Source organism: Rutidosis leptorrhynchoides, chromosome 6 (genome assembly GCF_046630445.1).
Source record: "Rutidosis leptorrhynchoides isolate AG116_Rl617_1_P2 chromosome 6, CSIRO_AGI_Rlap_v1, whole genome shotgun sequence".
NCBI lineage: Eukaryota > Viridiplantae > Streptophyta > Magnoliopsida > Asterales > Asteraceae > Rutidosis > Rutidosis leptorrhynchoides.
This window is the reverse complement of record NC_092338.1, coordinates 435,085,759-435,157,847: the sequence shown is the minus strand read 5'-3', so window position 1 is coordinate 435,157,847 and position 72,089 is coordinate 435,085,759. Positions and strand designations below refer to the sequence as shown.

At 35.6% G+C, this 72,089-nt stretch overlaps 2 long non-coding RNA genes and 1 pseudogene across 7 annotated transcripts; all 3 read left to right on the top strand.

Annotated features, from left to right (window-relative positions):
- Positions 1-44,662: 44,662 nt before the first annotated feature.
- Positions 44,663-48,041, top strand: LOC139855745 (uncharacterized; annotated as a pseudogene).
- A 2,465-nt stretch (positions 48,042-50,506) lies between these two features.
- On the top strand, positions 50,507-52,094 carry LOC139855563 (uncharacterized). Its single transcript, XR_011761485.1, has 3 exons — positions 50,507-50,775; positions 50,859-50,922; positions 51,270-52,094. It is a non-coding gene; the product is annotated as an uncharacterized lncRNA (long non-coding RNA).
- A 6,469-nt stretch (positions 52,095-58,563) lies between these two features.
- LOC139853323 (uncharacterized) lies at positions 58,564-60,157 on the top strand. 6 transcript variants are annotated; one of them, XR_011761348.1, is made up of 6 exons: positions 58,564-58,592; positions 58,674-58,761; positions 58,840-58,901; positions 59,085-59,163; positions 59,262-59,302; positions 59,419-60,157. It is a non-coding gene; the product is annotated as an uncharacterized lncRNA (long non-coding RNA). The 6 variants fall into 6 exon arrangements; XR_011761345.1 differs by having other exon boundaries at positions 58,840-59,163; XR_011761346.1 differs by having other exon boundaries at positions 58,835-59,163.
- The last annotated feature ends 11,932 nt before the right edge of the window (positions 60,158-72,089 follow it).

Sequence of the window (72,089 nt, the reverse complement as noted above, 5' to 3'; positions counted from 1 at the left end):
TGTTCATACATTTATTTAACCTCGACCAAATTCCAATGATTCACGAACCACTATTTGAACGGATATGATTATATGCATATATGTGTGTATATGTTAAAATTTGAAAACATTAACAAAGAATTAAACGTATAATACTTTACGTGAACGTATTTGTTTCAATATATATAATTAATATACTTATCTATATAATAAAATTTGATAAAACATAGTTATAGATATAGTAATTTGAAAACATATGTATATGAATTCTATACATAAATATTATTATATGTGTGTTGTAATTTATAAATAATAAACAATTAATATACATTATTATACTAGTCAATATTACATAATTTATAATATGTAAGGTTAATATATTAAATTTTATTACAAGAATAGAATGGCTATAGTAATATTATTATTTACTTCCAATATTAATATCAACATTTATATAATTAATATTATTATTTTAATGACACAACATATAAATCTAAAATTTGATATAAATCGATATTATATTATTACATATATTTATTATCTTCATTAAATAGTATTATTATTATTATCGATAATAATGTTATTATTACCATTTTCATTATTATTATTATTGTTACTTATTATTATTATTCTTGTAATTACTTATAGTCATATAATTTTGATAAGGTGTTAGTAATATTATTATTCTTATTAATTCTATTATAATTATTATTAGGATTTTTATTAAAATTAAAAATAATAACAATTTATATTAATGGATTTATATTATTAACTAAGATTATAGAAATTAATATAATAGATATATAAATAAATACAAATAAAGATATAAAGATAATGATATAAAGATATATATATATATATGTACACGCAGATACAATTACAGCAAGACACATTTTCTGTTTCAAGTCGTTATCTTCGCTATCTAACTTGTCCCACTGATTGAATTACATTCGATTCCATCACAGTATAATCCAAAATCTGTTAAAAGTAATTTTCACTTTATATTTATTTTAGTTTTTCTTGTCTGATGAAGTAAAACCGTCGACATTCACTTCTTATCTAATAATTGATCACTCTTTCGATGATTAGAAAAACCAACAGACTTCCTACGATCATTATCAGTTAACCTATTTACTCATATTCAAATTTAGAACAGGGAATTTAAAGAACCCAGCTAGTCCCTCTGTTCGTCCCGTCTTTTATTCAAAAATTCGATTTCAATTCAATTTACAAAATTTAGAAATGCAATGTTGTTAGGAATCCATCACTCAAACTATCTGCAAAAATCACATCTTCCAATTCTTCAAAACGAAAACGAATTCCTGAGTCAAAGTTTTGGTTTCTAAAAGTCAACTAATGTCCTATAATCAAATTCGTGTCCTCTGTTGTAATTTCCGTCGAATTGACGACTCCAATAGATTTTATGAGTGATTTAAAACATACTTCATGTTGTAACATTTTTCAAAAATGTTTTCAAAATCAAAAATCGCTATTTTTTTTTAAAGAAACCGTAACCTGCACACAGCAGGTATGTTCATTTTTTTTTTATTGTTTTCAAATAATTTAAATCATTACTAGTCGTTTCTGTATTGTATTTAAATTCTAAAACTTAATGAGTAATCCATTGTTAGTATATCTCGACCCCTAATCAATTTAAGATATTGAAGAAGAAGAACCTACAGTAACAGGGTAAATAAATATCAGATTCGTATTTAAACAGAAAAGCAGTAATGGTTCCAGGGTTTGATGAGTGTGTTGGGTTTTGAGAGGTCTTGGGTTCAATCCCTGCAGGGTGCATTTTTTTTAAATTGAGCTTATGAGGTAGTTATTTTTCTCATTTATTATTCCTATTATTATTATTATTATTATTATTATTATTATTATTATTATTATTATTATTATTATTATTATTATTATTATTATTATTATTATTATTATTATTATTATTATTATTATTATTGTGATATTATTGTTATTAATATGTTAATCAAGGTTATTACTACCATTAATATTATGATTAATTTTATCATTAATTAAGTTACATATTGTTATCATTACTATTAGTATTTTATAAGTGTTATTATTATTATTAATATTATCATTATAATAATAATAATAATAATTATTATTTTTATTAGTACCATCATTTAGGATATTATTAATTGTATTATTATGATTTAAAATCAACATTTTTATAACTATTATCATTATTATAAATATCATTATTGCTAAAGTTAGTATGAAAAGTATTATCATAGTAAAAGTATTATATTTATTAAAATTACTGTTATTATTATTAAAAGTGACATTTTTATAAAAGATATCCTTTTTATAAATATTAGGATTATTATTATTAGTACTATTTTTAAAGACATCATTAGTATTACCACTATAATTATTATTACCATCAGTATTATTATTATTATTATTATTAATATTATCATTATAACTAAACACAATTTTTATTATTATTGATACAAAAATATACTTATAGTAATATTACATATAAGTATGTACTAATCATATTAACATTTTTAACAAATTAGGTATTTTTAATATAATACTAATTATAAATATATATATTGATATAACTATATAAAAGATTAATCATATTAAATATATACACCAATTAAATATAATACATAATTTAAGATATAATATATAACCTTGTTCGATTACGATTAAATATTTTAATTTATATACAAATGATATAGGTTCGTGAATCCGAGGCCAACCCTACATTGTTCAATGTCGTCATATGTATTTTTACTACAAAATACATTATTGTGAGTTTATTTGCTCCCTTTTTAATTGCTTTTGCATTATATATTTTTGGGCTGAGAATACATGCGCTGCTTTTATAACTGTTTTACGAAATAGACACAAGTAAATGAAACTACATTCTATGGCTGGATTATTAAACCGAATATGCCCCTTTTTAGTCTGGTAATCTAAGAATTAGGGAACAAACACCCTAATTGACGCGAATCCTAAAGATAGATCTATCCGGCCCAACAAGCCCCATCCAAAGTACCGGATGCTTTAGTACTTCGAAATTTATATCATGTCCGAAGGAGGATCCCGGAATGATGGGGATATTCTTATATGCATATTGTGAATGTCGGTTACCAGGTGTTCAATCCATATGAATGATATTTTTGTCTCTATGCATGGGACGTATGTTTATGAGAAATGGAAATATGAAATCTTGTGGTCTATTAAAATTATGAAATAATTATTTATGTTAAACTAATGAACTCACCAACCTTTTGGTTGACACTTGAAAGCATGTTTATTCTCAGGTACGAAAGAAATTTTCCGCTGTGCATTTGCTCATTTTATAGATATTACTATTGTGAATGTCGGTTACCAGGTGTTCAATCCATATGAATGATATTTTTGTCTCTATGCATGGGACGTATGTTTATGAGAAATGGAAATATGAAATCTTGTGGTCTATTAAAATTATGAAATGATTATTTATGTTAATTTAATGAACTCACCAACCTTTTGGTTGACACTTGAAAGCATGTTTATTCTCAGGTACGAAAGAAATTTTCTGCTGTGCATTTGCTCATTTTATAGATATTACTTGGATTCATTCATGGCATATTTCAAAAGATGTTGCATTCGAGTCGTCGAGTTCATCAAGATTATTATTAAGTCAATTATAGTTGGATATATTATGAAATGGTATGCATGCCGTCAACTTTTGATGTAATGAAAGATTGTCTTTTCAAAAACGAGTGCAATGTTTGTAAAATGTATCATATAGAGGTCAAGTACCTCGCGATGTAATCAACTGTTATGAATCGTTTATAATCGATATGGACTTCGTCCGGATAGATTAGGACGGGTTATGAAAGTTCTTAAGTTCAAGTCTAAGTTTCGGACAAGTTTCACAAGTAGCAGGTATCTCATTAAGCTTAGAAACTACACATTCAAGTCTATCAATTTCCTGCTCAAACTCAATACATTTAGAACAAACAGAAGTAGATTTAGTGTGTAGCTTATCATTGCTTGACGTGTTGTCCATGAATGCACAGTTGGTTGTCGAGTTTGAGACGTCGATTTCAGACTCTGACCCAGAACTGTTTTACACTATCTCCATCTTCTTAATACTATCAGCAACAGTATTCACAATTGTCTCTTCTTCCCTAGCTGGATTTTCAATCTCAGTAGCAGCATCACCATGATCACCTGAAGATTCGTCTTTAAAGCAAACACCAACCATCTCAACCTCATTCTTAAAACCAGATGCAGACTCATCGTTTATCTTAGAATCTTGAAGTATATTCCTTCTATTACATTGCTCCAATTCTTTTTCTCTCAACTTGGATATAAACGAATTAAGAGTAAGAACATTGTTGCAAGCCCATGCTCTTGATTCAATCTGCTCAATATATGCATCCCATTTTCTTGGCAATCCCTCTTTTAGAACTTTTACACCTTTAGATTGCGTCACCTCGATTCCACAATTTTCCATCTCAGATACAAGATGACGATACCTCACTACCGTATCTTCTAAACTCTCGGTACTCAGTGCCATAAATTTTTTCCATTCTTGTTTCAAGGCCTTACCCTTCTTTTCCTTCATTTCGTCACACGAGTAAAACATTTGAATATCTTAAAATCTGACAAAACTGCCAAAAATAGACTTTAGATTTGAATTAGTGCGAAAAACTGATTAAAACTGACGTTAAAACGTACTTTAAAATCGGAACTTGTGCGAAAAACTAATTAAAAATGATGTTTCGGTTCAAAACGGACTTTAAATTCGGAATCGGCGCGAAAAACTGATTAAAAATGATGTTTTAATTAAAACGCAATTTAAATTAGAAATCAGTGCGAAAAACTGGTTAAAAATGATATTTTTATAATAAAAATACTTAAAAATTGAAACTAGGAGGTTAAAAATGAAAAAAAAACTTAAAAATTGGTGAAAAGGGTGAAAAATTGAACAACTTTGGACAAATGGCTGAACAGCCCCCCAACTATTTTGTCTTTTAGCGAAATTCTGACTCAGTTACGAAAATTACACAAACAGTCCCTGATAAAAACTGATCCTGTGCGCAGTCAGTCCCCAAACTTTCAGTAACAGCCCCTCAGTCCGTCAGAATGTTTTCAGCTTCGGTCCTTTTCTGTTAAACATTTGACAGCACTTCGTCTCCTTCGTTAAAAATCTGAAAATTTCCTAACTTCACACAATCGGTCGATAGAGTGAGACAATCGGTCGAGAGAGTGAGACAATCGGTCGAGGGAGTGAGACAATCGGTCGATTGTCACAAAACGATGGTGTTCTTGAAGTATTTCCAGATTCCGGCGAGTTTAGTGGTGGTTCGTGGTGGTTTACGGCGGAGATGACTCAAAAACGCGAATTAGACCATGAAAAGTTGCAGATTGAAACGCTTTTTGATTCCTAACACTTCTACGTTTTTACTTTTTCTAAAAACACAATAAATCACACAAATCGATCGGACCTAAATATAGACTTTTTCGAACATAAAATCAAGATTTCGCAACGAATACTCAACGAAAATTAGATCCGTAAATTGGAAAAGGTTTGTATGATCATAAGGAACGTTTTTCACTTATCAATTTGAACATTAACACCCAAAAATTCAGTTTTCCAATTTTTGTACCAAAAACGTGAAAATACCCCCAAAAAATTTCAATTTTTTTAACAACTCAAAAACGAAATTCGCTGTAAACGATTCGATCCTACAATCGTATGCTCTGATACCACTTTGTAGACAATCTTGGACCTTAGATTAAACGTTGTATCTAGATTAAAGGCAGAAAACAATAACCTAGAGTGAATCGAATACTAGTTTCACTTTGGGATCAATCTAGCCAATGAAATATTGATAGAACCGACGCCTAGATGAGTGTATTCGGTTGGGGTATGGTCTGGGACAATGATCACAGCAATAAAAGACGGCTATAGGGTGTAGGGTGTGTAACATAACAATGATACCCAAAACCCGTATTTATATATAATCACAGTGACCATCGGCCGGTGGTCTGGGACCTCCGGCCGATGGTGATAGTCCCTCGACCGATGGTCTCTACCATCGGTCGATGGTCTGAGCAGCCAACCAAACTGCTCGAACCATTTCACGTCATTATATTAAACAATCCAAACACAATGTATTAATGACGTAGTCCTTACACGACTGAAATAGAAAATACAATACGAATAGAACTTATTACAAAATAGAACTCAGGATTATGCACCAACAAGCTCCCCCTAAGACCTAGTTCTATATCAAAAAATCTTCAGTCCTCATTTAATTCATTCGTACGGATCGATCACCATATTGTTCAAGTAACACAGCTTAGCTACTTTCACATACTGTTCAGCCTGCACCTTATTCTCGCGTCGATAGAGCATACGATTATAATACAACGTAAAAATATCAGCCTCGGTACAGTTTCGCAGCCAAATCGGATCCAATACACGAATGCATTCAATATCATTCTCATTCACCTTATCAAGCACAATCACAGCTTCTTCTGAACGATCATCATAAAACCACCATCTGAACCTCTGACTCCAATTTTGCGGCAGCTTTCTCAACGGTACCTTCTTCATAGTCTTTGCCCGCTTGTACTTTATAATTCTTCGAGATTCACCAGTTCTAGGATTAACTTTGTAACTAATCCTAGGAAACTGTGGCCTAAAACCTTCCCAATTAGGAGAATTAAAAGCAATTCGGATCTTCTTCACCAGTAATGAAGATTGATCATTCATTCCACAATACAACATCCTTAACCTGGCAATCTGCATTAGCTCAAAGTACGGTAGTGACTTGAATTCGTGACCATGTTTAAAGTAATCAACACCAAATTCTCGTTTAACCGCAAACATGTTGAATTCCTCAATATAAGCCCAGGCTAAAATTCTTCCTTTTGCACTCTTTCTCAGATTTATCATATTCAAATACTTCGGTTCAAGCTTCGGATTTTCACAATACTTTCTAATTCTCAGAATATCTCTCCAATCAACTTCTAACTTTTCAGTTCATTCCTTATGATATTTGATTGGCAAAAATCCTTCAGGCAAGACTTCAGTTCGTTCCTTCTCTTTACACTTTCGATCCAAAACCTCATCATTTGTTCTAAACAATTCCTCAAAACCAGGAAGATCTTCATTTTTATCATTTCGATATGTAGGAAAATCTTCATGAGTAACATCTTCAACCAGACCATCAACATCTCTATCACTCATATCCTCAGTAATCTCTGGACCAAAGGATTCATCCTCAGATGGAGAATCATTGGACTGTGCGTCAGCTGCTTTAGCTTCCTCTTACTCTAGACGCACCAGTTCGTCCAGCTCTTCTCTAGAGAGGTTGTGAGGGATCTCTCCCTCTTCTAGTTCATCATAAACAACAGAATGCTTGAGCTCATCCTGTTTAGAAAAGAAATCACTAAAACTATAATCAATTTTAAGAGGAATTACTGATAGTGCAGTAGCATGTGAAGAACCAGGAGCCTCCATCATTCTGTTATCCGGCTCATCTTCTGTAATCTCAATCAAATCAAACTTTTCTTCCCAGGCAGTCACCTTTGCAATAGCTGAAGCAGCCAACTCTCTAACCTGTGCCGACTCTCTCTTTACCTCAGTTAATAACAACAATTGATCACCAACCTTCTTCTGCAACTAATCAACTTGCATAGATAACCTATCAACATCCTCAGATTTAACTCTGTTCTCCTCTGTCAGCTTCTCAAAATTTTCGTCCATTTCCTTTTTCATTCTCAACTTATCAGCCATGGCTTGATCATATAGATCGTTCAAATTATGAAGAGTCGAGGAACCAACACCTCCTTCTGTCCCAGCATGAGGAGGAGCATCAGGAGTAGGAGTTGAAACTGTCTCTTGAGACACTTGTTGTACCACGGGCGGTGATTGATGAGCTGATTGGGTTTGTTGTAGTGGAGGTTGTTGTCCTTGAGTTTGTGAAGGTTGAGTACCCTGAGTAGCACCAGTAGCAGATCCACCTGGATTCTTATAAACAAATCTAAACCTCTTCTTCGGTCTTAACTTTGTAGACACCTGTGAACCCTCATCTTCAACCATTCTTCTTCGTTCACCTCTCGGAGCTTCCTCAGCACCAACATTCGGATTGACATCGCCTAACTCATCAACTAAACCACCAGTACCTGAACCACCTGCAGCTTGATTATTCACGGGTTGATCGACTTCTTCATCACTGTTTGCCACCACAAAATTAGGTTCTCGATCAGATAAGCTATTATCATTTCTCCACTTCTTCCCTGGAGGACACTGATAATTCTCTCTTGCAAGATGACACACAAGCTTGCCATTACTAGCACTCTTCTTCTGATTCAGTCGATTGAAAGTAAGATCTGTCATATGCTTCAACTCAATGATATCTTTCTTCAATCTTGGCAAGTCAACAGTTTGACGATTGATCATAATCTGTAGGAACCTCGGATAAATCAAATACAACTGACTTGTTACATTCTCCACTAGCATATCAAAGATAACTCCCGAGAAATTGAAATCAGCTTTCAAAACCAATGCTGCAAACATTTCCTGATAGATCTCACTAAGTTCATCAAACCTGCCTTGTAATGGACTCAAACAATTAACCACAACCAGTGACAAGTATCTATACGATGGAGTGAACCCACTTCTCTTGATGGTAGCTCGAGTAATGTCACCAGTATACTTACACCTTAACATACACCTTGTAATCTTGGTCTTAGACAGCTTCTTGGGCATGTCCTCATCATCCTCAAATACGAATGTGTTACGAATCGTGTCCTCAGAAATCTTTATCTCTTGATCACATACAGAACTCACGATCACTTTTCGATCATCTATAGTCTCAACTCTTGCATTCTTCCAGAATTCTCTCTGATGAGAATAATACGCAGTAGAAGGCATAGATATAGCACCAAAGATTCGAGAACGCTTAAAGAACTCAATCACTCCCTTGTATTTGCCAGCATTAGGACCCTTTGTTGGAGCTATTCGGATCTTCGGATCAATGTTCTAGTGAATCGTTGACTTTCGGGTGTCGATTTAGTCGAACCGGATAGTATAGATCAGATTAGATCAACGCCTAGAGTTGTTATTCGACTTGGGTGGGTTTTCGGATCTGATCTTGATGGAGAGAAAACAACTAGGAGCGGTTTATGGTTATGGGATCATTAGCCTCAAATAATAAACGTTAAACTCTATTTATACTCATTTGGGCCTTTATCGAACTTGGGCCTTTTATGCACCAACATACTCCCCCTAGGACCTAGTTCGATCAACATTCCTTCTTTACTCGGATTTGTACACCAACAAACTACCTTGAGGATCATCATACTCCCCCTCGGATGCGGCGTTACTTTCAGTTTCACGAGATTTTCCTTTATGCACCAATATACTCCTCTAACTGGCACATGTCTTATCTCTTCATCTTTGTCCTTGTTATATTCCAATGATAATCGCAAGTCGATACAATTACCAAGAAATACAACTTGTTGAACCTTTGAGCAAAATCTCTGTTGATACTCGAAGACTTATTCTCAGCAATATTCAAAGCACACTAGTCATCAGATTAACCCTAACTTATGACTGTCGTGACTTCAGGTTCTTCAATCTCTTCAAATCTTTTTAGAAGCAGCGGAATTTAAGATTTGACTTTGTTTGGCCTATAAATAATCAGAAAGTTCTGATTACCCCACATTAACTTCAATATCTTTTTAAAGCTTCATAACCTGCACATGTAAACATCACAAAGTACAATGACATATATAAACATGTACACGTTACACATAATCAATCTCCCTTTTCTTTACAACATAAACATCATAAGCATTGAGATGATTGATTAAATAGCTTTCTTCCTTTCTTTCACGTACGCCATTAATTCACATTCATCGAAACTTCGAAAACTCCAACTTTAACTTCTTCTTGCAGTTAACATGGCTCGTACGTATATCAACTTTGAAAAAATGTTGATCATATAAAACATTTATTTCAAACACACACTGGTTTGATAATTTTGACTCAACATTTTTCATACTCATTCAACATTCAATTCACATTGGTTAAACATTTAAACACAATGGATTTTCAAACAACAGAAACACTAGCTTTTCAAACACAATTAGCTTCAGTCTGATACGTCAATTTTATTTTACATGAGTAACCACAAAATAAATAAAACGAAAATATTGTTGTATTTTCTAAATTTATGCTAAAACACACTGAAAATATTTTTGAATTTTTCATAAAATGAATGCAAGCACGCGATAAATAAGATACAGTAAAATGTCCCGTTCTTATAGATTAAAAACGTTCCATATTAATTGATTTCATTGCGAGGTTTTGACCTCTATATGAGACGTTTTTCAAAGACTGCATTCAATTTAAAACAAACCATAACCTTTATTTCATCAATAAAGGTTTAAAAAGCTTTACGTAGATTATCAAATAATGATAATCTAAAATATCCGGTTTACACACGACCATTACATAATGGTTTACAATACAAATATGTTACAACAAAATAAGTTTCTTGAATGCAGTTTTTACACAATATCATACAAGCATGGACTCCAAATCTCGTCCTTATTTAAGTATGCGACAGCGGAAGCTCTTAATAATCACCTGAGAATAAACATGCTTAAAACGTCAACAAAAATGTTGGTGAGTTATAGGTTTAACCTATATATATCAAATCATAATAATAGACCACAAGATTTCATATTTCAATACACATCCCATACATAGAGATAAAAATCATTCATATGGTGAACACCTGGTAACCGACATTAACAAGATGCATATATAAGAATATCCCCATCATTCCGGGACACCCTTCGGATATGATATAAATTTCGAAGTACTAAAGCATCCGGTACTTTGGATGGGGTTTGTTAGGCCCAATAGATCTATCTTTAGAATTCGCATCAATTAGGGTGTCTGTTCCCTAATTCTTAGATTACCAGACTTAATAAAAAGGGGCATATTCGATTTTGATAATTCAACCATAGAATGTAGTTTCACGTACTTGTGTCTATTTTGTAAATCATTTATAAAACCTGCATGTATTCTCATCCCAAAAATATTAGATTTTAAAAGTGGGACTATAACTCACTTTCACAGATTTTTACTTCGTCGGGAAGTAAGACTTGGCCACTGGTTGATTCACGAACCTATAATAATATATACATATATATCAAAGTATGTTCAAAATATATTTACAACACTTTTAATATATTTTGATGTTTTAAGTTTATTAAGTCAGCTGTCCTCGTTAGTAACCTACAACTAGTTGTCCACAGTTAGATGTACAGAAATAAATCGATAAATATTATTTTGAATCAATCCACGACCCAGTGTATACGTATCTCAGTATTGATCACAACTCAAACTATATATATTTTGGAATCAACCTCAACCCTGTATAGCTAACTCCAACATTCACATATAGAGTGTCTATGGTTGTTCTGAAATATATATAGATGTGTCAACATGATAGGTCGAAACATTGTATACGTGTCTATGGTATCTCAAGATTACATAATATATAATACAAGTTGATTAAGTTATGGTTGGAATAGATTTGTTACCAATTTTCACGTAGCTAAAATGAGAAAAATTATCCAATCTTGTTTTACCCATAACTTCTTCATTTTAAATCCGTTTTGAGTGAATCAAATTGCTATGGTTTCATATTGAACTCTATTTTATGAATCTAAATAGAAAAAGTATAGGTTTATAGTCAGAAAAATAAGTTACAAGTCATTTTTGTAAAGGTAGTCATTTCAGTCGAAAGAACGACGTCTAGATGACCATTTTAGAAAACATACTTCCACTTTGAGTTTAACCATAATTTTTGGATATAGTTTCATGTTCATAATAAAAATCATTTTCTCAGAATAACAACTTTTAAATCAAAGTTTATCATAGTTTTTAATTAACTAACCCAAAACAGCCCGCGGTGTTACTACGACGGCGTAAATCCGGTTTTACGGTGTTTTTCGTGTTTCCAGGTTTTAAATCATTAAGTTAGCATATCATATAGATATAGAACATTTGTTTAGTTAATTTTAAAAGTCAAGTTAGAAGGATTAACTTTTGTTTGCGAACAAGTTTAGAATTAACTAAACTATGTTCTAGTGATTACAAGTTTAAACCTTCGAATAAGATAGCTTTATATGTATGAATCGAATGATGTTATGAACATCATTACTACCTTAAGTTCAATGGATAAACCTACTGGAAAAGAGAAAAATGGATCTAGCTTCAACGGATCCTTGGATGGCTCGAAGTTCTTGAAGCAGAATCATGACACGAAAACAAGTTCAAGTAAGATCATCACTTGAAATAAGATTGTTATAGTTATAGAATTGAACCAAAGTTTGAATATGATTATTACATTGTATTAGAATGATAACCTACTGTAAGAAACAAAGATTTCTTGAGGTTGGATGATCACCTTACAAGATTGGAAGTGAGCTAGCAAACTTGAAAGTATTCTTGATTTTATGTAACTAGAACTTGTAGAATTTATGAAGAACACTTAGAACTTGAAGATAGAACTTGAGAGAGATCAATTAGATGAAGAAAATTGAAGAATGAAAGTGTTTGTAGGTGTTTTTGGACTTTGGTGTATGGATTAGATATAAAGGATATGTAATTTTATTTCATGTAAATAAGTCATGAATGATTACTCATATTTTTGTAATTTTATGAGATATTTCATGCTAGTTGCCAAATGATGGTTCCCACATATGTTAGGTGACTCACATGGGCTGCTAAGAGCTGATCATTGGAGTGTATATACCAATAGTACATACATCTAAAAGCTGTGTATTGTACGAGTACGAATACGGGTGCATACGAGTAGAATTGTTGATGAAACTGAACGAGGATGTAATTGTAAGCATTTTTGTTAAGTAGAAGTATTTTGATAAGTGTATTGAAGTCTTTCAAAAGTGTATAAATACATATTAAAACACTACATGTATATACATTTTAACTGAGTCGTTAAGTCATCGTTAGTCGTTACATGTAAGTGTTGTTTTGAAACCTTTAGGTTAACGATCTTGTTAAATATTATTAACCCAATGTTTATAATATCAAATGAGATTTTAAATTATTATATTATCATGATATTATCATGTATGAATATCTCTTAATATGATATATATACATTAAATGTCTTTACAACGATAATCGTTACATATATGTCTCGTTTAAAAATCATTAAGTTAGTAGTCTTGTTTCTACATATGTAGTTCATTGTTAATATACTTAATGATATGTTTACTTATCATAGTATCATGTTAACTATATATATATCCATATATATGTCATCATATAGTTTTTACAAGTTTTAACGTTCGTGAATCACCGGTCAACTTGGGTGGTCAATTGTCTATATGAAACATATTTCAATTAATCAAGTCTTAACAAGTTTGATTGCTTAACATATTGGAAACATTTAATCATGTAAATATCAATCTCAATTAATATATATATAAACATGGAAAAGTTCGGGTCACTACAGTACCTACCCGTTAAATAAATTTCGTCCCGAAATTTTAAGCTGTTGAAGGTGTTGACGAATCTTCTGGAAATAGATGCGGGTATTTCTTCTTCATCTGATCTTCACGCTCCCAGGTGAACTCGGGTCCTCTACGATCATTCCATTGAACCTTAACAATTGGTATCTTGTTTTGCTTAAGTCTTTTAACCTCACGATCCATTATTTCGACGGGTTCTTCGATGAATTGGAGCTTTTCGTTGATTTGGATTTCATATAACGGAATAGTGAGATCTTCTTTAGCAAAACATTTCTTCAAATTTGAGACGTGGAAAGTGTTATGTACAGCCGCGAGTTGTTGAGGTAACTCAAGTCGGTAAGCTACTGGTCCGACACGATCAATAATCTTGAATGGTCCAATATACCTTGGATTTAATTTCCCTCGTTTACCAAATCGAACAACGCCTTTCCAAGGTGCAACTTTAAGCATGACCATCTCTCCAATTTCAAATTCTATATCTTTTCTTTTAATGTCAGCGTAGCTCTTTTGTCGACTTTGGGCGGTTTTCAACCGTTGTTGAATTTGGATGATCTTCTCGGTAGTTTCTTGTATAATCTCCGGACCCGTAATCTGTCTATCCCCCACTTCACTCCCACAAATTGGAGACCTGCACTTTCTACCAAAAAGTGCTTCAAACGGCGCCACCTCAATGCTTGAATGGTAGCTGTTGTTGTAGAAAAATTCTGCTAACGGTAGATGTCGATCCCAACTGTTTCCGAAATCTATAACACATGCTCGTAGCATGTCTTCAAGCGTTTGTATCGTCCTTTCGCTCTGCCCATCAGTTTGTGGATGATAGGCAGTACTCATGTCTAGACGAGTTCTTAATGCTTGCTGTAATGTCTGCCAGAATCTTGAAATAAATCTGCCATCCCTATCAAAGATAATAGAGATTGGTATTCCATGTCTGGAGACGACTTCCTTCAAATACAGTTGTGCTAACTTCTCCATCTTGTCATCTTCTCTTATTGGCAGGAAGTGTGCTGATTTGGTGAGACGATCAACAATTACCCAAATAGTATCAAAACCACTTGCAGTCCTTGGCAATTTAGTGATGAAATCCATGGTAATGTTTTCCCATTTCCATTCCAGGATTTCGGGTTGTTGAAGTAGACCTGATGGTTTCTGATGCTCAGCTTTGACCTTAGAACACGTCAAACATTCTCCTACGTATTTAGCAACATCGGCTTTCATACCCGGCCACCAAAAATGTTTCTTGAGATCCTTGTACATCTTCCCCGTTCCAGGATGTATTGAGTATCTGGTTTTATGAGCTTCTCTAAGTACCATTTCTCTCATATCTCCAAATTTTGGTACCCAAATCCTTTCAGCCCTATACCGGGTTCCGTCTTCCCGAATATTAAGATGCTTCTCCGATCCTTTGGGTATTTCATCCTTTAAATTTCCCTCTTTTAAAACTCCTTGTTGCGCCTCCTTTATTTGAGTAGTAAGGTTATTATGAATCATTATATTCATAGATTTTACTCGAATGGGTTCTCTGTCCTTCCTGCTCAAGGCATCGGCTACCACATTTGCCTTCCCCGGGTGGTAACGAATCTCGAAGTCGTAATCATTCAACAATTCAATCCACCTACGCTGCCTCATATTCAGTTGTTTCTGATTAAATATGTGTTGAAGACTTTTGTGGTCGGTATATATAATACTTTTGACCCCATATAAGTAGTGCCTCCAAGTCTTTAATGCAAAAACAACCACGCCTAATTCCAAATCATGCGTCGTATAATTTTGTTCGTGAATCTTCAATTGTCTAGACGCATAAGCAATCACCTTCGTTCGTTGCATTAATACACAACCGAGACCTTGCTTTGATGCGTCATAATAAATCACAAAATCATCATTCCCTTCAGGCAATGACAATATAGGTGCCGTAGTTAGCTTTTTCTTCAATAACTGAAACACTTTCTCTTGTTCATCATTCCATTCAAATTTCTTCCCTTTATGCGTTAATGCAGTCAAGGGTTTTTCTATTCTGGAAAAGTCTTGGATGAACCTTCTGTAGTAACCAGCTAGTCCTAAAAACTGGCGTATGTGTTTCGGAGTTTTTGGGGTTTCCCACTTTTCAACAGTTTCTATCTTTGCCGGATCCACCTTAATACCTTCTTTGTTCACTATGTGACCGAGGAATTGAACTTCTTCCAACCAAAATGCACACTTTGAAAACTTAGCGTACAATTCTTCCTTCCTCAATACTTCTAACACCTTTCTCAAATGTTCACCGTGTTCTTGGTCATTCTTTGAGTAAATAAGTATGTCATCAATGAAAACAATGACAAACTTGTCAAGGTATGGTCCACACACTCGGTTCATAAGGTCCATGAACACAGCTGGTGCATTAGTTAAACCAAACGGCATGATCATAAACTCGTAATGACCGTAACGTGTTCTGAAAGCAGTCTTTGGAATATCATCTTCTTTCACCCGCATTTGATGATACCCGGAACGTAAGTCAATCTTTAAATAAACAGACGAGCCTTGTAGTTGATCAAATAAGTCGTCGATTCTCGGTAGTGGGTATCGGTTCTTGATGGTAAGTTTGTTCAACTCTCGGTAGTCGATACACAACCTGAATGTACCATCTTTCTTCTTGACAAACAAAACAGGAGCTCCCCACGGTGATGTGCTTGGTCGAATGAAACCGCGCTCGAAAAATTCTTGTAATTGGCTTTGCAGTTCTTTCATCTCGCTAGGTGTGAGTCTGTAAGGAGCACGAGCTATTGGTGCAGCTCCTGGTACAAGATCTATTTGAAATTCAACGGATTGATGTGGGGGTAATCCCGGTAATTCTTTCGGAAATACATCGGGAAATTCTTTTGCAATGGGAACATCATTGATGCTCTTTTCTTCAGTTTGTACTTTCTTGACGTGTGCTAGAACAGCATAGCAACCTTTTCTTATTAGTTTTTATGCCTTCAAATTACTAATAAGATGTAGCTTCGTGTTGCCCTTTTCTCCGTACACCATTAAGGGTTTTCCTTTTTCTCGTATAATGGGAATTGCATTTTTATAACAAACGATCTCTGCTTTCACTTCTTTCAACCAGTCCATACCGATTATCACATCAAAACTCCCTAACTCTACTGGTATCAAATCAATCTTAAATGTTTCGCTAACCAGTTTAATTTCTCGATTCCGACATATATTATCTGCTGAAATTAATTTACCATTTGCTAATTCGAGTAAAAATTTACTATCCAAAGGCGTCAATGGACAACTTAATTTAGCACAAAAATCTCTACTCATATAGCTTCTATCCGCACCCGAATCAAATAAAACGTAAGCAGATTTATTTTCAATAAGAAACGTACCCGTAACAAGCTCCGGGTCTTCCTGTGCCTCTGCCGCATTAATATTGAAAACTCTTCCGCGGCCTTGTCCATTCGTGTTCTCCTGGTTCGGGCAATTTCTAATAATGTGGCCCAGTTTTCCACATTTATAACAAACTACATTGGCATAACTTGCTTCGACACTACTTGCTCCGCCATTACTCGTTCCGACACCATTTGTTCCTTTCGTTCTATTAACCCCTGGTCCGTAGACCTCACACTTCGCCGCGCTATGACCATTTCTTTTACACTTGTTGCAAAATTTGGTGCAGAACCCCGAGTGATACTTTTCACACCTTTGGCATAGTTGTTTCTGATTGTTGTTGTTGTTGCAGTTATTATTGTTGTTGGGATGATTGTTGTAGTTGTTGTTGTTGTTGTTGTTGTTGTTGTTGTTGTTGTTGTTGTTGTTGTTGTTGTTGTTGTTGTTGTTGTTGTTGTTGTTGTTGTTGTTGTTGTTGTTGTTGTTGGGCCGTTTGTTGTAGTTCCGATTGATGTTGCGATTGTTGGGATAATTGTTGCGATTATTGTTGTAATTGCTGTTGTTGTTGTATTGGTGATTCTTATCACCGTTTTCCTCCCACTTTCTTTTGACTTGCTTCACATTGGCCTCTTCAGCAGTCTGTTCTTTAATTCTTTCTTCAATCTGGTTCACTAGTTTGTGAGCCATTCTACATGCCTGTTGTATGGAGGCGGGCTCGTGTGAACTTATATCTTCTTGGATTCTTTCCGGTAATCCTTTCACAAACGCGTCGATCTTCTCTTCCTCATCTTCGAATGCTCCCGGACACAATAGGCACAATTCTGTGAATCGTCTTTCGTACGTGGTAATATCAAATCCTTGGGTTCGTAACCCTCTAAGTTCTGTCTTGAGCTTATTGACCTCGGTTCTGGGACGGTACTTCTCGTTCATCATGTGCTTGAATGCTGACCACGGTAGTGCGTACGCATCGTCTTGTCCCACTTGCTCTAGATATGTATTCCACCATGTTAACGCAGAACCTGTGAAGGTATGCGTAGCGTACTTCACTTTGTCCTCTTCAGTACACTTACTTATGGAAAACACCGATTCGACCTTCTCGGTCCACTGTTTCAATCCGATCGGTCCTTCTGTTCCATCAAATTCCAAAGGTTTGCAGGCAGTGAATTCTTTGTAGGTGCATCCTACACGATTTCCTGTACTGCTAGATCCAAGGTTATTGTTGGTATGTAGCGCAGCCTGTACTGCGGCTATGTTTGAAGCTAGAAAAGTACGGAATTCCTCTTCATTCATATTCACGGTGTGTCGAGTAGTCGGTGCCATTTCCTTCAAAATAGTCAAATGGAACAAGTTAATCATACAGAATATTAAGAGTAGTTAATAGTATTTCGTAGCATAATATGAACTCATTTATAAAAGCTTTTTCTTCATATTAGAGTTTTATAAGTTTAAATTCTGGTAGTACCTACCCGTTAAGTTCATACTTAGTAGCTAATATACAATTCAACTACTACAATTCTATATGAAAAACTGATTATAATAATATTTCGCGTTCAAACTTTTACACAATATTTTACAAACTTACAATACCGCCTATTTTACATATAGCATGAAATATAGCACACAATAAATTTGATACAAGATGGTTGTGAAGATAATTCTAGCTAGTACACAAGTCGTTCAACAAAGGCAATAAAGACACGTAATTCATACGTCCAGAAACAAGTCATGCATTCTGGTTTTACTAGGATTACTTCCCATCCTTGGTCTTGTGGAACATAACCGTTATGGCCGTTGATAAGACAGCGTGTTGTAACATCGTCAAAGGGACGAGGGTTACGTAATGTCCAACAGTCCCATAACAATCTAAAAACCTCATTTCTTACCCCAATTACCGACTCCGTCACTTGTGAGAACGTTTTGTTTAATAGTTGTAGCCCGATGTTCTTGTTCTCACTTTGGTGAGAAGCGAACATTACTAATCCGTAAGCATAACATGCTTCTTTATGTTGCATGTTAGCCGCTTTTTCTAAATCACGAAGTCCAATATTCGGATATATTGAGTCAAAATAATTTCTTAACCCATTGCGTAAAATAGCATTTGGGTTCCCCGCAATATATGCGTCAAAGTAAACACATCGTAACTTATGGATTTCCCAATGTGATATCCCCCATCTTTCGAACGAAAGCCTTTTATAAACCAAGGCATTCTTGGAACGTTCTTCGAATGTCTTACAAACTGATCTCACCTTAAATAGTTGTGCCGAAGAATTCTGACCGACTCTAGACAAGATTTCATCAATCATGTCTCCGGGTAGGTCTCTTAAAATATTGGGTTGTCTATCCATTTTGTGTTTTTATACTGTAAAATAGACAAGAGTTAGATTCATAAAAAAAATACTTATTAATACAAGCAATTTTTACATATATGATAAAGCATAAGCACACTATATTACATATATTACACCACACGAATACAACTATCTTATTCCGATTCGCTTGTTTCTTCTTCTTCGGTTTTGGTTCGTTTTGCCATGTTTCTAGGGATATATGATGTTCCCCTAATACGAGCCGTCGTTTTCCACATTGGTTTAGAAAAACCTGGTGGTTTAGAGGTTCCCGGGTCATTGTTACAACTTAAGGACTTCGGGGGTTGACGATACATATAAAGTTCATCGGGGTTGGAATTAGATTTCTCTATTTTTATGCCCTTTCCCTTATTATTTTCTTTTACCTTTTTAAATTCAGTTGGGGTAATTTCTATAACATCATCGGAATTCTCGTCGGAATCCGATTCATCGGAGAATTGGTAATCCTCCCAATATTTTGCTTCCTTGGCGGAAACACCATTGACCATAATTTACCTTGGTCGGTTGGTTGAGGATTTTCTTTTACTTAACCGTTTTATTATTTCCCCCACCGGTTCTATTTCTTCATCCGGTTCCGATTCTTCTTCCGGTTCTGACTCTTCTTCCGGTTCCTCTTCGGGAACTTGTGAATCAGTCCACGAATCATTCCAATTTACATTTGACTCTTCATTATTATTAGGTGAGTCAATGGGACTTGTTCTAGAGGTAGACATCTATCACATAATATCAAACGCGTTAAGAGATTAATATATCACATAATATTCACATGTTAAAAATATATAGTTTCCAACAAAATTTGTTAAGCAATCATTTTTCAAGTAAACACGGTCGAAGTCCAGACTCACTAATGCATCCTAACAAACTCGATAAGACACACTAATGCAAAATTCTAGTTCTCTAAGACCAACGCTCTGATACCAACTGAAATGTCCCGTTCTTATTGATTAAAAACGTTCCATATTAATTGATTTCGTTGCGAGGTTTTGACCTCTATATGAGACGTTTTTCAAAGACTGCATTCATTTTAAAACAAACCATAACCTTTATTTCATCAATAAAGGTTTAAAAAGTTTTACGTAGATTATCAAATAATGATAATCTAAAATATCCTGTTTACACACGACCATTACATAATGGTTTACAATACAAATATGTTACAACAAAATAAGTTTCTTGAATGCAGTTTTTACACAATATCATACAAGCATGGACTCCAAATCTCGTCCTTATTTAAGTATGCGACAGCGGAAGCTCTTAATAATCACCTGAGAATAAACATGCTTAAAACGTCAACAAAAATGTTGGTGAGTTATAGGTTTAACCTATATATATCAAATCATAATAATAGACCACAAGATTTCATATTTCAATACACATCCCATACATAGAGATAAAAATCATTCATATGGTGAACACCTGGTAACCGACATTAACAAGATGCATATATAAGAATATCCCCATCATTCCGGGACACCCTTCGGATATGATATAAATTTCGAAGTACTAAAGCATCCGGTACTTTGGATGGGGTTTGTTAGGCCCAATAGATCTATCTTTAGAATTCGCGTCAATTAGGATGTCTGTTCCCTAATTCTTAGATTACCAGACTTAATAAAAAGGGGCATATTCGATTTTGATAATTCAACCATAGAATGTAGTTTCACGTACTTGTGTCTATTTTGTAAATCATTTATAAAACCTGCATGTATTCTCATCCCAAAAATATTAGATTTTAAAAGTGGGACTATAACTCACTTTCACAGATTTTTACTTCGTCGGGAAGTAAGACTTGGCCACTGGTTGATTCACGAACCTATAACAATATATACATATATATCAAAGTATGTTCAAAATATATTTACAACACTTTTAATATATTTTGATGTTTTAAGTTTATTAAGTCAGCTGTCCTCGTTAGTAACCTACAACTAGTTGTCCACAGTTAGATGTACAGAAATAAATCGATAAATATTATCTTGAATCAATCCACGACCCAGTGTATACGTATCTCAGTATTGATCACAACTCAAACTATATATATTTTGGAATCAACCTCAACCCTGTATAGCTAACTCCAACATTCACATATAGAGTGTCTATGGTTGTTCCGAAATATATATAGATGTGTCAACATGATAGGTCGAAACATTGTATACGTGTCTATGGTATCTCAAGATTACATAATATACAATACAAGTTGATTAAGTTATGGTTGGAATAGATTTGTTACCAATTTTCACGTAGCTAAAATGAGAAAAAATATCCAATCTTGTTTTACCCATAACTTCTTCATTTTAAATCCGTTTTGAGTGAATCAAATTGCTATGGTTTCATATTGAACTCTATTTTATGAATCTAAATAGAAAAAGTATAGGTTTACAGTCAGAAAAATAAGTTACAAGTCATTTTTGTAAAGGTAGTCATTTCAGTCGAAAGAACGACGTCTAGATGACCATTTTAGAAAACATACTTCCACTTTGAGTTTAACCATAATTTTTGGATATAGTTTCATGTTCATAATAAAAATCATTTTCTCAGAATAACAACTTTTAAATCAAAGTTTATCATAGTTTTTAATTAACTAACCCAAAACAGCCCGCGGTGTTACTACGACGGCGTAAATCCGGTTTTACGGTGTTTTTCGTGTTTCCAGGTTTTAAATCATTAAGTTAGCATATCATATAGATATAGAACATGTGTTTAGTTGATTTTAAAAGTCAAGTTAGAAGGATTAACTTTTGTTTGCGAACAAGTTTAGAATTAACTAAACTATGTTCTAGTGATTACAAGTTTAAACCTTCGAATAAGATAGCTTTATATGTATGAATTGAATGATGTTATGAACATAATTACTACCTTAAGTTCCTTGGATAAACCTACTGGAAAAGAGAAAAATGGATCTAGCTTCAACGGATCCTTGGATGGCTCGAAGTTCTTGAAGCAGAATCATGACACGAAAACAAGTTCAAGTAAGATCATCACTTGAAATAAGATTGTTATAGTTATAGAATTGAACCAAAGTTTGAATATGATTATTACCTTGTATTAGAATGATAACCTACTGTAAGAAACAAAGATTTCTTGAGGTTGGATGATCACCTTACAAGATTGGAAGTGAGCTAGCAAACTTGAAAGTATTCTTGATTTTATGTAACTAGAACTTGTAGAATTTATGAAGAACACTTAGAACTTGAAGATAGAACTTGAGAGAGATCAATTAGATGAATAAAATTGAAGAATGAAAGTGTTTGTAGGTATTTTTGGTCGTTGGTGTATGGATTCGATATAAAGGATATGTAATTTTGTTTTCATGTAAATAAGTCATGAATGATTACTCATATTTTTATAATTTTATGAGATATTTCATGCTAGTTGCCAAATAATGGTTCCCACATGTGTTAGGTGACTCACATGGGCTGCTAAGAGCTGATCATTAGAGTGTATATACCAATAGTACATACATCTAAAAGCTGTGTATTGTACGAGTACGAATACGGGTGCATACGAGTAGAATTGTTGATGAAACTGAACGAGGATGTAATTGTAAGCATTTTTGTTAAGTAGAAGTATTTTGATAAGTGTATTGAAGTCTTTCAAAAGTGTATAAATACATATTAAAACACTACATGTATATACATTTTAACTGAGTCGTTAAGTCATCGTTAGTCGTTACATGTAAGTGTTGTTTTGAAACCTTTAGGTTAACGATCTTGTTAAATGTTATTAACCCAATGTTTATAATATCAAATGAGATTTTAAATTATTATATTATCATGATATTATCATGTATGAATATCTCTTAATATGATATATATACATTAAATGTCTTTACAACGATAATCGTTACATATATGTCTCGTTTAAAAATCATTAAGTTAGTAGTCTTGTTTTTACATATGTAGTTCATTGTTAATATACTTAATGATATGTTTACTTATCATAGTATCATGTTAACTATATATATATATATATATATATATATATATATATATATATATATATATATATATATATATATATATATATCCATATATATGTCATCATATAGTTTTTACAAGTTTTAACGTTCGTGAATCACCGGTCAACTTGGGTGGTCAATTGTCTATATGAAACATATTTCAATTAATCAAGTCTTAACAAGTTTGATTGCTTAACATGTTGGAAACATTTAATCATGTAAATATCAATCTCAATTAATATATATAAACATGGAAAAGTTCGGGTCACTACATACAGAAAGTAACCTATATGCAGATACAATGTAATCATGTAATGAATCAACTACTACAATGCAAGGCATCTTATTTATAGAAACTTAAACATGCACAAATTAAACTACATCATAATGAAATCAAACATACGAAATTTTACATATTTTTGGCAGTTATTTACCTTATCCTGATATCATACCTGAACTATAGTAGCATTATATTTGCGTCTATTTCTTCACATTAAGTACATACAGATTAATCTTCTAATTATTGGTATTAACCTCATTAAGCTTTCATTAACTTTCCTCTTAGACTTTTTGATGATCAAGTTAGCATTAATTACTTTAACATATTGCTATGTTAGATTTGATCAAGATTCGGTCCTCACATGAGATCGCACAATTTATTAGGTAATCAATTGAGCATGAAAATCCCGATGCTGTCCGTTACCACGAGCACATACTTTTGATCTAATTGAACGGAAGAGATTCTCACAGTATTTTGAGTATTCCTATCTCAACCTATACTTTCAAATCAGATGCCCAGATAGGTCTCACAGTATATTGAATATTTTGAGATATGCATACGCAAATGCTATAAGCCTGTTGAGTCCCCAAAATAATTAAGGATTTAATTATGACAAAACAATATTTATTTGCACTAAAGTGTTATGTGCAGCCAGCACACGTTTGTTTATGTATAGTCAGCTAATATAGTTGTGTCGAGTGTTTAGTATGCTGCCTAGTCTATCAGCACAAGGTAGATATGTATTCTTCGAATCAGCACAGGATGTGCACCCAGCAAATCAAGAATATCAAGTGACTCAGCATATGAAGGACCAGTAAGTCTGGATATTAGCATACAACACAAGACAGCCATGCTCCATTACAAGCATGGTAGTTTCCCAGAGTGGTCTACATCAACGCACTATTCAACAGAAGTCGAAGACAAAGTTGAACAGAAAAGGACAGGAGTCGGCGGCTGACAAGTGACCTTACAAGACCACGTGGGAATGCAGAAGTGGAACGCATGTGCAGACATGTGTTATACTTTAATCATACCTAGGGAACACAACATTCCATTTGTTTAAATCAAATGGTAGTGCCAAACCGAATGGGTGTGTTCCAGCAAATAGCTACCTAAGAGGAAAGAAGGAAAGCACGCCTTCTGACACAATTGTCCCCACAAGTACAAAGCATCCAATGTACTAGTGGACAATAGACTAATTACACAGTTAATAGAACTACTATATATATTGTTGTATCCACTATTGTAAAAAGTAGTGGTGTGGGTTTATCTGTTAGAGTCAAAACCGTGTAATAGCTTTAGTTTATCTCTTAGCTATAATCTAGGTAATCTGTATCAACCAACTATCATTTCCGCCAAGGATAGTTGTGATTCTTTCTGATTTAATCAATAAAGAATAACAGTTGAAAATTACCTGTGACTCTATCTTATTTACTACAGAATACTAAACGTGATTAACTGACTAGTTAATTAAGAAAAGAATTGTATTCACCCCCCCTCTACAATACTCCTGTTGTTATTAAGGGACCAACAACTGGTATCAGAGCTTCAGTCTTGATAATTAATATCTTGGATCTGAATTCTCCTATGGCTTCGTATTCAAACTCAGCTTACCTTGAGAATGGCTCGTCTAACAGACCACCTAAGTTTGATGAAGATGAGTATGAAACCTGGAAGGCAAGGTTCATGCTACATCTTGAGTCTGTGGATTCACTCATGCCTGGAATTGCCAAAGATGGCCCTTTTGTTCCCACTGAGACAGTTGGTAGTGCACCAGCAACAGCTGACACTCCTGCCATCCCTGGCAGAGAGGTTATTCTCACTCCCTCTAGATGGGATGATGAGGATAAACGTCGAGTTGGTCTTGACCCTAAAATCAGAACCCTGTTAGCCATAACTTTGCCTAACCCACTGTTCAAACTGATCAAGGGAAAAGAAAATGCTAAGCTTATGCTTGACTACCTAGATGTCACCTATGAGGGTATGGGAGAAGTTAGGCAGAACAGGATGATTGCTCTTAAAAGAGAATATGAAATGTTCTTTGCCTATAAGAATGAAACCCTTAAGCAAACCTTCATTAGGTTTAACTCTTTGATAGCAGACCTGACCACTTTAAATGTAACCTACACTGAATTTGAACAAGTGAACAAATTCATTGATGCACTGCCATGTAAATGGAAACCTGTTACTGACCCATTAAGAACCACACAGACCCTAAAGAACTTTAACCTGTCTTCTCTCTACAGTTCCCTTTGGAATCATGAGAAGGCAGAAGCCAAGTTTGAGCTTAACATGAAAGAAAACTTTAGGTCTGCCCCCACCACTTCAAAATCATCTAAAAATGATGATGCTGCTCTTATTGCTGCTGCTAAATGGAAGAAAGCTCAAAAAGCTTTACTGGTTCAAAAGTTACTGGCAGAACAAGAGTCAGCTGATAGTGTTGAGGAAAGTGGTACTGGGTCTGAAGAAAGCAGTACAGATGAAAGTGATGTAGAAGGGTTTGCTGAAGGTATGGCTCTGCTGGCTAGGCAGTTCAAAAGGTTCAATCGTAGTAGAACCAGCAAGTCATACAAATGGAGCAAAAAGCCAAATGCCAGGTACAACAGCAAGTCAGTCAAGGGTCCTAAATCTGAGTGCTTTAATTGTGGGAAGGTTGGACATTTTGCTGCTGAATGCATGTCCAAGAAACCTTCCACGTCACATGCTAACTCTTTCTCAAAAGCTGATAAGTACAAAAACAAGTACAAAGCTATGAAAGCTCAGATGAAGGAAAGTGCAAAGACTGACAAGAAGGGTAAACAGCCAGAAAAGGTTCTAGTTGCTGAACATCATGACTGGGATGAAGCCAGCACGTCCTCATCTTCTGATAGTGATACTGATGATGATGGTGCTGGTTATGCTACTGGTAAAAAGCTGTGTTTGATGGCCAAAGAGGTCGAGGAGTCTGATGAGGATGATGGTGGTAGTACGTTTTTGGCTGATATGAGGGAAGCTGATCATAACAGAGATTCTTCTCAATGGAAAACTGAAATGATGTATAAGGTTGATAATTTTCGAACTTATACTGATGATGAAAAAGCTGAAATGTTTGACTACCTAAGAATTGATTTATGCAGAAGCTGCAAACGTGAAGAGAGTTTGAAATCTAATAACAAATCTTTAAATGAAAAACTCAAAGGCAAAAATGATGAAATTAAGATCTTAAAAGAAACAATTTCCAAACTTGAAAAACAAAACTTTGCTTTAGAAACTCTTCACGTTGAGGCAGCAGAAGTCAAGACCCAGCTGGACAATCTCAAAAGAGTTGTTGCCTCATGGTGCACATCTGCTCAACGCACAGCTAAATGTGTTAACGAGCAGGTGCCTGCCCAAGTTCAAGCCTTCTTTGCTGGTGACTATGCTGCTGCTGCTGCTATTGCAGAAGTTACTTTCATGGACCCGATTCTTGAAACTGATCCTGAAGCTGTCTTGCCAAATACTTTTGCCAAGATAGTTGAAGGTAAAATGGTTGTGACAAACAAATTTGTTAGACCTACTGTGTCCCCACCACCTGCCATGAAAGAAATTTTGGAGGATGAAGTTAGAGCAAGAGAAGCCAGTAACTCAATTGATGAGACTACTGACCCCTCAAGCATCCACTACATGACTCCGAAAGAAAGACGTATTAAAAGGGAAATCACTGAAAACAATTTGAGAAAAGTTAAACCAACTGATTCCCCTTCGTGTTCGAGTTCTACCAGTGCTAAGCCAGCTGATAACCAATCTACTGGTCACCCAGTAGCTGCAGACAAGCCAGTGAAACGAAATACTGGCAAATCTAAGGCAGCAGTTAAGATACCTACTGGTTCATCAGCATCAGACGACAAGCCAGCAACTTCCCACGCTAACTTGTCAAATGATAAAGAAAAGACAGTTCGCCATGGTCATGGTACTGGTTCCAAAAGGATAGCTGCCCATAAGGGAAAAGCAAAAATTGACTCGACTGATGAGCTGTCTATCACTGAGATAATGACAGCCAAACTTGACCAGCTAATTGAGGCAGTAACTAAAAGTCGACCCGATCCTACTGCCCTTATTAGATCTGTGCATGACCAGCCACAAAAGCCAAAAGTGAGAAAATGCTACAAATGTGGCAGCAAAGCTCACCTGGCTAACCAGTGTACTCAAACCCAAACCCCATCTGCTGCTCCTTCTAGCAAGCCAGTAGAAAAGAAGAAGTCATCAAAGGTGACTCCTTCAGAACCCATCCTTGGATGGGTTCCCAAAAAGAACTAATCTCTAAGTTATTGTGCAGGGCATTCAAAACAAGCAAATCTGGTATCTCGACAGTGGTTGTTCGAGACATATGACCGGAAGTAAGTCCCTGCTGATGGACTATCAGGAAAAGGATGGTCCAGTTGTTTCGTATGGAGATAATTCGTTGGGTTACACAAAGGGTTTTGGTACTTTGACAAATGGGAATGTCACGTTCTCGAATGTTGCATATGTAGTTGGGCTTAAACATAACTTACTCAGCATAAGCCAACTGACAAGCAAGAATAAGATAGTCCAATTCAGAAAGAAAATTGGTACTATTTTTGATAAGACAGGGAAGCCACTGCTGACTGCAAAACGTCATGAAAACATGTATCAAATTGACATGAACACAGCAGTCACAACAACTGATACTTGTTTCTATTCGAAGGCAGCAGACAACCTGAAGTGGTTATGGCACAAGAGACTCTCACATCTCAACTTCAAAGATATTCACAAATTATCCAGTAGAAGTTTGGTGTCTGGGCTACCCACAATGTCTTATGTGAAGGACAGATTGTGTCCTGGTTGTGAAAAGGGAAAACATCACCATGCCTCGTTCAAATCAAAGCAAATCTCATCTGTTGAGAAACCATTTCACTTACTTCATATGGATCTATTTGGTCCAGTGAATGTGGCCAGCTGTAGTGGGAAGAAGTATACACTGGTTATTGTTGATGAATACTCGAGATACACTTGGGTGTTCTTTCTGAGGCAAAAGAGTGAAGCTACTGATGAAATCATCAATTTTATCAAAAGAATGGAGCTTTTGAATGGGCAACTGGTGAAGCAACTAAGAAGTGATCATGGTACAGAATTCAGAAATGCTACAATAGAAGAATTTTGTGCTGACAAAGGTATTTCCCAAAATTTCTCTGCTGTGAGAACACCTCAGCAAAATGGTGTTGCAGAAAGAAGAAACAGAACTCTCATTGAAGCAGCAAGATCTATGTTGGCTGAGTCTGGGTTGAAGAATTCCTACTGGGCAGAAGCTGTGAATACTGCCTGTTTTACCCAGAATAGATCTCTTATTGTGAAAAGACATCAGAAAACTGCTTATGAAGTTCTCAAAGGTAGAAGACCCTCAATTTCATTTCTTCATGTATTTGGCACTCCCTGTTACATTCTAAATAATAGGGATCAGCTGGGCAAATTCGATGCTAAAGCTGATGAAGGTATATTCCTTGGATATTCCAACATGTCAAAGGCATATAGGGTCTACAACAAAAGAAGAGGTTGTTTTGAAGAATCCATCAATGTTACATTCGATGAAACTGCCTCTGCTTCATCTACTGATCGTGAAGATGAAGTGTTACTGTTTGAAGAGCCTACTCAGCAAGCTCTTGATGATGAAGAGCCAGCAGCACAACCCTCACCAATCCATGCTGCTGGGTTCTCTGATGATGAAATGGAACATTCTGTTCCATCTGTGTCTAAACCAAGTGGACCTACTGGCTCTACTGAAGTGCTGCAACTTGAGCCTAGGTCTGCTGGTTCTGAGAGATCACAAGCTAGTGCTGTTTCTACTGATATTGATCAGCAACCTTCTGTTGCTGCTCACTCATCTGAACCAGCTGATGATCAAGATGCTGTGTGTTCTACAACCAGCTCACCTGTTCATAACACCAAATGGACAAGGGAGCATCCGATTGAGCAGATTATTGGTAATCTTGCGAGTGGTGTTAAAACACGGAGGCATGCTACCAGTAACTTTTGTATGCATGTTAATTTTGTGTCTACCATTGAGCCCACGTGTCCTGAGGAAGCACTTCAAGATCCTAGCTGGGTTGGTTCAATGCAAGAAGAAATTACTCAGTTTGATAGGAACAAAGTGTGGACATTGGTACCTGAACCTGAGGATAAGACAAAGAAGATCATTGGTACTAAGTGGGTGTTTAAAAACAAGATGGATGAGGATGGTGTCGTTATCAGAAACAAAGCAAGATTGGTTGCTCAAGGGTTTAGACAGGAAGAAGGATTGGATTATGGGGAAACTTATGCACCAGTGGCTAGGATGGAAGCTATCAGATTGTTCTTAGCATATGCTGCTAGGATGAACTTTAGAGTATTTCAGATGGATGTTAAATCTGCATTTCTGAATGGGAAGCTGCAAGAAGAAGTTTATGTCAAACAGCCTCCTGGTTTTGTAAGCAGTAAATATCCAGACCATGTCTACAAGCTAGACAAAGCTCTTTATGGCCTTAAACAGGCTCCAAGAGCATGGTATGAGACACTTCATGTGTATCTCACTGGTATAGGTTTTAAAGTTGGAACAATTGATACCACTCTATTCTCAAAAGAGATAGATGGTGATCTCTTGTTGGTACAGATATATGTGGATGATATTATTTATGGTTCTAAAAATGAAAAACATTGTCAAGATTTTTCAAAACGTATGTCAAAGGCATATGAAATGAGTTTACAAAGAGATCTGCAATACTTTTTAGGATTGCAGATCAAACAACTTGATGATGGAATATTCATAAGTCAAGATAAATATATCAAAGATATGTTAAAGAAATTTGGTCTGACCTGTTTAAAAGACATAGGGACTCCAATGGCAGCATCCATTAAAATAGATGCTGATCCAAATGGTGAACCAGTCAATATCACTGAATATAGAGGTATGATTGGATCCCTACTTTATCTCACAGCCAGCAGACCAGATATTATGTTCGCCACATGTCTCTGTGCCAGATATCAAGCTGATCCTAAAGAGTCACACTTGCTGGCAGTAAAAAGAATATTCAGATACCTAAAAGGTACTGCTAAACGTGGTCTTTGGTATCCCAAAGACCAGGATTTTGAACTAATTGGGTATTCAGATGCTGACTTTGCAGGGTGTAAAATAGACAGAAAAAGTACTACTGGTGGGTGCCAGTTACTGGGTAGTAGGCTAGTCAGCTGGACTAGCAAAAAGCAAAATACTGTGTCCACATCCACTGCTGAAGCAGAATATGTCTCTGCTGGTAGTTGTACTGCTCAAGTACTGTGGATGCAAAGCCAGCTAAAGGACTATGGTGTTCATGTTACAAAAACTCCAATCTACTGTGACAACACCAGTGCAATTGCTATCACCAACAATCCTGTGATGCACTCAAGGACTAAGCACATCGATGTTCGGTATCATTTCATAAGGGATCATGTTCAAAAGGGTGATGTTGAGTTACATTTTATTTCTACAGACCAGCAATTAGCAGACCTATTTACAAAGCCATTAGATGAGAAACGTTTTAACTATCTCATCTCTGAGCTGGGTATGCTTGAGCTTTAAATAAAGGACAACTTTTGTTGGTGTGCTGGCTCTACAACGTGTAGGGCAAACCAGTAAGTCACATTTATTTACTTACTGCCTACATGTCAAACAATCAGCACAGCAAGGTCTTTTATATTTTGGTTACTTAAATGTTTTAAATGAAATAATAAATAGCTCTCCAAATTTTAATGATTCCGTAAAACTGGAAACTCATTTACTTCCAATGATTTAAATTAAATTCATGACATATTAAATGTAACAAAAGTATTTTGTATTTAATACAAAAAAAAAAAAATTATTTTTGAGGTTTTAAATCAATTTGTTTGAAATAAAATCTGATGCATTTAATGCTGTATGGGAGTAATGAGTGTTTAAGCCGTATAAATGTCATGTCAACCGTCTGTCTCCCTTTGAAAACGTGCCAGTCTGTCACATCTGCCCACGCGCCTGCAGATGACAGTAATTTTCTCTCTCCTGCACTTTTTCACCCACTCACAACGGATAAAAGTGTGTTTCATCTTACAAAATAACCTTCGGTTATTCATTTTTCAAAATACACACACTTTTACTCTCAAAATCTTTTCAATCTTCAAATCTTCATCCTATACTCATCAATGGCAGAACAACAACAGCAATCACCACGTGCTGCAAGCCAGCAAGAGGAACAACAGCAACAACAACCTCAAACAGTCGAACCACAACAACAACCACAACCTGCCCCACAACCGGCACCGGCACCGGAGGAACCGGTGGTTCAAGAACACGTCGTTCAAGGACCACTGTTCAATCTCCACCCCAACCTGATTAGGGCTCCCAATGCACCTGATCACTCACTGATTCGCCTATCTAGAGGCAATGCTGCACATGCCCTTTCTATTCCCAAATCGAAGGTTAACAAAGGGTATGAGGCCCTCATCGAATACATTCGTCAATCACCTTTGGCAAGAGCCATCACCGGTGTACCTTCCCGATTCTATGCTGCCTGTTTGGCACGATTTTGGTATACTGCCACTGTTGCCACCACTCCCGGCAACGTTCCATGTATTCGTGGCATGGTGACTGAAACCCTAAATTGCTCTGTCACCGTCGAAGCTATTAGACGTGCTCTTCAATTGCCCGGTGGACCATTTGTTGCTTCACCTACTAGTGACGAATTAAGAAGGGAGGTGTTGGAGACCATTGGGTTTGCTGGACCAGTGGCACATACACCGTTGAGAAAGCATATGCCACCTCTGTGGTACTACTTCTTTGGGTTGATGACTCAGTGCATGAGTCAAAAGTCAGGAAGCTTTGACCAATGCTCAGATTTTGAGCTCAAGCTTGGTCATGGGTTGTTGTTCAACAGGAACATCGATTACGCCCTTGAAATTTATTTGAGGCTAAGGGAAATGGTGACTGCTAGAGTAAGAACCAACTTGATTCCATTTCCACGATTCTTAAGCCTGGTATTTGAAAGTGAACTGGGTGAAGCTTATCAGCAAATTGCTGATCAATCATTTGAGGTCCCAGTAAAACAAGGGGGTATGCCAAAGGATGTACCTGCTGCTCCATATGCTGAGTTGACACCAGCAATGAACGAGTATCTTGCTGCTCGTCGTGGAGCCACCCAATCGACTGCCTCTGGTTCTGCACCAGCTGAGGGGGAGGGTCCTCAGCGAAAGCCAGCAACGCGAAGGAAGCAGCCAGCTACCTCAACTAGTACAGCCACCGTCTCATATACTGGTAAAGTAGTAGTTGTATTAGAATCTAGTGCTCTCTAATCATAAAGAACAGCCCTAGTCTTATATACTGACTACCCAATTCTAGTGTTGGAATCCGTTGCTCATCTATTTCTTGGTAACAGGCAAACCTAAGCGTGCTAAAGCTGGCTCCAAGCGAACCACAGGGGAGATTGCACCAGTCTCAGCTGCTGCTCCTGCAAAGGATGTAGCTATGGAACCTGGTGCGTTTCTAGACCAAACAGCAGATCAATCTAACTTAATTGAAAATTTTTTAACTGCTGACTTGAAAAATGTTGAGGGAGTTAACGGTATAACCCTGGCTCCCAAGCTGACTGGTTTTAAAACTGGTGTCAAGAAGAGTAGCAACCCATACTCGTCTAACCAGGCACTTCCACATTTTTCTGAAATGAACTTATTGCAATACTCTCTGCTGACAGTACAACCAGCAGAGAACATAACTGACCCCCAAAGCAGGCTTGAGCTGGGTCTTCATCGTGTTGAACCAGCTCAGGTGACTGCACAGCCAGTATGTTACTCGGATACTGATAAGAGTCGCACTCCTACATCATTACCAGCCAGATCTCTTACACTATCTGGGTCAACATGTGTTGCCAATGAGTCAGCAGAGTCACCGCTGTACTTACAGACACCTTCTTCTGTCTCATTCGAAGGGCTGACCAAATCACAAGTCTGTCCCCAGAGACCAAAAACAGAGGCAATTGTTGAGTCAAATTTATTTGGTTCTACAGTTGCTAACATAACTTGTTCTATTGTTTCAGTTCTTAGCAGGGTAGATGAACAGGCAGAGGGGGAGCAAAATAAAGATGTTGTTATTCCTACTGGTGATATTGCTGCCTCTGCTACTGGTGTTGGTGCCACTGATTCTGTTACTGGTGGTGCTGATGCTAGTACTGTTGATTCTGCTGCTGCTGGTGTGGAAGATGTTATCATGGAAGAACCTCCTGTTCTTGAGAAGGTTATTGACAATATTGTCAAGGATGTTCTTCTTGATGAACCTGTCACCCAACCAAGAGTGGACCCTGCATTAATGTCTGATGAGCCTGCTGATTCTTCTGATTCTTCTTCTATGGAACGTCAAGTTCTTACAGAATCGGCAGTTCGTCATCCTATTGGTCCGATTTTGGTTGCTACTGAACCAACCGCTGAGGTTGCTGATGTTAAGGATGCTGGTACCTCTGCTGACACAACGACTGATTCGACTAAGGCTTCTGTTACTGAGGAAACAAAGCCATATGTTGTGCAGGTACCAGATCCAGATGAAGTTGTTCCTAACTTCATTTTCAAGGGAGCTTCAATTTCTCCCAAGGTTGCTATGCTGGTCGATCAGCTGACCCTTGATCCCGAATCTGCGATAGTCTCAGCCAGCAGATTACCTCGTGAAGAGATGGTTGAGCTATTATCTCAGCTTGATAGACCAGCTAGAGAAGAAATTTATGAGAGGATAGCCCTGCTGGAGCAAATCAATGAACAGCCTTACTATCATGTTTTTGGTATGGCTCCAGCTGCTTCGCCATTTCCTGGTACATGGAGGCCTCTCAAGTTTGTCATCGATCCTGCTACTGGTAAGTGTGTTATGCAAAATGTCCCTGATTCGCCAGTACCTTCTTCTTCCTCAGCTTCTTCCTCCTCATCTTCTTCTGATGAGGATGCTGATGAAGGTACTGGTAAGGGCGAACCAGTCACTCATGATAACGTGACTGGTTCCAAAGACAAACCAGTGGATCTTACTGATGACAATGCTGATAGTAATGCTGACAAGGATATCAGTGGTTCTAAGCCTTCGGGCGAAGGTAAAAACGATGGTGATCATGATGATGAGTCAGCTCCTGACCTTCCATCTCCACCACCCCACGGTGATACTCCTCTGTTAGCTTGTGCTGACCAACCTTCAACCTCTGCATACTTAAAGTTCAATGCAGATGAGGTTGCTGATATTTCCACCTTTGCTGTCTATAAGACACTGCAAGGGATCACACCAAATTTGGAGGAAACTATTCGCAGAGCTATTGTTGATAGTGTTTCTGCTGCTGTCAGATCTGCTGGAGAGGCTGTTACAACTCCTATTGATCTTAAACTCCAGCAGGTGTGTGCTTTTGCTGATGTGGCAGTCGAAGCAATCACAAAGCACCATGAAGATGAAGAGGAGCTTCAAAGGCGAATTATCTCTCACAATGAATACTGTGAAAATATCACCCGACTCCAAGCTGATTTGGATGCTGCTAACCGCAGAAATACTTTCCTAAATGAGGAGAACAGGGTGTTACACGAGAGATTGGAATCGCAGGAAGCTCAAATGGCTAACATGATTCCTGCTGCTGCCTATGTTCAGATGGTTGAAAACATGCAACGAATGGCTGCTTTGCAAGGTGATGTTCGGGCCATCGTTGAACAAATGGCTATGGGGGTAGCAAGGAATGAAGTTAGATCCTCCAATCTTCTGCTACGACAATTTGGTGTGGATCCTGGTGCCCATCTTACTCCAGAGGTTGCGGAGTGGAACAATTTTGCCTTCTCTGCTCCTCAGTCAGACAGTGATCTTGATGCTACTGTCTCCCCTTATATTACTGCCCGTGCTGATGACAAAAAGGGGGAGAAAAAGTCTCAAAAGAAATCTAAAAAGAGAAAACAGTCTGAGGGGGAGCATGAACATGAAAAGGCTCCTAAACAACCCAGGAGAGATGGAGATGGTGATGGTGATGGTCAAGACACTGGCCCTAAGCCCAGCAACGCTCATACTGAAGCTGGTGGTGCACAGGCAACTGGTGGTACTCAACCCAGTGTGTCTGCCACACCAGTGGATGATATTGGTTCTGGCAGTAAGCCCAGTGATGTTTCTGATATGGCTGTAGCTGAAGCTTTTGTGCTGTCTCAATCTATTGAACTTAAAATGAAGAGGAAGTTAGAGAGACATCAAAAGCGACAGCAGGAACTAAATGATGCCTTCAATGCCAAGTTTGAGGCCTTTGCTGATCTTAAACGTCGTAAGATTATGCACAGAAGATGGCTGAGTCCAAGAGCATTGGAAGTCGATGATGACCTGACTGCCTTTGATAAACACAGAAAAGAGGCAAGAAAAAGAAATGCCAAGTTCATGGTCAAATTCGACAAACAGAGGGCAAAGCTGTATGCACAGAGAGCAGAAAGAATCAGGAACATGACTCCTGCTGAGATGAAGGATTACCTTGATTCTACTGGGTCAACTGGTGGAGTTAGAGCTGATATTTTCATGAAATGGGTTGATGCTATGTTAGAACCCAGCTCTACTCCTCAACCAGCATCTGCTGCTCAGCCAGCTACACAACAAAAACAGCCAGCAGAAACAATCATCCTTAGTGATGATGATGTTATTAGACAGGGGGAGCATCTTGCTATTGTTCCTTACCTGCCTCCTATTCAACCAGTATCGACACAAGAACCATCAGCTGAACCCAGGCCTATTGACAAATACAGGGTGAAATCTGCTCCTAGGGACAATCAGCCCCTGAGGAAAGGACCCCTAGTCGAGGCAGCTGATGAAGGTCCTGATGAGGTTGAGCCAGCTGATACTAATCAGTCAGCTGGCATTGAAGACACAGCAAGGAGTGCTGTGATAGAAGACCCAGCCAGAAGTGTGCTGCTGGGTAGTACAAGTGTTGAAGACCCAGCAAAGTCGGTTGAGCTGGGTGCTAAACAAGTAGGTGATGAAACGGTTGATCCTGCTCACTTCACAGTCTGGGGAAGAGACGGGCAAACATTTGTTCTATCTCCTCTTCCTCCCCAGATTCAAGTTTACTTTGACAGAACACAGGATAACCGGGTCAATCAGCATCCAGTTAGTTCATCTGGCAGCTATGAATCATCTATGTATCCTCCATCTTCCCCAAGGGTTCATGACAAACATATCACTTGGGAAGATGACTCAGTAACCCATGGTGAGCCGAACATCAGAAAAATGAACCCAGATGAAAGAGATGCCTACAGACTTCAGATCACTGTTCCAGAGTTGCTTGAACAAAGACAAATTGAACTTAATGAAAGAATTCGTCAAGTCAGGCTGCTGCATCACCCTCTTGATCAGCCACACTATATTGCTGCACTTAACTTTGGCGTTGACATTAGGGTGTACTTGAATAACAGTGGTCTCAGGCTCTCCACTACTGATGAAAGAATTCATTTTGAAGATGCTCTCCAGCTGGGTATGGATATAAGGGAGTATTGTGCTGCCCTTAGTACTGAAGAGGGTAGAAAGATGGTTGAAGCAGTAAGATCCCTGAACATCTCATATGATGATTATCTGATGGGTTTAGCTGCTGAAAGGGAAGCCAGAGAAGCTGCTGATGCTGAACTTGCTGAACGTTCAAGGCTTCAGGATATTGAAGACAGATTGGCTGCTGACAGAAAGCAACAGGCTGAGTCCCTCAAACTAGCCAGAGCCATTGTCAAAGAACAGGATAAGGTTTTTGATAAGATAGAAACTGCTGAGAAAGTACCTACCACTGCTCCTGTAGTACCTGATCACAATATTGAGTTTCCTGATACTTACTATAAGAGCAGGTATGGTAATGTGATGAATAGAAGATCTAATCCCTGCAGAATTATCAAGGTAAACAGGGGGACAAAAAGGGCTTTTAATGTTGTCAGGGAGAACAATGTTCAAGAAAGGATCAGTTTTGATGACTTAAGAACTCTTGGATTCAGTGAATGGATAGAAATCTTGGAGTATTTCATTGGTAAAGGTGAGAGTGCTATCAAGAGTGCTCTTAAGACTGAACTCCAACAGCTGTTCAAGAAGGCAACTAAGTTTGGGAATGCACCAGTAGTTGATGTTGATGAATTTCTTGCTCAAAAGCCTAAAGGGAAGCAACCTACTGGTGAAGGACCAACTGGGAGAAGCCGAATTGTTCTACCTCCTTCCATCCCTGTTTTTGACCCTGCTGAATTACCTCTCCTGTTCCCTGAAGCCTGGAAGATTAAACAAGAGGAGCTATCTGATGAAGAAAGAGAAAGAGAAAGGGATAAAGATAGATAGTCTCCTATGTGCTTAACTTGTATCTTTGTAATTTACTTTTTATTTTTTGAATTATCTTGTAATTATTGTATATATCTGATGTAATGTAAGTAAAGTGAGTTTATCTTCAAAATCATATCAAATTATAAGATATAGATAACTCATCAAAAGATCCCAAAACAAACTTAAAGGGACGAATTTACTGTCTACTCTCTCTAGGTCCCTAAGTGCTGGCTTTAGTGTTTTCTCTTCAAGTCATAGGTTTTGTCATCATCAAATAGGGGGAGATTGTTGAGTCCCCAAAATAATTAAGGATTTAATTATGACAAAACAATATTTATTTGCACTAAAGTGTTATGTGCAGCCAGCACACGTTTGTTTATGTATAGTCAGCTAATATAGCTGTGTCGAGTGTTTAGTATGCTGCCTAGTCTATCAGCACAAGGTAGATATGTATTCTTCGAATCAGCACAGGATGTGCACCCAGCAAATCAAGAATATCAAGTGACTCAGCATATGAAGGACCAGTAAGTCTGGATATTAGCATACAACACAAGACAGCCATGCTCCATTACAAGCATGGTAGTTTCCCAGAGTGGTCTACATCAACGCACTATTCAACAGAAGTCGAAGGCAAAGTTGAACAGAAAAGGACAGGAGTCGGCGGCTGACAAGTGACCTTACAAGACCACGTGGGAATGCAGAAGTGGAACGCATGTGCAGACATGTGTTATACTTTAATCATACCTAGGGAACACAACATTCCATTTGTTTAAATCAAATGGTAGTGCCAAACCGAATGGGTGTGTTCCAGCAAATAGCTACCTAAGAGGAAAGAAGGAAAGCACGCCTTCTGACACAATTGTCCCCACAAGTACAAAGCATCCAATGTACTAGTGGACAATAGACTAATTACACAGTTAATAGAACTACTATATATATTGTTGTATCCACTATTGTAAAAAGTAGTGGTGTGGGTTTATCTGTTAGAGTCAAAACCGTGTAATAGCTTTAGTTTATCTCTTAGCTATAATCTAGGTAATCTGTATCAACCAACTATCATTTCCGCCAAGGATAGTTGTGATTCTTTCTGATTTAATCAATAAAGAATAACAGTTGAAAATTACCTGTGACTCTATCTTATTTACTACAGAATACTAAACGTGATTAACTGACTAGTTAATTAAGAAAAGAATTGTATTCACCCCCCCTCTACAATACTCCTGTTGTTATTAAGGGACCAACAAAGCCCCATGCTTTAACCCGTGATAGCATAACTTAGATTACATACGGGTAGATATATTTCTAGCTTCTTGTCTTAATGGGTATATCCTATATCATAGGCAAAAGATGCTCGGCAGTTCGATGTGAACCCCTGGATCAACAATCCAAGCCACGCGAGAGCGTCACACTAAGAATGATTTGAGTTTTTCTTGAGCAGCATCATTCACATTGACTTTGATATTCTTTGAATATTTCTTTGATCAGCATATTGTCTTTCTGATTTTTATTGATTTTGAACTGCATCGTATAATGTACTTTTTTTTATGTGTTGCACATTCTTCATTTCTTCTTTGTGCATTGCTCAAATCATTCAAAGGTGTTCTCCCTTAAAGACAAGGACGGCCCGTGATAGTCGGATATACTTTTAGACATTGGTTTCGGCATATATTAACCTCTATGTATGCTAACTTTTCTATATTATGATTCAAGCATTACAAGCCGATAGAATTTGATATACACGGTACAAATTGTTCTCACCTTATATTGATCACCTGAGCACCAAATATTTCCAGTATAAATCTTAATAGGGAATACCCTCACCTTCTGTTGATATCCCGATCAGTTATCTCTAGAGTATGTACCTGTGGTACTTAGGTGATTACCGTCAACCGCTGTAAATCTTTCCATAATTTCCTCATCCTGATATTTACTTGGTTCTTTGTGTGATCACCTCTTCCTAAGATTCGGTTAGTTCAGATTAATTTAGAAATACCAATACTTCGTTAACTAATCTGTATCACTTATTTTTGTACGCAGAACATTATTCATTCCAGTTCAGTATTACAATCATCTCTCATCACATAGAATAAGTAACCCATTTTATAATTTTCCTATTTTTTTGTATTTTCTGATGTTGCCATTTTCTCCCCCTAAAATACTAAAACCGAAAATCTTTTTGGCTTTTTGGATTTTATCTGTACAAAAACATAAGGAAATATGCATAACAGAAAATAACCTAGCATGCAACCGATAACTAATCATGCAAAACTAAATCATGAAATTGTAAGCAAAAACTGATAAGCAGAACATAGCAGTAAAGTGGCATGCAAAAGCAGAAATATGCAAACATATGCTGACAAGAAAACATAAAAATGTTGGTTACTCATTTGATGTTTCATTTCTGGGACTATATCAGACTGATTTTGACACCAAATTACGTAACTCAATGCATTCTACACTGAATTGTGTAGATGCCAACAACATACGTTTCATTTCGGGTTGCATGCTGAAGTATATGCAAGCCATTCTCCTGGGCAGTTATGTGCGGACCGCCCCATTGATGATAATCCAGGTACTATCAGCAAGGTTAAACAAACATGGTGACCTGCACAAGCTCAAAAACAACATTAGTTCAAAGTGGGAACCCAAGCCCGAATGGCAGTGGGTTTCCCGTCGACACCAACAACATGTAGATCCAACTATTTTCCTCTGGATCCCAACGGTGTTGTATATACATCACTATCACTTGTACTACAACCTCCCTCAGATTTAGATCTCCAGACACAACACTTACATGGCGACCGTTTATGATAAAATGGTGTTTCATTAATGTTCGTGGAAATCTTAGCAGTTGAAGTAAAAACACAGTTTTTAATAGGTGAGGTTGAACGATTTTTGAAAAATTTATTATACTTCCATTTTGACCTAGAAGACTTTTCATCAAACGTTTGGTTCAGGTCAACCTTCCTATGTGGTGTACGCAAGTAGTTAGGACATTTCCAAGCAACATGTCCATATTCTCCACAATCAAAACATGTTCTACGATCTACAAATTTACCTGAGTAATGAGTTGCTCTCTTGTCAAGTCTACATTCGTGACTCACAGTCCGTCTATGTGGAGGTATGTACCTATTTTTGACATTCGGAGTCTTTATGGGGACTCCAGGGATAGTCTTGTATTCTAGGTCTCCTTCCTCAATAACAAGCTTGGCCACATAATATCAGACTTAACCTTGAATTTTGATTTAGACTTAGAGGACTTGGATTTAGTAGCTCTTTTTGGTTTTGACTCAGGTCTTTCAACAGGTTTTGACACAATCTCCTCAACTGTCTCATCATTCGAATGAACTTCCTCAACAAACTTAGGCACACTGCTAGTCTTATGACCCTCACTCTTAGAAAGTTCTTCAGGTGGTGGAGTAAGAACATACTCATTTTCTAAGTTCAGTCCTTTCTCATACTTAACAGGTGTTTGAAACATAAGCTTCTCCTTAATGTTCCTAGACTTCTCAACTTTTCTTGATTTTGGTTTCTTACTAGCACTAACCCTACGAGTATTCTCAGGATTTTTCAAAATGGTGATGGGTTTAGTCACATGTTGGAATGGTTTGCTGTCCTTCTCAGTGTCGATATCAGTATCGGACTCCGTCTCATAGACAGCTTCTACTGGTTTCCTAACCTCTACCTTCTCACTCTTATCCTTAAGGTCAACGGGTGTCTCTTTAGACTCACCATATTGCTGTTCAACAATATCATCCTTACACTTCTCACTAGGCTTCTTGAGATATTCATTCATAAGAGGAGGCGCACACTCGTTGTAACTAACACCTTTCTGTTTATCATCCTTAGGAGGGTTGGAGGTCTGTAGCACATACTTTGACCTCTGCCAATTATCAATCCTAGCTTTTTCAGTTTCATATTTAATCTTAAAAGATTCCTTTTCTTCCTTAAGGCTCTCTATCTGATTCAAATACATGGCAATGGCTTTCTGATCATCTATAATAGTTGACTTTAAGTGACCTACCTGATTCTCTAAGGACTTAATAACATCAACATACTCTTTCTGCTTATTAAGGTAGAAAAGAGCATCATCATCATAGTTCTTCCTATGTGTCTGATTTTCTAGACTCAAGTTCTTAAGTTCAAGTCTAAGTTTTGGACAAGTTTCACAAGTAGCAGGTATCTCATTAAGCTTAGAAACTACACATTCAAGTCTATCAATTTCCTGCTCAAACTCAATACATTTAGAACAAACAGAAGTAGATTAGTGTGTACCTTATCATTGCTTGACGTGTTGTCCATGAATGCACAGTTGGTTGTCGAGTTTGAGACGTCGATTTCAGACTCTGACCCAGAACTGTTTTACACTATCTCCATCTTCTTAATACTATCAGCAACAGTATTCACAATTGTCTCTTCTTCCCTAGCTGGATTTTCAATCTCAGTAGCAGCATCACCATGATCACCTGAAGATTCGTCTTTAAAGCAAACACTAACCATCTCAACCTCATTCTTAAAACCAGATGCAGACTCATCGTTTATCTTAGAATCTTGAAGTATATTCCTTCTAGTACATTGCTCCAATTCCTTTTCTCTCAACTTGGATATAAACGAATTAAGAGTAAGAACATTGTTGCAAGCCCATGCTCTTGATTCAATCTGCTCAATATATGCATCCCATTTTCTTGGCAATCCCTCTTTTAGAACTTTTACACCTTTAGATTGCGTCACCTCGATTCCACAATTTTCCATCTCAGATACAAGATGACGATACGTCACTACCGTATCTTCTAAACTCTCGGTACTTAGTGCCGTAAATTTTTTCCATTCTTGTTTCAAGGCCTTACCCTTCTTTTCCTTCATTTCGTCACACGAGTAAAACATTTGAATATCTTAAAATCTGGCAAAACTGCCAAAAATAGACTTTAGATTTGAATTAGTGCGAAAAAATGATTAAAACTGACGTTTTGGTTAAAAACGTACTTTAAAATCGGAACTTGTGCAAAAAATTAATTAAAAATGATGTTTCGGTTCAAAACGGACTTTAAATTCGGAATCGGCGCGAAAAACTGATTAAAAATGATGTTTTAATTAAAACGCAATTTAAATTAGAAATCAGTGCGAAAAACTGGTTAAAAATGATATTTTTATAATAAAAATACTTAAAAATTGAAACTAGGAGGTTAAAAATGAAAAAAAAAAAAACTTAAAAATTGGTGAAAAGGATGAAAAATTGAACAACTTTGGACAAATGGCTGAACAGCCCCCCGACTATTTTCTCTTTTAGCGAAATTCTGACTCAGTTACGAAAATTACACAAACAGTCCCTGATAAAAACTGATCCTATGCGCAGTCAGTCCCCAAACTTTCAGTAACAGCCCCTCAGTCCGTCATAATGTTTTCAGCTTCGGTCCTTTTCTGTTAAACATTTGACAGCACTTCGTCTCCTTCGTTAAAAATCTGAAAATTTCCTAACTTCACACAATCGGTCGATAGAGTGAGACAATCCGTCGAGAGAGTGATACAATCGGTCGAGGGAGTGAGACAATCGGTCGATTGTCACAAAACGATGGTGTTCTTGAAGTATTTCCAGATTCCGGCGAGTTTAGTGGTGGTTCGTGGTGGTTCACGGCGGAGATGACTCAAAAACGCGAATTAGACCATGAAAAGTTGCAGATCGAAACGCTTTTTGATTCCTAACACTTCTACGTTTTTACTTTTTCTAAAAACACAATAAATCACACAAATCGATCGGACCTAAATATAGACTTTTTCGAACATAAAATCAAGATTTTGCAATGAATACTCAACGAAAATTAGATCCGTAAATTGGAAAAGGTTTGTATGATCATAAGGAATGTTTTTCACTTATCAATTTGAACATTAACACCCAAAAATTCAGTTTTTCAATTTTTGTACCAAAAACGTGAAAATACCCAAAAAAAATTTCAATTTTTTTAACATTCGGATCTTCGGATCGATGTTCTAGCGAATCGTTGACTTTCGGGTGTCGATTTAGTCGAACCGGATCGTATAGATCAGATTAGATCAACGCCTAGAGTCGTTATTCGACTTGGGTGGATTTTCGGATCTGATCTTGATGGAGAGAAAACAACTAGGAGCGGTTTATGGTTATGGGATCATTAGCCTCAAATGATAAACGTTAAACTCTATTTATACTCATTTGGACCTTTATCGAACTTGGGCCTTTTATGCACCAATAGTGACCTTACACATTTCATTTCACTTGCCTCTTTACATGGTGCTTCTTATGAAGGGGAAGATGTTGGTGTGCGTGAGGCCTCTTCATGGAAGTTTTACTGACTTCCGTAAGGAAATTTCTAATAAATCTAGGCAACTTAAAAAACTTGTAATAAACGGTTTACAAAACTTAGTATGAAAAGTAAAAATTTATATGCACTTTAAAAATATAAAAACGAAAAATTTCTAATGAAATATAGAACTAATAAAAGCTCGAAGTATGTAACCAAGATGTCAATTATTCGTCAATTATGTTGATAAAATGTAACTTTCACTTTCACTTTCACTTTCACTTTCACTTTCACTTTCACTTTCACTTTCACTTTGACTCATATATATATTAAAAAAATAAAATCAAAACAGGGTAAACGATATACGATTAATAAGTTTTGGGGGGTAAAGGGTAGATACAAATAAAATTGAGGGGTATTAATTATAACTTTACTTTAAATAGTACGGAGTATTATTTTTTTGGTGCCAACGATATTATTTTAAAAAAAAACAGGGTGTGACCAGTGCAAAAGTCAAAACGGTCGGCTCGTTCAATAGATGCCGATACGTTTCATAAAACTAAAATAGACTTGATCGTCGATCGTCTTTTTATTTTATTTTTCACATCTAAATCGCAACAAAAATGGCGATAATTTCTGCTGCATCAGCAAAGTCTCACACCAGAAAGAACAATTCATCCAAATCCATTTCTTTCCTTTCAAAAGGTTTTTTTTTTTTTTTACTCACACCAATTTCCTTTTATTTACTTTTACTATAATTGATAAAACTGATTCTATTTGGATTTCGATATTTTAAAGTTTTATGAATCATGATTGTTAATTGTTAAATAGAGTGTTGAAGTATATATATTAATCGAATCTGATTCAGAAACTAGGATCTAGGAGAAATTTTCATGAGCATCACTGAATATGGATCGATGTAGTATCTATCCAATTATCGATATAGATATGCAAAATTTAATTTAGGGTCAAGTGTCTGAAGTTATATAGTAAATGTGGCTAACCAGATGAAGTTATTTATATAGTAGAAACTTATCAAAGTTGGATACATTATAAATACAATAGACTTTGGTACAATTTCAGATATCGGCCCTTATATAATTGTTGCAATAAGGGATTGTAAAACAGGACTATATTATGAACTTGTATTTCTTTATCAAACTCAATATAAATGATTTTGAAGCCTTATCTCTGTTATCAACAATTGCTCGTATATGATTCCAAAATTCGTTATTTATAGTTATCGAATTATGATTTATGTTCACATACTAGGTATATGGTAAGATATCCAATCCTAATGTTCTTGATATGTTTCACTGGGAACTACTTAGGTATTTTTAAGAAATTGCTACTCGTATTTTTCACGGGGTTTTTGGCATGGGCGTATCAAGAAACACGTCCACCATCTCCAAAGATATGTGGATCTCCCGATGGTCCACCTATTACATCACCCAGGATAAAGCTTCGTGATGGAAGACATTTGGCTTATTTAGAATACGGTGTTCCAAAAGAGACGGCCAACTATAAAATAATCTTTCTGCACGGTTTTGATAATTCAAGGCTTCATAATTTACTTGCTGGTGCAGCCTCTCCGGTATAAATCTATCCATTTGTTCATTCTTTCCTTTTTTATTCAGTGTTTATTTGTTTTAACTTACTTCACCACAAAATTTTTTAAATTTGCACACATTTTTTGTTTTCTGTTTGTTAAATCGATGTCCTTAAGAGTTGACAACTTGTACTCATTTTTTAGTGTAGATAATATATATTATTTTTTTTTGTTTCTCTATGCGCGTAGCTATATGCGTGGAAATACTACTGGCTGCGTATATTTCTTCATTCATATAAATGTGAATAGTTTCTGGTGCTTTCTCTTATATTAGTGCAAGAGTTAGTAACCTAAGCATCAAAATGAATTTTACAGGATCTTGTGAGAGATTTAGGTGTGTACAGTGTTGCATTTGACCGCCTGGTTATGGAGAGAGTGATCCAGATCCTAAGCGAACTCTTAAGAGTTTAGTTCTTGATATAGAGGAGCTCGCTGATCAGCTCGAACTAGGATCCAAGTTCTATGTAGTTGGAGGTTCAATGGGCGGAGAATTGCTCTGGCCGGTTCTTAAGTACATCCCTCACAGGTGGTGTAACCCAAATCCCGAGTACATTAATTTTGTTTATTAGAGTCGCCAACATTATCGGACCAGGCAGTTTGGGTAATTAGTGTACCTGGTAAACGGGTCGGGCTGGTCACAGATCAAATGGGTTTGGTTTTAATTTGGTAATGGGTAGGACAATGGGTCAGTTTTTAAATGGGTTAAATGGTTGGGTCAAGACCCGGGTCGGGTTGGTCAAGGATCAAATGGGTTTGGATTTAACTGGGTCATGGGTCAAAATGGGTAACTTTTAAAATGGGTCGAACGGTGGGTCAAGACCTGGGACGGGTTGGTCGAGAGTCAAATGGGTTTGGATTTAAATGGGTCATGGGTCAAAATGTGTCAGTTTTTAAATCGGTCGAACGGTTGGTTGGGTATTGTTGGGTAGAGACCCAATTTTTCATCTTAAATTTTTGGGTCGGGTTGGGCCGAGACCCATTTTCAGTTTCACGTTTTGCAATTCAGTTTCTGTTTCGCGTTGGAGTTTTCATTTTCTCGTTTAGGGTTGCGCAGGCCGGCCATTGTTGCATGTCATCAACCTATTTTGTACTTCTGTTTATGTTGTACACGTGAATTTAACAGACTAGCAGGAGCGGCTCTTATTTCGCCAGCAGTTAATCCTTGGTGGCCTAGTTTTCCTTCAAACATATCAAATGAAGTGTATTCCGAGATGTTTACACAGGACCAGTGGTGTCTGCGTGTTGCTCACTATCTACCATGGCTGACGTATTGGTGGAATACTCAAAAATGGTTCCCCGGTTCATCTGTTGCTTCTCAATCACTTGAAATATTTTCGCCCCCAGACATGGAAGTTTTATCAAAGTTGAAGAGTCAAACAGAAGCACAAAAGGTAGTTTTTATCTAATACTGCTCCGCGGATTTTGGGTCGTCTATTTTGATGTTGGCAATTTTGACCCATTAATTTACGGATGGGTTGATTTTGGTGTCTGCGTGTTGTACTTGTAAAACACCTCGATTACTTCGGTTAATCCCCGTTACTACTTTTTTAAGAACTGACCAATCCGATTTTCAAAAATCCGTTTAATTAATCGGTCAACGTCGGTTAATGGGTCAAAATCGGATTTGTTGGTCAAGATCGGTCAAAATTGGTCAACATTTTAATATGAATTTTAACTAGACTTTTACAGTTTTTGAACAACTGAACGACTATGTTTATGACTTTAGACAGTTATGTTAAAGTTTATAAATATGTTTATGGTTTTCTTCTATTTTTACTCATATAATTTTGAAACTTATGTTTCAATGTATAAAAAGTCCAATACGATTAATCCCATATGAATCTCCGAATTGCCGATTACTCCCTTTAAGTCCCGACTGATTACTAAAACTTGGTTCTATTATACTAAAACTGCTAATGTTTGTACCTAGCAAGTTTGGCTTATGCTATTAATTTTTTTTTTTAATGTGTTAAAGACACAGCCAAGACAACAGGGAGAATACGAGTCTCTTTATCGTGATTTGATGATTGCATTCGGCAAGTGGGAATTTGATCCAATGGAACTCGAAAACCCGTTTCCGAATGGTGAAGGATCAGTTCATTTATGGCAAGGTGATGATGATCGGTTTGTGCCTGTGAAACTGCAACGTTATATTGCACAACGACTCCCATGGATCAATTACCATGAGGTCCCGCGTGCTGGCCACTTGTTTGTTCTTGCTGATGGGATGGCTGACACGATTCTTAAATCGCTTTTAAATGTAAAAGATTAGGTTTACATGATCTAATGGCTAGGATTGATACCTAGGAAAGTCTTGAAACCACATTTGCATATCTAAATTTTGTTGTTTTTCAGTCTTCAAGATTTACAGGTTTATTGTTGGGATGTCATGTTGTATATGATTTTGGTACTTAGTATATTTCGTATACATGGTTTTATTTTTTGGTACAAGTTAATTCTGGTACATTGTTCGTGGTTTAATTTACACTTGCGGACCTACGCAACTTTTTTTTTTACTGTGATCCATGGACCATGCTTGTTTACAGAGGTACAAGAATGGTGCCAGTTTAGGCTTTCTAAGTGGATGTGCTAAGTGCTAACATTAGACTTTTTGGTACTTATATACTTCATATTCATGTGCATTTTTCTAGTGCTTTCAGTTTGGTGTTCAATGGGATGATATGCAATAGTGGCGAGCGGAATTTGAACATAACTTTCGCTATTTTGATTATCACCGTCGTCTAGGACTTTAGTTGATTAAAAAGCTCAAACGTTTGTAACTTAAACGGTTACAAATGTTATTACTTTGTCAAATTTAAAGGGGCGATAATATAAGATCCGCCAATTTTAGAGGTGGTATATCCGTATATATACAAGATGACAAGGCTCGTTAGGCCCATTCATGTGTGATTTGAACTCATTGGAATTACACATAGTTGCATGGATGGGTAATGGGCCTTTTCTATTTAAATATGGAGAATTTAATTAAATACACTTTTTAAAAAGCAAAAATTACATCAATGGTACATGTGATTTGTTCACATTTGCATCATAACACCTAAACTTTTATTTTTGCGTAGGTGGTACCTCAAGTTTGCTTAACTATCGTGTTTGGCGCCCCAACCTAACCGCGGTCAATAATTAAACGTTAACCCGTCACATGTGCAACGCATGTGAGGGTAATATCGTCCCTTTAACTATTTGATTCCGTATAAAAAGAGATGGCAGTTCCCAATCCACGTAACAATTCTCAAATCAAATTCAATAACACAGGTTTAAGATTCCACGGCTTAATGTATGGCACCAGTGCAAAGTCCACTCGTTGCTGAACAAAACTGGCATCATAAATTGTCAATTTTGCACACCAACTGAAAAACAAACGTTGACTTTTTAGACCCAATCGTTAACGAATAATTAGTTGGAACAGATACTCTTAACGATGTGCTTCAAAGTTTTCTGACCCGTGCAGATCGAAATCGATTTCATGAACCTAAAGAATATGTTTTAATGGTGAATTTTAAACCTTCAATGATAATTGAAGAAGATGTTATTGAGAGTGAAAATCATATATTAAAAGGTTCTGAACATAATATTAAAAGATGATTATGAATCACTTTTGGATTACATGAAACCATCAACACCAATTGTATTTGAATCATCCGAGAATAAGAAAACAACGATCACATCTTTGGACATTATTTCCGGGTCTGGATATTGGAAAATTAATAATAAACCGAGTGCATCGTTGGCTGATTATTTTTCTGCATCACAAATTATGAAGCATCTTTCAAGTTTAGTCAAACATAACAATAAGGTTTATTTTGCTGAATTAGGGTTTATATTGATTTGGGAAATGTTACGTGGATTGGGAACTGCCATCTCTTTTTATACGGAATCAAATAGTTAAAGGGACGATATTACCCTCACATGCGTTGCACATGTGACGGGTTAACACTTAATTATTGACGGCAGTTAGGTTGAGGTGCCAAACACGATAGTTAAGCAAAATTGAGGTACCACCTACGCAAAAATAAAAGTTTAGGTGTTATGATGCAAATGTGAACAAACTACATGTACCATCGGCGTAATTTATTCTTTTAAAAAATGATCATATCAAATTTACACTTCTTGATATTTTTTTTTTTCCAATTTACACTGATTCACGTCGGTTCGCGAGCGAACACTTAGTTACCGAGAAATGTCATGTAATAGCTGATTTAATCATTTTTTAAAAGTGTAAAAAAAGATAATATTATTACCTTTTTAAGTAAACATAGCTCACTAATAACTGTGGATTCTAGTAAAAAATTTACATACAAAAGATGAATTCTACTGTAGTAAAAAATTACTCGTACATACAAAGATAGATTGTAGTAAAAAAAATTCAACACTATAAGAGGAAGAAGAAGCTATATTTATGGATACAAGATAACTTTGGGTTCTAGTATTTGTTTTATCCAAATACCTAACAACAACAACAACAACAATACCCAATACCACATGAGTGGTGTATGGGGGAGGTAATATGTAGACAATCCTTCCCCTATCCGAGAATAAAGATAAGTCATTTTTCCACCTAGAGTGAAACACTCTCAAGAGTAGAGAAAGTCATCCCTCTCTTTATTCGACGGATAAAGAGATTGCTTCCGAGAGGACCACCGGCCTTTAAGTAGGAAAAAGGTTTTATTTTTAAAAAATAATAATAATAATAGACGCCATGAAAATGGTAGAATCAAATTTCCATGGGTTTTAAATCCTGTCTGGAATTTAATTTAGGCTCTAAGAGTCAGTCAAGTCGCCATCAAATCGACGATTGCAGTCGACTCAATGGGATGACTATAAGCAGAATTCTCAACTATGAAAATTAATAATTAATAATTTCTGTAATCCAATAGTTGGAATGGGAAGATTTCCAAAGGATAGCAAAGAGGAAATTTGAACGAGAACAAGGGTGCAGCGATATACGAGAGGATATGTCAGAAAACATGTCATAGTCCGAGAAAGCGGATATCAGGGATTTAGGTGAAAGCCCAAAGAGAACTTACCAACATAATGCTTCTACTTAAGAAGTTTGGTCATATGATTTCTGAGGGAAAAAACTTTATATTGTCTTACTCATGTACCGATTCTGTTTACTGAGATTGTGAATGTATTCGATATTTTATTTGGATAAAAACAAACATAACTAATCTTTATTAACAGTTGACATGGTTTGGTTCGTGGAGAAGATATGGAACTTGGTCGTGATTCCAATATCGGTGGTCAGGTATATGAAAATGACCTTGCCATCTTAAAATATAGTAGGGGGACCAAAGGTGATTATTTTAAACAAATTTTTTATAAACAAATCAGTTTTAGAATAATATGGAATGGGTCAAATAGGCCGGACAGGTCAACAATCAACCAAAGTGCATTTTTAATGCATAAAACTTCCTAAATTTGGCTTTAGGAAAATTTAGAACACTAACCCAACCCGTGTTCACCCTTACAAAACTTATAAGTTTCAAACTGCACGCGACCCGTATTAGAAGCCCGTTTGAGCAACCTTTAGATTGTAGATTTAAGTTATTGTTCTAATGCCTTACTCTGTTTCATCTGAAATTGCATATTAAGTATGTTTTAAAGCTTCCTCGAGCACATGCAACAATTCCAGGGGTATATAGAGTTGATCCATTCACCTGCCAAGTATCCTCACCTGAAGTAGATTGGAGCTACGGAGAGCCCGCTAAGTATATAAGTATTACACCAGTCCACCATATTGTAAAACCAGATCCAGTACTCTGATCAGCACAACGTGAAGGTACTTTCGATCTCATTCAACTTGCATCACTACTTTGTATCTTCATATATGATATCGACGTTCATGTGCATTACTGCAATTTGATGCGAACTTAAGCTTTGAGGCATTACGATACATACAATGAGCATGGATACACCTTTATCTACAACACTAGATTTTCGACTCTTTATCATAACGTCAATTAAAATAACTTGCACGTCTCCCTTTTGTTTGTTTAAGAGTTTCCGTGCAACGCACGGGCTCTTAAAGGCTAGTAAATATATAAATTGTGGTAAATGGTGTCAGATTGTGATTGGCCAATATCTTGCGTTAACAGTAACTTCCATTACCACCCAATTTTATACTCCATAAGATTATTTATGTCTTTTCACTTAGAACACCAATCTTCCTTCTGGCGCCTTCCATTCTTCTTCTGGAGCCCATTCCCATAATTCCTTTGTCTCTATCAAAAGACGATTACCAGAAAGTAAACAAATTAGGTGGTTTGATCAATGCTCAGGAACCCGACCACCACCGCCGCTGCTAAATCCGCCGCCGTCACTTTAGCTGTTGTTACCAACGCTGTTATCGTATCCTCCTTCATCACAGCCGACCGCCACCATCGCCGCTTGACTCCCTGATTCATCAAAATTCAAGGTATTGGGTGCAAATACCTAAGATAAGATTAATGTTATAATATATAAATATATATATATAAATGGATAGTCAATTATTGATACACAAAAGTAATATTATTGTATTACCTAAACTTGTGATATTTTTGCTATAAATAGCCATGAATGCAAGCATTAAACTTGCACCATTTCTCACACTTACAAAGTGTTTCTTTCTTTCTCTCCATTATCATCTTTGTTCTTACACTTCATTATTAGTATTCTTAATCAAGAATCAAATCACTAAAGGTAGTTATAAGCCTACTGAATTATAACATCAAGAATCAAACCACTAAAGGTAGTTATAAGCCTACTGAATTATAACACGTTATCAGCACGATAATCTTAATACTAATTATGGTTGGCTCTGCCACCTAAATGATATATGGTCGGTTATACCACCTGAATAATATATGGTCGACACTGTCGTCTAATTATCATTTATGTTACTAACATTTATATTTCTATTATCTAACATTTATATGGCCGACACTGTCGCCTAATTATCATTTATGTTTACTAATATTTATATTTATGTTATATAACATTTATTAATGATTGCTTACATATGGTCGACACTGTCACCTACTTATCATTCATGTTATATTAAATTTATGTTTAATGTTTATATACTTATGAATATAAAGTGACTATAATTTATCATGTTGTTTGTTTTAATAGAAAATGTCGAATCTGGAAAAGCTTAAATTTACTCCTTTAGAATCAACTGGAAACAACTACATGCCATGGGTTATAAAAGTAAAAATGCATCTTAAATCAATGGGCATTGTTGAAGCCATAAATGAAAACAACACTTGTTCTGAAAAAGAACAAGCAACGGCATGTTGCTTTATTCATCAACATATTGATGAATGCTTACAAAATAATTATGTGACTGTAGAAGATCCCCATGTTTTATGGGAAGGTCTCAAAAGCAGATTCAATAATCAAAGAGAAATTTTACTTCCAGCTGCTATGGAACAATGGAGAACATTAAGGTTCCAAGACTTTAAGAAAGTAAATGAATATAGCTCAGCTCTGTATAATACATGTTCACAACTTAAATTCTGTGGACATGAAATAAGTGATGCAGACATGATGGAGAAAACTTTCTCCACAATGAATGCTGCAAACATCACAGTGCAAAGAAATTTGAGAATGCTAAAGTTCAAAACATATCCTGAACTTAATTCATATCTCTTAGTTGCAGAGCAAAATGATGAGCTATTAATGAAAAATCAGCAATCCCGTCCTACTGGTACACTTGCAATCCCTGAAGCAAATACTGCAAATAATTATAAACAGGGACAAGGACGCGGGCAAGGTCGTGGTTATAATAACCATCACCATCATCATGCCAAAAGCCATAACTATGGTAGAAACCATCCTTATGGTAATGGTAATGGGCGAGGACGTGGTCGTGGTCGTGGCCGTGGTGGTCAAAGAAACAATAATCCACGAAAATATAAATATCAACCACAAAACAAGCCCACTAAACAAGATGTTGAAGAAAATTCTTCTAAAAATTCTGAAGAATCTTGCTACAGATGTGGTAGAATGGGCCACTGGGCTAATACTTGCCGAACATCTAAACATCTTGTTAAGATGTATCAGGATTCGCTGAAAGATAAAGAAAAGGAAGTAAACTTTGTGGATAACGTCGATCCAACAGTCACTGAGAAACCATCTGATTTATATGAAGATTTCTTGAATGTTTAAGTTGTGTGTCTTTCGAAAAATAAACGATTTAATATCGTCTGTCTTTGTCATTATGTTTGCTAAATGTTTCAGTACTATCTATTTGCGTTTAAAATATTGTGTAATATTAATGTACTCACTATTTATTTCTTATATATGAAGTTCAATATGAATTTTGCTGGAATACAACATCAATCAAGTGGTGGAGATCTCTGTATAGCAGATAGTGGAACTACACACACTATACTTAAATTCGAGAAATATTTTATTGATCTAAAACCAACGGAAGGAACTATACATACAATATCAGGACCTGCTAACTTGATAAAAGGGATAGGAAAGGCAAATTTCATACTACCAAATGGTACAAAATTTTTAATAAATGATGCCTTATTTTCTCCCAAGTCAAGCAGAAATTTATTGAGTTTCTCCGACATATACCTTAACGGGTATGATTATCAGTCAGTGACAACAGAAAATGAGAAATATTTAAGTATCACTGACAAGAGTCATGTGGTTGAAAAACTGCCAAGACTTAGTTCTGGATTACATTATACACATATAAATGTACCAGAAATACATATGGTAGTTAACGAAAAATATATTGATCCTGGTGTATTCAGTTTATGGCATAACAGATTAGGCCATCCAGGATCAACAATGATGAAAAGGATTATTGAATGTACTCATGGACATCCACTAAAGGATAGAAAAATCCATCATGATACAATGGTTCCATGTACATCTTGCTCTCTTGGAAAATTGATAACTAGACCCTCACCACTTAAGGTTGAGAAAGAATCACCAATGTTTCTTGAAAGAATTCAAGGTGATATATGTGGACCAATTCATCCACCATGTGGACCATTTAGATATTTCATGGTTCTAATAGACGCATCTAGCAGATGGTCTCATGTTTGTCTGTTATCAAGCCGTAATGTGGCATTTGCAAAATTTCTTGCCCAAATTATTAAATTGAGAGCTCATTTTCCTGATTACACCATTAAAAGGGTGATACTTGATAATGCTGGTGAATTTACATCTCAAGCATTTAATGACTATTGCATGTCTATAGGAATTGTTGTTGAACATTCTGTTGCTCATGTGCATACACAAAATGGTTTAGCCGAGTCATTGATTAAACGTTTACAGTTAATCGCTAGACCATTGATAATGAGAACAAAACTCCCTGTATCTATATGGGGTCATGCAATTTTACATGCTGCTGCATTGATTCGCATCAGACCAAGTGCAAGTCATAAATATTCCCCCCTACAACTTGCTTTTGGTCAAGAGCCAAATATTTCTCATCTTAGAACATTTGGTTGTGCAGTGTATGTTCCAATTGCGACACCACAACGTACAAAAATGGGTCCTCAAAGGAGGTTGGGAATATATGTTGGATATGAAACATCTTCAATATTAAGGTATATTGAACCTATGACAGGTGACGTTTTTACAGCACGTTTTGCTGATTGTCATTTTAATGAAACATTGTTCCCTAGATTAGGGGGAGAAATGAAAAATAAAGAAAATGATGTTTCATGGTGTGAACCTCAATTAAAGTATCTTGATCCTCGCACAAAAGAATGCGAGACAGAAGTTCAAAAGATAATGCATATACAAGAACTTGCAAATCAATTGCCTGATGCATTTACATATACAAAAACGGTGACAAAATCATATATACCAGCAGTAAATACTCCAGCTCGAATTGAAATTCCAAAAGCTGGCAATAACGTCACTCATGAATCTTTGCCACGTCAGAAACGTGGAAGACCAATTGGTTCAAAGGATAAAAATCCTCGAAAAAGAAAATCAGCTGATAATGAAGTAAAAGAAAGTGTTCAAGAAGAACCACAAATCAGTACTCCTACTGCAGAGGAGATTGATGATGTCAATACAGAAATTGCAATCAATTATGCATATTCAAAAATATTATGGAACCGAAATGAAATGAAAAATCTTGATGAGAAATTTTCATTTAATGTTGCATATGACATCATGAATAATGATGATGATCCAGAACCAACATCTATGGTTGAATGTCAAAATAGACATGATTGGGCTCAATGGAAAGAAGCAATACGAGCTGAATTAGAATCACTCAATAAAAGAAAAGTTTTCGGATCCATCATTCTCACTCCTAAAGATGTGAAACCTGTAGGATACAGATGGATTTTTGTCCGAAAAAGAAATGAGAAAAATGAAGTTACAAGGTATAAAGCTAGACTTGTAGCTCAAGGTTTTTCTCAAAGACCGGGAATTGATTATGAAGAAACTTATTCCCCTGTTATGGATGCAATTACTTTTAGGTACTTAATCAGTCTGGCAGTTTCTAAAAATTTAGAAATGCATCTCATGGATGTTGTGACTGCTTACCTATATGGATCACTTGATAGTGATATATATATGAAGATACCTGAAGGATTTAAGGTACCAGAAGCATCAAATGCAAAACCCAAAGAAATGTATTCGATTAAATTACAAAGATCTTTATATGGGTTAAAACAATCGGGACGTATGTGGTATAACCGATTAAGTGATTACTTGATAAGCAAAGGGTATACAAATAACCTTACTTGCCCTTGTGTTTTCATTAAGAAAACAACATCCGGATATGTGATCATAGCTGTTTATGTTGATGATCTTAACATCATAGGTACAAATAAAGAGATCTATGAAGCCATTCAACTTCTAAAGAAAGAATTTGAAATGAAAGATCTCGGAAAAACCAAGTATTGCCTTGGTTTACAAATTGAGCATATGCCTAATGGTTTACTTGTACATCAAACAACATATACTGAAAAGATTTTGAAACGTTTCAATATGGACAAGGCAAAACCATTAAGTACTCCTATGGTTGTTAGATCACTCAATGTTGAAACTGATCCATTTCGTCCATGTGAAGATCATGAAGATATTCTTGGACCAGAAGTACCATATCTTAGTGCAATTGGAGCTCTTATGTATCTTACAAATTGTACAAGACCTGACATTTCTTTTGCAGTTAATTTGTTGGCAAGGTTCAGCTCTGCTCCTACCAAAAGACACTGGAATGGGATCAAACACATATTTCGATACCTTCGAGGAACTACTGATTTAGGATTATTTTATTCTAACGAATCAAAACAAGATTTGGTTGGTTATGCTGATGCAGGTTATTTATCTGATCCACATAAAGCTAAATCTCAAACTGGATATGTATTCCTAAATGGAGGTACTGCAATATCATGGCGTTCTCAAAAACAAACACTTGTTGCTACATCATCAAATCATGCCGAAGTGATTGCATTACATGAAGCTACTCGGGAATGTTTTTGGTTGAGATCAATGACACAAATCATTATTGATTCTTGTGGACTAGAACGCGATAAAAGTCCAACAATTATCTATGAAGATAATGCAGCTTGCATAGCACAGATGAAAGAAGGGTATATCAAAAGTGACCGAACCAAACACATACCTCCTAGATTCTTCTCATACACTCAAAATCTCATTAAGGACAACGAGATTGAAATGAGATATGTTCAATCCAGCAAAAACTCTGCTGATCTTTTCACGAAAGCACTTCCAACTGCTATTTTCAGAACACACGTTCATAACATTGGCATGAGACATGTTCAAAAGATGTAACAACCGAAGCGATGTCTACTTGAGGGGGAGTCAACTCCATGCTGCACTCTTTTTCCCTTAGCTAAAGTTTTTCCCACTGGGTTTTCTTTAGCAAGGTTTTTAACGAGGCAGTAACTTACAGTTGATCTTCAACAAACAAAATTGCTATCCAAGGGGGAGTGTTATAATATATAAATATATATATATAAATGGATAGTCAATTATTGATACACAAAAGTAATATTATTGTATTACCTAAACTTGTGATATTTTTGCTATAAATAGCCATGAATGCAAGCATTAAACTTGCACCATTTCTCACACTTACAAAGTGTTTCTTTCTTTCTCTCCATTATCATCTTTGTTCTTACACTTCATTATTAGTATTCTTAATCAAGAATCAAATCACTAAAGGTAGTTATAAGCCTACTGAATTATAACATCAAGAATCAAACCACTAAAGGTAGTTATAAGCCTACTGAATTATAACAATTAATACCTTTATTAGCTAACTAATAAAATCTATATCTATATCTATATTATATAATAAAAGGGAGTTGGTGCTGAAGTGTACTTTTAAGAATTGTAACATGTGCACATAGGGTTGTAACATGACAATTGGTGATGTAATATTTATATTTATATTTATAAATTAATAAAAATAAAAATATAGCTTCATTTTAAATTTGGGTGATGATATATACACAACTAATTTTTACAAATACACAACCAAACATGCTTTACAGTGTTGTACAGTACTACACTGTAAAACATGTTTGGTTGTGTATTTGTAAAAATTGGTTGTGTATATATCACTACCCTTTAAATTTATGCTTTAGTATCTCGGTAATTGCTACCGGTTTCAAGCGTGACTAGGTTTTTTTGGAAGTGTCATGAGTTCATTAGTCACCTTCATCTTATACAATAAACGTACCTCGATATTTACACGCGTGACTCCGATCAAGAATCAAAAGTTATACAGTATTAATTTTAGGTTCTAACTTTCAATTTCTCTCCCATATCTTCATCATCTTCTACTGCTATCTCTCCATCTCCACAAATTCTTTCCCAAATGTCATTCAAGATTCAATCATAAAGGTGGGATTACATCGCGATTGTTTTCAGATTCAACAGGTAATATTTTCAATTTCAGATTCAACATCAATTTAGGTAAAACTTTGCTTTTGTTACGAATTAACAGATAAAAATTTTCTTTTGTTACGAATTAATTTGTAAAATTTAGGGTTTCAGATTTGCAGATTATAACGACTGATGAATGATTACTGGTGCTACAGCATTTGAGATATTATACATTTCCAATTTATTGATGGTGCTGCTGGTAAGCTTTTTAGTTAAAGATGTATTCTTTATTCCTCATTTTTTTTAGATATTAGGCTTTTGATTTGTTTTAGATCAGGCAACGATGATTGTATCTACCATTCTGAACTGATGCCGTTAATCTGAGTTGCTAAAACCCAGGTAAGTTAATACTCATATGTTGCATATTTATATAGTTGATCGTACATAGTTTTGTACATCGGTTTGTCGATTTAAATGGTATTAGCCGGAGGAAAAACATATTTTTTTAACATAGGTTTAATTGATTGGATAGTTTTCATCATTTAATTTCAAGAAATATCCTATCTATTATTGCTCTAATAGTGAAGTAGGCATGTGCTTCTAATCATCTTCATCGTGGAGCTCATGCGGCGAAGTTATTTTTAATTTTCAAAAAAAGCTGGTATTTTCCTTTAATTATTCATTTTATTTTATATTTTTTACTAATTACGAGTAATTGGTTTTGAAATTGTGATTTATTGGCATTTATACTTTCTCCAGAAGTTGCGAAGCTTCTAACGAATAATCGTCTTCTATCTGAGGTATATGTAGCTAATGTTTTTTTAATCGATTTGGCTTTTGCCTTGCTTGATTAAATTGATTTTCTTAGTTTCGGGTTGTTAGTTATAATTGTTTATTTTTTATATGATATTAACAGGATGATCCAATGATGAATATGTGCAAGGAAAGGATGATGTTGATGATGTTAATTGAAGACTCTTGAAGATGATATATGATCTTTATCTAGATGGAACATTTGGCATTATACAATGCTAAATAGTTAGATATGGGATTTTCATTAACCTCAGGTCTATAGTATGAATCAATGTTTATACCTCTTTAAATGTTCCGGATATTATATTAGGAATCAGTAAAAGCACAACAGAGTTTCGGACTACAAGAGATAATAAAGATTGATATAAAGGTGTGATTCATAAGATATGATCCTAAATCTGCAGGTGTTTTGTTAATTTGGATTTATTTTATATAATTGTTACATGTGGGAAACTTGAGATGAAATTCTTTTCAGCTTAACGTGGAGACCAGAAGACCATTGTACCAACATCAAAGGAGCACAATTTTGATATTAATTTGACATTCATTGTTGTTGATTTGTGTTGTTTTGTTGATATTGTTATTGCCACATGGCTTTATTCAGCTACCGAAGTCCCAAGATGGCCGTAGCTGAATTGAATAACACACGGGAAGCTTTTATCAAAGTAGTGTGCACGAGATTATTGAAGGTATATTTAATTAACCAGAGAGGTGAAACATAATATACATCGAGTTCGATACCATCATGTAATTCAAGTTCTTTATGATTCTAAAGAGCAAGCACCAAGTGATTTCACAATCAAACATTATCCATTTACTTTGATGTTTTTAAAATTCTTATAACAAGTTTTTGCAAATGTTGATTTGATGTTTATAACATGAACAAGTATATTGTTAATTTGATCTTGAAGACATTTTGCACTTTTGTACATATTTATTAATCTGGTACTTAGTGTATTAGTTGTTCAAGTAAGAATTTTGTATGACATCATGGCTAGGCATGACAATGGATCGGATATGGATCGGGTGGTCCTATATTGTAGCGACTCGACCAAATCATGTTTGACGGCACCGACTACTTAGGTCCCGTTACGTGGTCATAAGTCTTTAACATGACGTTTGACCAAAATATGTCGCATTCATTTCATAAGTAAAAGGATGTTTCAAGTTTACAAAAGTAGTTCAAAGACTAGTTACATTACAAAGTTTAACGTACGAATGAAACCGATGCGACACAATTTAAAAGTTGTCAAAAGACGCTCCAACTATGCATGTATACTCGACATCCAAGCAAGTATCAAAAAGAGTGCGGAAGCATGTATCAAGTAGCGTTCAAGGACCTGAGAAAACATATAGAAAACTGTCAACGAAAACGTTGGTGAAATCATAGGTGTTTTAGTAAGCGTTGCATTTGAACCACAAGATTTAATATAATATGAGTATCAAAATCATTTGCATTCCAAAGTTGTTATTTGTTTCGCGGGCACCCAATTATCAAACTTAACTGTTTTGCACCCTTTGCGTAGTGTTAGAACATACACTAGACCCGAAAATATATTTCATCCGCTAACGGTAGCGAACCGTCCGAATGAGGCTCGTCAAGCCCATGTGATCACATAATATAAGTTCACGTTTACACCCTGCAAGTGTAACTAATGATAATTGAATTGAGGATTTTCGTTCAAACCCGTACGTGGAACGTTCGTTTTCGTACTTGTGTTCAATGTGAAAAGTATGATACGTATATGTTTCTCATCTCATAGTTTAAAGCATAAAAGTTGTTTGAAAGATGGGACTATGATCTCACGTTGAGTGCACGTATGAAAAGTACTTCACAAAGTAACGTGTGCGAAGGATAATGCTAGTCTTGATCTAAACAAATAGGTCGTATCAATAACGGTAAACACGATAGGTCAAAGATGTTCAATTAGTCCTATGGCTCGTTACGACTCGATTATGTAGCATGTGAATCAAATTGTCAAGTTTCATGCAAGATACAAGTATAGAAACAAGTTAGGAAGGTTGCATAATCATGTGGTTAAGTTTGACAAAAAGTCAAACTTTGGTCGGTCAAAGTCAACGAAAAAGTCAACACGTTCGGGTCGGGTCCCGAACTATTTTTCTGAGGTTTTTATTCATATATAAACATGTTAGAACAAGTCTCACGTGAATCGGAGGTCCATAGGGTGCCAAACATTTTTCATATAATTGACATGTAGGTCAGAACCTGAACACGGCTTAGGCCGCGCCGCGACCCAGGATTGCCGCGCCTCGACAATACACGGAAGCTGGTACCTGGTCAGTCTCAAATGTTCAAGTCTCAATTCAAAACACTTTCAAGCATAACTCGCAAACCGCTAATACTTAGAACTCGTATCTTATATCGTTAGAAAGGTAATTTGACAAAGAACACAACTAAATACATTTCACCATCCAAAAACGTTATTTGTAACAATCGGCTTTCCAAAGTAAATGATCAATTAATGCACACATTTAATACTCAAATTTGATAAGTGCACATTTATGATTCGGGCATTTAATGCATACATACAACATGCCGTTTTGTAGGTAATCGAGCATACAATACAACTAACTACTTACTAACAATAATTCATGGAATTCAATGCATCAAATATTTATTTCAAGCTTATCAAACCCTAACCCAAATTCACCAAAATCACTAATCAAGTTTATGGAGTTTTCTCAAGCAACCTACACATGAAATTGAAGCTAGCGATGTTAGGAACACATTTAATACATGCATTTATGACATTTAACATCATTCAAACAACCAAATCACCAAATCAAACACACTAAAGTTTATGTTCATGCTAGTTACTTCAAATAACAAAATCGAACATATAAATCATATATTCATGTTAGACTTGAGCCATAGACACTAATTAACAACTTTATAAGTTAAAAACATCAAGAACACCAAATCTAGTAATTTTAGAAAGTTACCCAAATGTAATGAAGTCGGTATGGAATCGAAGAGGAAGTTGCAAGGATTCCAAATATGTAATTTGTTTTGCAAGACACCCGCTAGCTTGGATTTAGATGATGATTCTTCAAAATGGAGAATTGAAAGAAAATGTGGAAGTAGAAGAAGAAAAGGAAAATGAAAATGAAAAAGATAGGTGGTGGGGTGACTAGTCACAAGTTAGTCACCTCTTTGGCTCTTTGGCGAAACTAGTCCCTCGAGTTCGGTTGCGGGTGCGTGAATTACCTAAACGAGATATTTTTAAAACGCGAATTAACGAGGGATGTCATAATTATATAACGGAATTTAAATAGTTAAACGGAAAAAGTAAACGGAAAAAGGCGGGATGTTACATTACCTACTCCTTAAAAGAAATTTCGTCCCGAAATTTAAGTAGGCGTAGTAGTCGTTGTTTCTTCCTCGAAATTTTGCGTTTCCAGAATCGGGAATAAGTGAGGGTATTTCTTTTGCATTTGATCTTGCCTTTCCCAAGTAAACTCGGGTCCTCTTTTAGCATTCCAACGAACCTTGACAATTGGGATTCAGCTTTGTTTCAATGTCTTGACGGAGGTGTCCACAATTTCAACCGGTTCTTCCACAAAATGGAGTTTGTCATCAATAGTAAGTTCCTCGAGAGGGATGACGATATCGGGTTTGGCAAGACACTTTTTCAAGTTAGATACATGGAAGGTAGGATGAAATAAAAGTGCGATGAAATAAAATACAATAATTAAAAAGTGTGTTAATTAAAAGTGCAATTAAATACAATGACAATAAATAAAAGTGCGATAATTAGAAGTGCAATTAAATATAAAATAAAGGAAATTAAATATGAAATAAAAGAATTATGCTTATTTAAACTTCCGTAATCATGATGTTTGACGTGTTGATTTTTAGTTTTATGCCCATGGGTTAATTGTCCTTTGTCCTGGATTATTTAATATGTCCGTCTGGTTTTTGTCCATAACAATCCATCAGTCATAAATATAAAGTGCGAGTGTCCTCGTCAAATTATCCTTATACCCGAAGTCAAATATTCCAACTAATTGGGGACTTAAACTGTAACAAGGTTTTAATACTTTGTTTAATAATTACACCAGGTTATCGACTGCGTGTAACCCAAGGTTTTAATACTTTGTTATCAATTATGCCAAGTGTCCTTGTACATAATTTCACCCCTGTTTTAATAATTCCATAGACTATTAATCCATTCCCGTGTCCGGTTAAATGAACGATTATTCGTACATATAAATACCCCGCCCATCGTGTCCGATCGAGTGCATATGGTTATTTATAGGTACATCCAATTGTAAATCTTTATATTAAAATTAACAAACTATCATTTAGTTAAACAAATATAAAGCTCATTAATAGCCCATAGTCTAATTTTCACAAGTGTCGTTCTTTTGTCCAAACCCCAATTATGGTACAAAGCCCAATTACCCAATTTTAATATTTTTAGCCCAACATCATGATTACTGATAATGCTAAAAACGAACATATATTTCATAGCATTATTCCTCAAGAAAGACAAGCTTTTAGTTGCAATTGTTCTATTTACAAGTGATATTCGTTTAAATAATAAAAGGTGAAGACAAAAGACAGATTCGACGAATTGAAGACGCAAACGACCAAAAAGCTCAAAAGTACAAAAGACAATAAAAAAGGTTCCAATTATTGATAAGAAACGTCTCGAAATCACAAGAGTACAAGATTCAAAACGCAAAGTACAAGATATTAAATTGTACGCGAGGACGTTCGAAAATCCGGAACCGGGACCAGAGTCAACTCTTAACGCTCGACGCAACGGACTAAAAATTACAAGTTAACTATGTATATAAATATAATATAATATATAATTAATTATATTAATTATATATATATTATATATATATATTAAAAACCGTCGGCAGCAAGAAACTCCAAGGGTGTGAGCTGTAAATATATCTCCGCGACTCGCGGAGTTTTAAGGGCATTTTGCCGCGAGTCGCGGAGCCCCAATTTTCAACTCTGGCTATAAAGCCAACCGAATTCTGATCAAATATCATCATCTTTTTTCTTCTCATTCATACGAGTAATATATATATATATAATTTATATTTTAATTTTAATTTTAATTATAATTCTAATAATAAGGGTATGTTAGCGAATGTTGTAAGGGTATAAGTCGAAATTCTGTCCGTGTAACGCTACGCTATTTTTAATCATTGTAAGTTATGTTCAACCTTTTTATATTAATGTCTCGTAGCTAAGTTATTATTATGCTTATTTAAAACGAAGTAATCATGATGTTGGGCTAATTATTAAAATTGGGTAATTGGGCTTTGTACCATAATTGGGGTTTGGACAAAAGAACGACACTTGTGGAAATTAGACTATGGGCTATTAATGGGCTTTATATTTGTTTAACTAAATGAAAATTTGTTAATGTTAATATAAAGATTTACAATTGGGCGTCCCTATAAATTACCATATACACTCGATCGGACACGATGGGCGGGGTATTTATATGTACGAATAATCGTTCATTTAACCGAACACGGGAATGGATTAATAGCCACTAGAATAATTAAAACAGGGGTGAAATTACATTCAAGGGTAATTGGTGTAATTGTTAACAAAGTAGTAAAACCTTGGTTTACACGCAGTCGATAACCTGGTGTATTCATTAAACAAAGTATTAAAACCTTGTTACAATTCGAATCCCCAATTAGTTGGAATATTTAACTTCGGGTATAATAATAATTTGTCAAGGACACTTGCAATTTATATTTATGACTGATGGACTGTTATGGACAAAAACCAGACGGACATATTGAATAATCCAGGACAAAGGACAATTAACCCATGGGCATAAAACTAAAATCAACACGTCAAACATCATGATTACGGAAGTTTAAATAAGCATAATTCTTTTATTTCATATTTAATTTCCTTTATTTTATATTTAATTGCACTTCTAATTATCGCACTTTTATTTATTGTTATTTAATCGCACTTTTAATTATCGTACTTTTTAATTATCGCAATTTAATTTTATCGCATTTTTATTATTCGCAATTTCATTATCGTTATTTACTTTACGCTTTAATTTAAAGTCTTGTATTTAATTTTTTTTTTACATTAGGTTTTAACTGCGACTAAAGTCTTAAAATCGACAAACCGGTCATTAAACGGTAAAAACCCCCCTTTATAATAATAATATTACCTATATATATTTGTATTTTTATAAAAGTAAACTAATATAGCGTTGAGCTTTGTTTAAAGATTTCCCTGTGGAACGAACCGGACTTACTAAAAACCACACTACTGTACGATTAGGTACACTGCCTATAAGTGTTGTAGCAAGGTTTAAGTATATCCATTCTATAAATAAATAGTTATTATTTATTTTATAATTTATTAAACACTTGGTTACCATTAAAAATATACTTATTTATTTTAACGCTCGACGCAACGGACTAAAAATTACAAGTTAACTATGTATAAAAAAAAAAAAAAAAAAAAAAAAAAAAAAAAAAAAAGGGTAAACTCCGCGACTCGCGGAGTTTGCAGTGCAAAACCTCCGCGAGTCGCGGAGGGACCAAAACCCAGAAAAAAAAAATAAAATAGCTGAACGATCAGTCACTCCCCCACACACAAAACCGAAAAATACTGCGATATACTGCCGAAAAAACCCGAAAATCACCCCCAAAAATCTCAATTTTTAACCGTTAATCACCAAATTTTTTGCTAAAATCATGTTGAGAAGGATGATATCTAAGAACTACTCAAGAAAAACGGTAAATTTCTACACCTAAACACCATTTAATTCGAATTTTAGTGTTCTTGAGCTATTTTTCCCCAATTTGATTTTGATGCTTTTTAGTGTAATTAGACTTAAATTGTTTATGTATTATGCTTGTATAACCTAGATTGATGCTGTTTAACATGATTAGAAGCCTTAAACTTCAAATTTTGAATAATCTAGGGTTTGTGTTCTTGAGCAATTTGGGGCTTTTTGATATAAACAGGTTATGGCCGATTTTTGTCATGAATTGTTGCTAAATTGAGTAGTATAACATGTCTAGGTAGTTAAATGATCCAAACTTTGAGCCTAAACATGATTTTGAGAATTAAAGTGGACTTTTTCAAGTCCAAAATTCATGAACTTGATTTTTGAAAGATAATGCCATTTGAGACTTGTTTATTTGCTAGTAATGATTATTTTGACATGTTATTTGAGTTAAATGCTTATGAACTTGGCGAAAATTTTCGTATATGCTTATTTGAAAAAAGTGTAGATTTGATAAAAATGTGAAAATAAGCTTAAGTTTGATATAAATTGATAATGTCATTGTAATTATTTTGATTGATGATTTTGCTGACACTAATGCATATTTGGATGCACAAAATTTGTGTTTGATGTGTTTTGCAGAATGAAAGGGGTGAATCTTCATCCCAAGCCCGCCATGCTCCTGCTGAGAACTTGGAACAACAGGAGGTAGATAACTACTACAAGCAGGATGTACCTCATCCAGTCATGACCTTTTCAGATATGCACTTGGAACAGTTGCACCCGAACCTGCGATTTGACAGACTTTGGATAGATTATCCAAAATATCAACGGGGTTTGCATACTCTTCATTCCAAGGTTGTTGAGGTACCGAGGGTCATAGAATGGGGACCCTTAGAAGCTGTAGAATTGGCCGGGCCAATTAGGGAATTACTTGTACAGAGGTATGGTAATTCTTCTTTTAATGACTGGATATGTTTATTCACCATACGCAGACCTGTATATAAAGTATGGTGTGAAGAGTTGTTATGTAGTATAGAGTTGAATGATCGGGTAGCTAGTTTAACCGATCGTTCTTTTATTAGATTTTTGTTAGGCGGTTCGATGCGCCACATGTCTTTACTGGACATGGCTCAGGCTTTACGTATATATACGCCTGAGGAATTAGCGTCTGCCGATTGTAGAGGATTGATACTAAACGGTAGAAAGATAGATGAGAATTTTGATACACACGGTGTGTGGAGTCAAATGACAAGCCATCACCGTTTCAAAGGGGGAAACTACTCTTATTTGGATATAGATAGAGCCGAATTAAGAGTGATACATAGGTTTTTAGCTAATTCGATTACACAAAGGGGTAAGAACAAAGAAAAAGTAAATGAACAGGATTTGTTTTACCATATGTGTATTCGAGACCCACACAGCGCTGTAAGTATACCATATTGTGTGGGTTATTATTTATCAGCTATGGTTCGGGGGATGCGTCCACATAGCATAATAGGAGGTGGTATTTTTATTACTTTGATTGGTGAATATCTCGGTGTGGATATAAGTCGGGGGGGATTATTACTAGAAGAGCCGGAACCCCGCGACACTATAGGTTTAAATGTATACCATGGTGCTAAAGTTTTGAAGCGGCGAAATAACGCCGCAGTACGATACAATGGTAGACATCCACAGGTGGAGAGAAACCAGGAACAAGGTAATGTAGGAGGGGGGAATGAGATGCAAGAAATGCATAGGTTTATAGCTTCTCAGGAATACGAAAATGCTAGACAGAGAGCATTTGAAGATTGGCAAGTTCATCAGAACCAGATCATAGCGCATTGCCAACATATAGGTAGAAACTATATTCCTACACCGAAACCCGTCTTCCCTCCTTAGTCGATAGAGATGCAGCCACCATATCCTACGTATGACCCTGCCGAAGCATTCTATAGCACTTATGGTTATGCGTGGAACCCCTATTGGTACCAATATCATCCTTAGTTTACTTATTTTTTTTTTATTTTGTAATTTGTAATTATTGATATGTTTAATACTTTTGTTAATATTGTAATCATTTTTATAATTATCTAACTTTTATTCTTAGATTTTAATAATTTTTGAATGTGGGGTAATAAACCAAACTTCAAAAATATGTATATATGTTTGCAGTTTATCTTATGTACACAACAGGGTAAAACAACGCATTTTCAAAGACTGGCATTAAGTTCAGCAAAAGCAACTAATTTTGACGACAAGATGCAAAATATATGTGAAATAACAACAAGACGGAATGAACAAATGATGTGCACCATTTATCATTCAGCAAACAAACGCCAATATATTTGGAAACTTTGGTAAAAATTTAATCATTTTCACACAAATCACCCTCAATAATTTAAATTGTTACTGATTTCTTGCAAATGAGGGCATTGCAAGATCTTAAGTGTGGGAAGGGGTTAAATTCTTTCGGATTTTAAAATTTTTTACTTTATACACTTGGTTACCATTAAAAATACTAGTAAAGCAGTAGTTGTATTAGAATCTAGTGCTCTCTGATAAAAAAGAACAGCCCTAGTCTTATATACTGACTACCCAATTCTAGTAAAATTTTTCAAAATTTTCAATTAAATGAATTCAAAATCATGTTTATACATATTTATGAACGATAAAACTAGGTTTTAACACCGAAATTATTGTTACCTCGGAAAGGACATAAATTGAGAAACAAATTAAAATGTTAAAATTCATTTAAAATGGAATAGAGGACGATAAAAAGAAAAATAAAAAGCCAAGTGTGGGAAAATTTACCAAATTATTTTAAACATATGTCACATATATCTGTAACAAATAACTGAAAATACTTTTGCTTTGGACTAAACTAAACTGTTTTACCCAATGAAAGAAAAGAAGAGATGGATCTACACGATGAATCAATTCCATCATTAAAAGGAAGTAAAGTCTTCCGAAAAAGAAACGCGCTTCTTGATTTAGGTCATGAAGTTGTCGTCCAGACCAGCTGTAGGTTGACGAAAAATCTAGAAAAGTCATCACTAAAATCAGCAGGAAATCCACGGACCTCAGCATTAAACAGGGTCGCCAAGTGGTCAGATTTATCCTAACCATGAGAAGGATTTATCTCGTACAATGGGGGGGCACCGTGCAAATTAGCTTGATAAGACTAATGAATCAGATCCCCAGAAAGGATAATCTCCTTAAAGATTAAAAATCAGCTTTTAAGACTGATATTACTCAATCCTAGAGATTGACCTTAAAGATTGAGAATTCAAACTCATGGAATTCAATGATATCTAAACTCGAGCTTAAACGAGAAAATATTTTGATCAAAATTATAAACCGATTTGTTTTCTGAAAACCCTATTTTCAATGCGTTCATTACCATTGAACGTAAAATCCTAGGAATTCACCTGGAATTCATTAGGTCACCTGAACTAAATCGGGTGTCAACCGTAAGAACGGTGGTTGCATAGCATGGTCAAAGACAGGACCTTGTGCCAGACCGAAAAATTATAAGGGTGAACTTTACTATTGCTCCTACCAAGGATAGTAATTGCGTCCGACACGTTATAGACCATAATCAAAAGCATGTCACGGGACATTGCCTTAACAGTTGCTTGTTCAACGCTTTCCTTTACAACCGGACGGTAGTTTGCCGAAAGGTAATATACGGAACAAGTAAACTGGACGTGTTGCTTTCCAAATACAAGGTTAACAAGTGGGTGACACAAAACCGCAAGTTTTGAGCTAAAATTTTCAAATCTGAAACCCACCAAACCCACAAAAATATTTTGCAAACACCGGTAAAGGGTTATTCCGGAAAACTTATCTAGGGTAAAAACTAGATTTAATTTTCAAAAGATCAAATGTTTTCATAAAGATCCAATTTCCTTAATGGATCTAAATTTTTATAGTCATGTGGGACTGTAAACCATATCGTTACTACCATTGTTTATACCGCCATATAGAAATCACTGATGTACAAAGTGTGAAGAATAAAGAAGTGATTCTAGTATTTCAAGACGATATTGCTTGAGGACAAGCAACGCTCAAGTGTGGGAATATTTGATAATGCTAAAAACGAACATATATTTCATAGCATTATTCCTCAAGAAAGACAAGCTTTTAGTTGCAATTGTTCTATTTACAAGTGATATTCGTTTAAATAATAAAAGGTGAAGACAAAAGACAGATTCGACGAATTGAAGACGCAAACGACCAAAAAGCTCAAAAGTACAAAAGACAATCAAAAAGGTTCCAATTATTGATAAGAAACGTCTCGAAATCACAAGAGTACAAGATTCAAAACGCAAAGTACAAGATATTAAATTGTACGCGAGGACGTTCGAAAATCCGGAACCGGGACCAGAGTCAACTCTTAACGCTCGACGCAACGGACTAAAAATTACAAGTTAACTATGTATATAAATATAATATAATATATAATTAATTATATTAATTATATATATATTATATATATATATTAAAAACCGTCGGCAGCAAGAAACTCCAAGGGTGTGAGCTGTAAATATATCTCCGCGACTCGCGGAGTTTTAAGGGCATTTTGCCGCGAGTCGCGGAGCCCCAATTTTCAACTCTGGCTATAAAGCCAACCGAATTCTGATCAAATATCATCATCTTTTTTCTTCTCATTCATACGAGTAATATATATATATATATAATTTATATTTTAATTTTAATTTTAATTATAATTCTAATAATAAGGGTATGTTAGCGAATGTTGTAAGGGTATAAGTCGAAATTCTGTCCGTGTAACGCTACGCTATTTTTAATCATTGTAAGTTATGTTCAACCTTTTTATATTAATGTCTCGTAGCTAAGTTATTATTATGCTTATTTAAAACGAAGTAATCATGATGTTGGGCTAATTATTAAAATTGGGTAATTGGCTTTGTACCATAATTGGGGTTTGGACAAAAGAACGACACTTGTGGAAATTAGACTATGGGCTATTAATGGGCTTTATATTTGTTTAACTAAATGAAAATTTGTTAATGTTAATATAAAGATTTACAATTGGGCGTCCCTATAAATTACCATATACACTCGATCGGACACGATGGGCGGGGTATTTATATGTACGAATAATCGTTCATTTAACCGGATACGGGAATGGATTAATAGCCACTAGAATAATTAAAACAGGGGTGAAATTACATTCAAGGGTAATTGGTGTAATTGTTAACAAAGTAGTAAAACCTTGGTTTACACGCAGTCGATAACCTGGTGTATTCATTAAACAAAGTATTAAAACCTTGTTACAATTCGAATCCCCAATTAGTTGGAATATTTAACTTCGGGTATAATAATAATTTGTCAAGGACACTTGCAATTTATATTTATGACTGATGGACTGTTATGGACAAAAACCAGACGGACATATTGAATAATCCAGGACAAAGGACAATTAACCCATGGGCATAAAACTAAAATCAACACGTCAAACATCATGATTACGGAAGTTTAAATAAGCATAATTCTTTTATTTCATATTTAATTTCCTTTATTTTATATTTAATTATCGCACTTTTATTTATTGTTATCGCACTTTTAATTATCGTACTTTTTAATTATCGCAAGTTTATTTTATCGCATTTTTATTCGCAATTTCATTATCGTTATTTACTTTACGCTTTAATTTAAGTCTTGTATTTATTTTATATTTTACAATAGGTTTTAACTGCGACTAAAGTCTTAAAATCGACAAACCGGTCATTAAACGGTAAAAACCCCCCTTTATAATAATAATATTACCTATATATATTTGTATTTTTATAAAAGTAAACTAATATAGCGTTGAGCTTTGTTTAAAGGTTTCCCTGTGGAACGAACCGGACTTACTAAAAACTACACTACTGTACGATTAGGTACACTGCCTATAAGTGTTGTAGCAAGGTTTAAGTATATCCATTCTATAAATAAATAAATATCTTGTGTAAATATTTGTATCACTTGTCTTTTCAAGTTTTACCGAGTGAAATTATTGTTAAGC